This window comes from Lactuca sativa, chromosome 8 (genome assembly GCF_002870075.4).
Source record: "Lactuca sativa cultivar Salinas chromosome 8, Lsat_Salinas_v11, whole genome shotgun sequence".
Taxonomy (NCBI): Eukaryota; Viridiplantae; Streptophyta; class Magnoliopsida; order Asterales; family Asteraceae; genus Lactuca; species Lactuca sativa.
In genome coordinates, this window is record NC_056630.2 from 17,595,561 (window position 1) to 17,667,649 (window position 72,089).

At 37.7% G+C, this 72,089-nt stretch overlaps 4 protein-coding genes and 1 non-coding gene across 5 annotated transcripts; 2 read left to right on the forward strand and 3 right to left on the reverse strand.

The window, feature by feature from the left end:
* The first annotated feature begins 29,287 nt into the window (after window positions 1-29,287).
* Window positions 29,288-30,364, forward strand: LOC111919779 (uncharacterized). Its single transcript, XM_023915372.1, has one exon. The coding sequence runs from the start codon at window positions 29,288-29,290 to the stop codon at window positions 30,362-30,364; it is 1,077 nt and encodes a 358-aa protein (XP_023771140.1).
* On the reverse strand, window positions 29,477-29,583 carry LOC111919812 (small nucleolar RNA R71). Its single transcript, XR_002859612.1, has one exon. It is a non-coding gene; the product is annotated as a small nucleolar RNA R71 (small nucleolar RNA).
* Window positions 30,365-30,509: 145 nt separating the features above from the next.
* Window positions 30,510-31,268, forward strand: LOC111919781 (uncharacterized). Its single transcript, XM_023915373.1, has one exon. It carries the CDS (start codon window positions 30,510-30,512, stop codon window positions 31,266-31,268), a length of 759 nt encoding a protein of 252 aa, XP_023771141.1.
* Window positions 31,269-65,759: 34,491 nt separating this feature from the next.
* Window positions 65,760-66,596, reverse strand: LOC111919782 (uncharacterized). The gene has a single exon (XM_023915374.2). It carries the CDS (start codon window positions 66,594-66,596, stop codon window positions 65,760-65,762), a length of 837 nt encoding a protein of 278 aa, XP_023771142.2.
* Window positions 66,597-69,060: 2,464 nt separating this feature from the next.
* On the reverse strand, window positions 69,061-69,696 carry LOC111919783 (uncharacterized). The gene has a single exon (XM_023915375.2). It carries the CDS (start codon window positions 69,694-69,696, stop codon window positions 69,061-69,063), a length of 636 nt encoding a protein of 211 aa, XP_023771143.1.
* Window positions 69,697-72,089: the final 2,393 nt, after the last annotated feature.

Consider the following 72,089-nt stretch of genomic DNA (forward strand, 5'->3'; position numbering starts at 1 on the left):
GAAGATCTTTGGAGGATCTAAAATGATTCAAGACATCACTGACAAGATACAAATTTTCCGAGAAAGAATGAAAGCGGCCCAGGATCAACAAATGTCCTATGCAGAAAAGAGGAGACGACCCATAGAATTCCGGGTGGATGATATAGTAATACTGAAGGTATTTCATGAAAAGGCGTTATACTACTTTGGAAGAAAGAACAGTTGGTAAGCAAGCATACTACTTGGAATTGCCTGAAGATTTGACAGATATTCATGAAGTGTTTCATGTGAGTTATCTGTGCAAATGCTTAAGCGTATATGATGAAATGATTCCGTTATCCTAAGAGATATTGGATAATAAGTTAAGATATGTAGAAAACCCTGAAAAGACCGTAAACGAATGAACGACTAATCTACATAATAAAGAAGTAGAGTTGGTGATTTTCAAGTAGAAACACCAACGAGGCCCAAATTATACTTGGGGAAAATAAGAATGAGATAAGAGTGAAGTATCCTCATTTATTTTAATCGTTATGATTTCGGGGACGAAATCCTCAAAAGGAGGAGGTATTTGTAACATACACGTTTTGAAATCATGTATTGTAAATTATAAAAGAGAATAATATTATGTGAAATTGAGTGTTGAGTTCTAACGGATAGTTTTTACTAGAAATGAAGTAAAACTATGTTTAGAATCACTCATAAAATATTGGAAGTCTTATGAGATTCTAATTAATAGCCAAATAATGAAAATTTAGTGAAAATATAAAATTTGAAATAAGTAAAATTTTATTATTGAAAGTTTTAGATAATCTCGTTAGAAACATTTAGGCGAAAACCTCGTCGAAATCCGAGTTATAACGAAGAAGTTATGACCAAACGAAGATCCGTGATAAATCCGGAAAATACTTTGTCGCGTAAAAATTTAGTTTACGATAAACTAATTTTTAGCCTTAGTGATGTAAATGAAAGTTGTAGAATTCGTGAAAATAATCAACTTTCATATAAAGAACGCCAAAATCTGACTTCGTATGAGGAAGTTATGATTTTTCGAAGTTTCAGCTTAGCAGTAGACAGCTAAAAACTTGAATTTTAAATCGAGTGATTTTTAGCCGACACAACCTAAACGAGAATTGAAGGTCTCGTCATTTGTAGTACAACGGTAAAAAGTCTGACGAAAACGGATGTCGGATGAAAAAGTTATGAATTTTTAACGGATTATCCTGTCCCGATCTGTTAAAAATAATAATATAAAAATTAAAATCAAAATTAGCTGACAAAGTCTAAATGAAAGTTGTAGAGCATAATTTTAGCTACGCGTGCATATAAAGAACGTCAAAAACGGAGTTTGTATGCGAAAGTTATGAATTTCGGAAGATTTTGGCTCAAAAACCGAGAAATTATGGTTAAGACCCGGGGAATCTCACATGAACAGTAGCCGCTCTACCCGGGTCCGACATGTGCAGCCTTCTGATTGAACCGAACCGCGGACCAGTGTGCGTCCGACGCGCCTCGCACAGGTGTTCGATCTCGCTGAGTCATCCGAATCGTGGCAGGTCCGAAGTCCGACGCGTGTTTGGTCCGGAGTCCGAAGCGCCAGCTGCCCCCTTCGCGTGTCCGAGCTTCGCCTGAGTCGCGTGTCTTCCTCCCTCGCTGCCACCTGCCCTCGCTGACTCACCCCTTCTCGGCCGAACCCTCGCATCTCCTCCCTATAAATACAAGGCCTGCGAGCCTTGCCGAGGAATTTTAGAAAATTGCCATTTTTGGCCCCTTTTTCCATATTTTGACTATTTTGACATCCCCCGAAGCCCCGGTGTCAATTTTAACACCCGAAACACGTCCTGAAGTGCCGTAAAGCCCGAAAAATTTATCTTTTCGGTTTTGAAGCTCTACCTTTTTAGAGTCCGGTTTTTAGCTAATTCTCCCGGTTTTCAACAAATAAAGCCATATTAATTTGGAGCCGATATGCTGCTCAAATTACTATTTTAACCCCCGATTATTTTAAGGTGAGTTTAATATATAGGAACAATTGTATGTTATGTGTTATATGTACTACGTGTTTTTCAGCGTTATTATTTCGGGTTATTTTCCCGGGTTATTTTTAATTGCTATTTTTAATAGCAAAGATATACCTTTGACCTTGTGATTAGTGAAAGAACTTAGATTTACGGTGGTACTGGTATGTAGCCTCTGGCCATGTAGAACATGTCTCGTAAGAGAATGACTTCTATTATATGGCATTGGCAGAAGGTTAGATAGGACTGGTATGTAGCATCTGACCATGTAGAGCATGACTCCGTAAGAGAATGAACTCTATTCTATGGTATTGGCAAATGGTTAGACAGGGCTTTAAGCCTGAAATCTACCAAAATGTTAATCCGAAGTTGTATATCTTCTGTGCCGTTTGGGCCAAAAGCTTTATTGATGCAAATCAAATATTGAAACTGTTATGTCTCATTGATCGTAAATCTTTGAATCAAATCTTGAGTTGATATTGAAAGTGTGACATATGATATGCATATGTTATTGTTGTTCTTGTTCCCTTTTGCTTCTGTCATATTGGTATATATAAGGCATAAGATTATATTGTATCTATTTATTGAATTCACTAAGCGTTATCGCTTATCCCTCTCAATGTTTAACAATTGCAAGTGATGAGTATCCAACTTAGTTTTATACTGCTGAAAGATTTAGAATAGTTAATACTATTTTCTCTGTATTCTAATGTTCAAGTATGTATATGAATAATAGATTCCTGGGTAGATATGAAATGTAACAAAATTTAGTCGGTTTGTATCCAATCTTTTGTAATCACTTTATCAATATAAAATATTGTTTTATAAATATGCATGTAGCATGTTTCGAGGAAGTAACTTAAGAATAATGTTGGAATAATATGAAAGTTTGGGTCTTTCATAAATACGAAAGTTGGGGTCTTTTAGTTGGGTGTTGAATAGATTTTTTATACAAGTTTTAAACTGTATATGTATTTTTATCTACAAAAATGTTGGGTAAAACATGGGTAGATGAAATAGTTGATGTGTGTTGAAACGATGAGAGGCCTCGATGTTGTTGGATCTTTTGTTGTTTTTGTACTCATCTAGTGGAGTATAGATGACAACCACGGACCTTTCTAGACAGTCCAGTAGAACGCTAGCAGGTTCGCAACCTGTAGGTGCTGGTGAACTTTATGTTCGCTGGTGTACTCCATCCCCCTCACGGTTGCCTTAAGGACATGTATGGCTGAGGAATCCCCTTAGCAGTAGTGTCCACCCCGATGATGATCCTTAGGCTAGGTCCCTTGTGATAGGTGTTTAAGGACTTAAAGTGAGGATAACGAGAACGGGTAATCAGGGTTGTTGTTGGTTGATGAAATTAATAAATTTATTGTTGGTTAATCGAATTAATAAATTTATTATTTGTGGGTTGAAAACCCTATATGCTCACCAGTCACTCAAGCCTGACCCACTCAGCTTTTTATATTACAGGTAGTGGACCCCGAGAATAGTCGGATGATGATGAGAGATTTTTGACTTATAGGCCAGTAGTTATGAATAATTGTTATAAGGCTTATAATATACTGTTTATGCTTTTGGTCTGTATCGAAACATGACTTCTCGAGGTTTTGATATATAATGAAAATATATATTTCTTTAAGAAATGTTTTGATAAATTTTTATCATGTTTTGTTTTGTGGACAAATTCCGCAACATCTTTTAAAAAGATTACTCTAATTTTATTTTAAAAGCATAAACTAAATCGGTCTTTTCTAGCCGAGAAATTTGGGGATGTCACAAAAACCCAGACCGTAAGCTTCAAAGAGTGATGACTTAATCATTAAGCAGTTAATCATCAACGGCATAGCCTTAAATTACAGATCTGACCCCCTAAAATCTAGAAGGCTACGTAAAGTTTCCAACTTTACGCTCAAGCATGACTAAGAGAAGCTCAAATGCTCAAAAAGGGCTAGATGAAGGACTTAATGAATGCATGAGGACCTTAAATCCATAAAGTTGGCACCTTTATGCCAAAAGAGTCCATGAAAACCCTAGATCTGAAACAATAGGGCTTTGGGACATCCTAATCCCAACATCCATCTAAACCATGGTTAAAACATAACAATTTAACCCAAAAGAGAGATCTAAGCATCTAGCAATCAAGATAAGAACTTGATACCTCAAACTCCTTGCAAAATGGGTAGTGGTTCTAGATCCAAGATTTCCTTCCCTAAGCTTAGAAACTTCAATATCTTCTAACTCCTTCACAATGCACAAAATGAACACCAAACTTTCTTCCAAGGCGCAAATGCTTGACAATGGAGGCTACAACTTGTTTTAGGGTTTTGATAATAATGGAGGCTGATAAGGAGGCCAACCAAAAATGGACTTAAGGACTTTAAATAGGGCACAACACCCTAAAAATTAGGGTTTCCTTCCCAGCTGCCAGCACGTCGTGTTGGTTCATTTAATCTTCGCGTTTCTTCAATTTAGACACGTTGTGTTGGCTCCTCCAACACGCCGTGTCTAACCCAAGAAAAGGGATTTATTTCCACAATTATTCCTCAAGATTCTGGGTGTTACAAAGACCCCTTTCCCATTCCTTTTTTCTTTGTCCCTACCTATTGGTCGGACAATTTTTTTCAAGCTCGAGCTTGTATTTATTATTTAAATCTAGCTTGACACAAACATCAGAAGAAGTGTATCCACTGGAGCCTGTTTTTGTTCTTTTTTTTTTATTGTGATCCTCCTAGTAGGAAGTCTACTTCATATTTTTTCCATCTTGGACTACAACTTAACAATTTCCAAGGCTTATTAAACTTGAATATCTTTCTTGTTTCCTCGCGAAAAATATATAAAGCCTCTTGAAAAATTCTCTGGGTTTTAAGATTGCTGTACAACCCGTTCATCTTCGAAACATTTTTCTCTATTATCCAAAACTTTGAATTAAGTTGGTGTTTGGTACGGTAGTAATCACCTTCACCCAACTCCTTGCGAAATCTTTCAAGAATACGGAGCCAAAAATGTTCATATGCTTATGCATTTCTATGAGCGAAATCCTATGAAATGTCAACCCAAGATTATGTCAACACTAGCTCTTGTGGAGTCCATGCTTGAGGCTTGCACTTTTTCTTGTCTTCCACCGATTGTTTTCCTTTACTGCGTGGTAGGGGGAAGAGATTGAGTTTCCAGTATAATTTTGTCGTTTGATTCATCGAGGCTTTGGTTTTGTGATTGAGAGTGATAGGGTGGGGTTTGGTTTAATGATTGATATTGATAGAGTGGGGTTTCGCTTTGGGGTTGATTTGGTGAAATTTAATCTGGCAAAACTAAAAAGTTGTTGAACATGTTGGGACTAACATTTGGGACGTGCATGTGGTAGTATTGTCTAACATTTCAGTATTAAAATTGTGGAGGAGATTGAATGAGGAAATCAAGTTGGGGAAGGTAAACCGGTAGGGATGGATCGAAAGCGAAAATGTTTCGAGATAAGGTGGTTGAACTCGAAGCATTGTTTTTTCTTCTATCAAATTGTGTGGTTTGATTGTTAGGATTCATTTTTTTTTTGTTAAGAAATAGAAAGGAAATGTTAGAAAAATGCGTGATTTCAAAGTGGAAAGAAATAAGGTGTTAGAAATTTGGGGTAAGAAATAGCACTTAGAATTTTGAGAATCGTGATTATCACTTTCAAATTAAAATATTTGGGTGGTACTTCCTAATTTTCAATTAGATAAGACTTAGAAGTTTAAGGAACAAGAACACAGAATGTAAGACTACGATTTTCACTAGTACCAAAATTTTGGCCAAAAAATGTTCAAGTATCATATATGTCAAAAAAAACTGCCACCAAGCAGTTTTTTATATCTAAAAGCTACCAAAAATTGTCCTAAAACAATTTTAGCAACCAACAAAGCTATCATAAATTCGGATTCGGCAAGGAGGGTCAAAATCAGGTTAGTGTTCAGAAAGCAAATTTCTAATGCATTTTTAATAGAGCAATATAACCTAGTCAGGGGCTCTACTCCTTCGACCCCGCTCCTAGGGGCCCTACTCCCGAAACCCCATTCATTTAGGGACGAAGCCCCTAAATTACAGTTTACTTTGAATCTTGAATAAACTTAAACAAGTTTGCATTCAATACATTCCTTATTTGTTTAATAATCATCAATACTGATTTTGGTCAACAAGTCGGATCATTACACTTAGGGTGTGTTCGGCAAAATTAGCTGGTAGCGGGTAGTTTGTAGCTTGTAGAGTTTTGTTAAACGCTACATGAAGTAGCATTTGAATTTGGAGCATTTTCTTTAAATTAAACACTAGAAGCTTGTAGTGCCGAACGAAACTTTCTGTTCAAAACGGAGTTTTTTGTCAAACGCTAGAAGTAGAAGCTCCCTAACGCTCCATGCCGAACACGCCCTTAAAATACAACTAGTAAAACAATTCACCAATATGTGCTTTTACTAATATTTACTAATATTGTTTTTAATAGTCCTCACTCCTCGACTGATTATTGTATTGCTCAAAAAGGAAAAAAGTTCTTTTTTGGATAATGATATTTTTTCGTAAAAATGTTGGTATTCTATGTTGTTATTTTCACAAAATAAAAATAAAAGTTCATGCATTTTTTTTTCTACTAGTCACCAGAGATAAGTAAAACAGCCCATTTCAGTTTGTGACCCTATCGTTTCCTGTAATCTCTAGTCACTGGACACTGAATATACTTAAAACATTAAATCAAAATATAAAATAAAGAAATAGATGTCGTGATTGTATTTAGTCAACTTTGTCCCCATTTGGGAATTAGGATAGGATGAGAGACTAAAGCCAAAAGTTTTGATTTCTAACGACAACACAATTTTGACTGTTGACTACTTCAATAAGCGTATTTTGGTCAAATTCGGGGTCTTCAATCACTCTTTAACTCCTTTAAGTTCAAAGTTTAAACTTTTATGATATAATTTAATAAAGTCTAATTATTATCAAAATCTTCATATATTTTTATGTAACATAAAACAATCTTACAATATTTTAGACGTTTTATGAAATGGGAAAATCACTATGCAAGGTAATGAATTGTTATATTTGTACATTTGGAAAATTAAATAATCTAACCCTAATAAACAATTTTATTGGCAAAAACGATCAATTTTTTTTGGTAAAATAACCATATTTATGATTCCGGAGTATGATTCCGGAATACATTTGATTTTTTTTGGCATGTAAGTTTTGTTTTCATAAAATATAATACATCATTCTGGAATACATTTGTAATACATGGTTCTGGAGTATAATGTATAAGTTTTGCTTTCATAAAACGTATAACTTTTTATTTTATAAAATATAAAATACAATTAAAATGAACAAACAACTAATAAATACATAAACTAAATAAATGATGTGTGTAGGTCATAATACAAACACGATGTTCAAATTATCTTTTTCTTTGTACCCCAAAATATATCTGCTAGTCGTTTTCTATAACCCATAGCCCATGGTACCTCTGGTTTTACCCTGTATAGAAATCAATTTTCTGGTGATCAACGCCTCCAGGAACCAACATAAAAATACCCCACAATCTCTTCTGTTGCCAATCTGTTGTGGTACGTCTGAGTCATTTTCGAGGGTTATCTTAAAGCTCTCGAGTGAGATTGAATCAGTTGGTTCGGTACCTCAGTAGTTGACTCCCACTAGCAGTTTGTGGATGTGGGTTCTCATACATGTAAACCAATCCTCATTTTCCGAATAGTAGCCACCCTTCCAATGACTATCATATATAGTCATTTGGAATGTCTTCAAATCCTAAACACCCAAAAACCAATGAGCATGTGGTTATTGATTGGAACGTAAAGCTACAAAAAAAATTGTTAGAAATAATTAATTAGTATATAAATACTCAGGTAATGTAATCTAAACAAAATTATACCGTATCACACTCTGCCCAAGCTAGGTAAACGGATCCGCCAACCATGTCAATCCAGCAAATGTATCAATGTTGAAACTTGACGACACAACCGTCCACCAAGCATCATCCGCTCTACCCTCTACCAACAATGAGACCCACATCATGATGTGCTGCCAATTATTTTTTTTACAGTAAAATAAGTATTGTTATTATAAGTGTATTATGTAATAAGCAAAAAATTATATTACTTACATCACATGACAACCATCCTCCATGACTATTCGCATATAACCGTGTCCAAAACTCAAGCGTAGCAAAATCGGTCAAATAATTGTGACCAAACAACAGCGAGCCATCCCGTTCTTTATAAACAGTGTGTACGGTAGGATCTAAAAAAATGTCCAACGATGCTGGTTGTTGCCATGTAAAACATTTCCTCTTCATTTGTATATATGGTGACTTATACCATATAAACATAACGTTTTTGGAGCTTAGAACACCTAAGAGGTGCTAGTGACGGTGTTTTGTATTCATGTCACGAAATCTCTTTTACATATGTCAAGTGAATAACCGGAGACGGCTGCTCAGGGCTGACATTCACCGGTTGTTCAAGGTCGTAATTTCGGCAGGTTTTTGGGGGTTCTTAAAACATAATCAAGCTTTCCATAACTCATTGTCATTATAATATCCTTGTACGGGTCAATAATGTATACTTGTAAACGATGCAAAAACATAACGACCATAAACGATGAAATAATAAAAAATGTACATTCAGCTCCTTCGAGGTACCAACAACTTCTCAAGGAGTCCTGTTGAAAGGTTTTAGAACCATGGCTAAAGTAGCCTCAAGCTTTGCTAAACGCTCCTCCTGAGACCACAACTGCTCGCGACATTCATTTTGGATCAGTTGTCTAAGCCAATAATTAAACTAGTATAATCTTGAATTATTAGCAAAGTCTTTTTGGGTTGCCCTCAAACCTTGTAATTGAATATGATGATTTTTAGAGAGAGAGAGAGAGAGAGAGAGACTGATTTATTAACTTATTATGTGATTAGTAAATTAATTAGAAATCAAAATGAATTTATTAATATGTTATGAAAATAAAATATTAATTAGAAATAATATTATTTAATTAATAATTAATCAGAAATTAATTATAATTAATTTTGGAATTAATTAGATTAATTAAAAGTGCAGAGTCTGTTTGGTTATTTACTAAAAATTGAAGCAGGAATGCTCTAGAACCTCATGGAATGAGGAAGACGAAAATTGGCTAGGAAGAGCCTAAAATTTCCGTCCATGGGATAAGGCATCTTGATTATTAAATTAATTAATCTAGGCCTTATCCCATAAACCCTAGCTTTGACCCCAAGTTTCCTTCAGCTATATAAAGACCCCTTGGACTCATAATTTCGGCTATCACTTGATTCCAAGAGCCAAGGCCAAAAATCATATCCCCTCTCCTCTCTCAAAAGCTTATTTTGCTAGTGTTGGGTGTGAACCATTAGAGGCACGACATTTATGGTGCTAGCTTCCAAATTATTGAAGAAAGGATTCTTGATTGTTTACTACAACAATCAACAAGGTATGTAAACCCTAAACTTAATCCGATATTCGAAATATCTAGGGTTTTCTAGGGTTTGTATTGTTCAATAGAATGTTACATCAATATTGTTATGACTTAGATCTTTAGGTTGCACTTACCATTAAGTGTTCAGGATTATCCGCGTGAATACATGTAAAACTCATCAATGCTATCTGAGCGTATGATTGTATAACAATTGAATGTAAATTGCTTGAACTTGAACAAAGCCTGAAGGAGATAAACAAAATCGGCATTCAGTTGCAGCGCCACGCCATGGCCTTCTTCTGTCGCGACGTGGTGAATTTAGAATCCATGTCTTTGCCCATTCGTCCACGACGTGGTGATTGTCCGCCACGCCGTGGTGAACCCTCTCATCAGCGAAAAAATGATTTTTTTGCTTAATTCCAAATTGATTAGGTAATTACTTTAGATAATGTTTTAATTGTATAAAACCTGAATAATTAACTTTGTAATCAGATATCCTTATCTTGAATTTTGGAATTATCCTTATGTTTTAATTATATTTAATAATTTGATTAATTAAAAGATAAAGATTAAAAACATAACTTGTTTATTTTAAATTAAATTAATTTCTTAATTTTGAAAATTAAGTTTACACCTAGTATTTGAAAATGTTTTAAAATACACCTTATATATAATATAATAAAAGTTACTTGCTATATGTATAATAATAAGTCAGTCTGTTCGCTAGTATGCCTTATTCACGAAGCTGAACTATAAGAGGGGTATAAGGAAACTGCCTATAAAATGGTGTACTTGAATGTGTGTCCACTCTCACCCACCACTTCCTTGTTTGGTGGAGGGTCGTTAGCAGAACGGATCTGATAGGACATTAACTTCATCAAAAGTATAATGTTATATAATTGAACCATGTTTTATAAAAATCTCACTCTTAGTTACTTTAGGAAAAAAGCGAAAAGTATATTAATCCATAAAATAGAACATTATACTTTATAGTAGTTAGTGGAGCGCATGTGGTTAACCGACACACTAATAGTGACATTAAAAAGTAATAATGGACGTCTCGAAAACTATCATTGATTAATGGAGCGCATGTGGTTAATCGGCACATTAATATGAGATGATAAATGACATCGAGAGTGTCGACTATCGAGCATATTTTTATGGTTATTCATATCTTGTTTGTGATCCTCGGTGTTCCGGTCACAAATAGTAGAGCATAATCTGAGATTAAACATGCCATTGATTGATTTAATGAATCTCAAAATATCTAGGAATTTCATAGTTTGAAATTGGTAAATTGCTTTTACCTACCTTCATAAATTTGCAATAAGATTATAACATCCCTATTCTTAGTTGTAAATTATTATCTTGGATCCTAGCCTTAATTGTTTTATTATGGGTTAAATATTAAAAATTATTGTCATCTAATTAAAACTTATTTCTTTTTCTTTATAGATGTCTACTCCTATTGATGCTTCTGCTCCATCATCCTCTACCCGCAACTCGGGTTTCTCCCTACTCTCCATCGTCTCCAAAGTGACATTTGATGGCTCCAATTATAATGATTGGATGTGCAACATCATAATGGCTCTTCACTTCGAGGGCAAAGAATATATCCTTGAGGAAAAGCTCGTTAAGTCGATGAAGCCACTGCTACTCCAGAACGACTAGCCTCCTATAGAAAACACTACGATGATGCAACAAAAGTTGCTTGCATCATGGTTGCCACAATGATTCCTTAGTTGTATAGATTCTATGAGGACTACTGGGCATTTGAGATAAATAATGACCTTGTGGAAAAGTATCATAAGAGAGCTCGTCAAGAAAAGTTTGAAGTGCTCAAGTTCCTCATAGATTGCAAGATGAGAGAGGGAGAGTATGTCTGCAACCACGTGCAGAGAATGCAAAGGTACGTGGTGCGCCTCGTTAAGTTGAATGTTTTTTGTTGACTTGGAGTTGACCATTGACACGGTCATAAACCTTTGCCAAGTTTTTATGATCAGTTTATATTAGCTTATCAATTGAAAAACACATAAACCATGTTGGCTCAACTCTACAACTTGCTACAGACTGCTGAGTCGGGAATAAAGGGCAAGAGTCAAGCCCCTACCACTACTGTTAGTTCTGTTGGATTAGGTGTCTAAGCCCATAACTATTATTGGTATGTACTTGATCATAACAGTTTGGATAGACTTCTGTGAGAAGAGGCTATTTATGATGAATTAATATATTATAAGTTCTAATATATTAATATGAAATCATATTATTTAATTAGTATTGATCAAGAATTAGTTTGTAATTAATTTGGTGATCAAAAGAGATTAATAAAATAAATGGGGATTGATTTGGTAAATCATTCATTCTTATAAAGTAGGCTTATGATCCATAGTTCTTCATGTTGGGCTAAACCCATGTGGTGACCCATGGATACTCCATGGAGGTTAAAACCCATGGATCATGAGGAATGTGGAAAGTCATGTGTTACATGGTGTAACCCTAATGTGCACACTATATAAGAATCCTCATAGTTCATGAAATTGGCACTAGTGGATACACAAGTGAGGGCTAGCCAATTTTGCTATAATATAATCTTCTCTCAAGTTATTCCAAGTTGTTGGTGGTGTTGTGTGATTCCATTCGAGGTGCTACACTTGCGGCACTAAGCTCTTAAAGCTCCAAGGCTTCAAACTACAAGAAAAGTTATGTTATCTAACTTGTTTTATTACCCATGTATAAACTTTTGTATGCCAGTTTAGGGTAATACATTGGAAAGTTCAAGATTGCATGTATAATAGAGAAATCATAGATCCAAGGTATTTAGGGTTGCATGCACACCTTAGGAGTGTTAGAATGCTTACAACCCATCAAGTTCTCCCATTCTTGTCATTGGTAAAGGAAAAAGAGAAAAGTTGCTCCTAAAGCTAACTTGAAGAACAAGGCCCAAGCTGGGTATTCAAGAAATAGGCCAAAGGCAAAACCCAATTCAGACATTCCAGCTGTTAGTGACCCTAAAGAGGCCACTTGTTACTATTGCAATTACAAAGGCCATTGGAAGAGGAGCTGCCCTAAATACTTGAAGGACATCAAGGATGGGAAGGCGAAGCCATCGTCAGCAGGTATATACATTATTCAAACTAATAACTCACCATCTATTCATTCTTGGGTCATTGATACAGGATGTGGTTTTCATATTTGTTCTGATTTGCAGGGGCTGAGAGAAAGTAAAGAAGTGGAACATGGGACGATGAATCTGATCATGGGCAATAAGAGATCTTCTTCTGTTACCAAGATTGGGACTTATTAGCTCGTGGTTAGTAGTGATGTTAGTATTAGTTTAATTGATTGTTGATATTCGTCAAAAATGACACACAACATTATTTCATTTCATGCATTGTTTAGACAAGGTTTTCGCTACGCTTTTAATGATTTGAATGGTTAAATTTTAGTTTATAAAAAATGGTGTTTTATATTTGAAACTTTACCTTGTAATGGTGTGTACGGAATTGTGACTTGTGTTGATAACTTGGGCAATAGTGTATTTCACATTGATTTGTCTAATGGTTTGGACAATGCATGCTTGTGGCATTGTCATATTGGGCACATTAATAGGAAACACATTGGCCGACTCCAAAAGGATGGAGTCTTGGAATCATTTAACTTAAGGGCAAATGATGAATGAGAATCTTGTCATTTGGGTAAGATAACAAGACCACCTTTCATTGGATCTTGTAAAAGAGGTGAAGGTTTGTCAGATCTCATACACATACATGTGCGTGGACCCTTCAAATCTAGCAGAAGAGATGTTAATCCATTTTATGTAACATTTACAGATGATTATAGTAGATATGGCTATATTTACTTAATCAAACATAAATCAGAAACCTTTGAAAAGTTCAAAGAGTTTAAACATGAAGTTGAGAATCAATTAGACAGGAAGATAAAGATGCTCCGATCTGATAGAGGAGGAGAGTATCTTAGAATCGAGTTCCACGACTACCTCAAGGAATGTGGAATTGTTTCACAATTGACTCCTCCTAGGTCACCACAACTTAATTGTGTGGTTGAGAGGTGCAATCAAACCTTGTTGGACATGGTTCGTTCCATGCTGAGTCGAGCCACTCTTCCCATTTCCTTATAGGGGTATGCCTTAGAGTCAGCCGCCCATATCCTTAATCTTGTCCCTGCTAAAAAGGTTGCCAAAACACCTCACAAGATGCGGATAGGGAAAGTTCCCTCGTTAGCACATATCAAATTCTAGGGTTGTAAAGCTTTTGTTAGATAAGAGACTTATGAGAAGCTAGAAGCCAGAAGTGAGAGATGTATTTTCATTGGCTACACACAAAATTCATTTGGGTATTTGTTCTACGGGCCTAGTGAAAACGTGGTCTTCATATCACGAAGAGGAGTCTTGATATATATATATATATATATATAGAGAGAGAGAGAGAATGAGAGAGAACTCATATGAAAAGAGGATAGTGGGAACACAATTAACCTTGAAGAGATTCAAGAGTCAACCAACGAAATAACCTTAGAAGACACTAGCACTTAACCAGAGGATGAAATTCTAGTTGAGCCAGTTGACACTTCATTACCTCTTTGTCATTCCAATAGAGTTAGAGTGCCACCTCATGGTTTCCATATAACTACAAAAGGTGATACGTTTATCAGTGATCAAACACCGATAAATTTGGATGGCCAACTAACTACAAGGAAGCAACAAAAGGCCCTAAGGCAGGCAAGTGGAAAGAGGCAATGGACAGGGAGATCAAGTCCATGTATGATAAACAAGTTTGGAATTTGGTTGATAAACAACTTGGTCCAAAGACAGTTCGTTGCAAATGGATATTCAAGAAGAAGAAAAATATGGATGGAAATGTGCACACATTCAAGGCACGACTGGTTGCGAAGGGCTTTACTCAAACCCCAAAGATTGACTATGATGAGACCTTCTCACCAGTGGCTAAGATAAAATCTATTAGGATAATGCTTGCCATAGTTGCCTTTCATGATTATGAAATTTGGTAGATGGATGTCAAAAATTATTTCCTTAATTGAAAGTTGGGTGAAGATGTTTACATGAGTCAGCCAGAGGGTTTTGTTGATGCAAACTTTCCCAATTGGGTGTGCAAGCTTGAGAAATCCATCTATGGATTGAAACAAGCATCTCGCAGCTGGAATCTTTGTTTTCATGAAAGAGTCAAAGAGTTTGGTTTCTCTAGAAGTAAGGATGAGTCCTATGTGTATGTCAACACTAGTGGGAGTATAGTAATTTTTTGGTGTTGTATGTTGATGACATACTACTTATAGGAAACAACGTTCCATCCTTGCAAGAAGTAAAATCTTGGCTTGGAAGGTGTTTCGCTATGAAGGATATAGGAGAGGTTGTCAATATTCTCAAGATAAGAATCTCGAGAGATATAAAAAGAAGAGTAATTGGATTTAGTCAAGGTACATACTTGGACAAGGTACTAAAACGGTTTAGTATGGAAAATCCCAAGAAAGGAGAGCTACCTATTCAGAGTAATGCAAAATTGAGTAATACTCAAAGCCCAAGTACAAATGAAGAGATAGCTAATATGAGTCGAGTCCCTTATACTTTAGTTGTATGATCGATCATGTACACTATGACATGTACTCACCCTGATGTGTCCTTTGCTCTAAGCATGGTCAGTTGCTATCAGGGAAATCCTGGCAGAGCTCCTTGGACAGTGGTGAAGAACATTCTTAAGTATCTAAAAAGTACAAAGGATATGATTCTAGTATTTTGAGGTAGTGATACGTTGAGAGTGACGTGGTGCAGTGACACCAACTTTCAAACAGATCAATACAACTTTCATTCTAAATATGGATGGGTATTTACATTAAATGGAGGAGCAGTTACTTGGAAAAGTTCCAAGTATGACACAATGATTGATTCTACCTGTGAATCATAGTACATAGCAGCAAGTGAAGCATCAAATGAAGCAACATGGTTGAAACCAACTCATTTCATGACTCAATTCATGAGTTTGTTTACACCTGAACTAAACTCAATTCATGACTGGAACCCTAAACTGATTCCCTAAATTCTGCTATCAAGCACTAAGAAGAGGCAATACACATGGTGGGGAGTTTTACCAAGCTCCCAACTCACATAACCCTCAAACCAAATAGCCAATTGGGCAACCTTTCTTCCTATCAAGGATGCGAAACTTATCCCAGTTTCAAAACCACTAGCGCTTCCGAATCCATGGATAATTCTCCCCCACTTAAATTCGACTAAGTCTTCACAATACATGAAAGTTGGAGAATTCCTAATCGTTGTCTTTCCAAAGATCGATCCGATGATAACCAACTCTTTCCAACTAGTGCCCCATTACCATCCAAATCCAAATGATCACACACTTCTAAGAACTAGCTGAACACTTCCTGAATCCCAGTGAAACCAACAGTCTTTATTACTTGAATGATCATACACTCAAATCTTGAAGACCTAAAGATAGGTGCTCTAACTAATATCCCAGCAACGAGCTACTTCCCTTGGTGCTCTCATCCCCCAATCAATAACGGTTACTAAAACCACAAAATCCCGACAATGTTGGATAACCATCCTGGGGGACCCTGTCCGCGGACCTCCCACATAATACCCTTCTTCCCAACATGCTTCAAACAAGTGTCCCACTCTCAGGCTCTAGAAATCGTTTCATTCAGGGGTGTGACCCTGACTCACTCACCAGCTCAATCGTCCACAACTGAACTGTAGTAGCTGAAGCAACCTATGCCCTAAACCGGGCTACAACTACTCCCAAGACATAGTCTACAATCCCAAAAGTGCAATAGATCGCACAATCAATCGTTACTACCTGATACAAGAGATCCAAGGAGAATCAGATCTTTGCTCCTAGGGGTCCGGACGGTAATCTTGTACGCCTCACAAGAAATTCATGGCACATCGACCCACCTAAGCTCACCAACACTGAAATAATGTTACCAACCCCGGCAACTAACTGACCCCGAGATGGAATACAACCTAATCATGGGGTCACAAAGTGATATGCGCATATTTAGATATAAAATTCATGCATTATCATAATACTTTATGTCGTTTTTATATCATTTTATGAACAAAAGGTACTTAATTAGTTTAATATTTCAATTTCAACAATAAAAGACATGCTCGGGTGAAAAGGGAAGAGGACTGAGTGATTGGAAGCTTGGAGATTGAAGACTAAAGAAAGAAGGCTGAAATACAAAGAAACTCGACGAGTTGACCCTCAACTTGTCGAGTTTGTCAGAATATTCCCGATTCAAAGATGCCTTTTTGTACATGTTGTATACACGGATTATCGAAAAAACTCGTCGAGTTGGTCTTAAAAACTCGACGAGTTGTGTTGATTTTTGGTAACTATAAATAGAGAACATATATGCCCGAAACCCTAACACTTTCTAGAGGCTAGCTGCGATTAGTGAAGATCAGAAGGGTTCTTGAAGCTTCAGTTTTCGAGATTTCAACCTAAAAGGAAATTTAGAAGAGATCAAAGGCAAATAATTGTTCTTATTTTCTTAATCTTTGTTTTGAACCATGTTTGAATCATTAGATTTTGAGTTTAGGTTATTACTTGCTGTAGATATGAGCTAAAAGCTTTATACTTCTGTTTGGATGGGATAATCTTATGAACATGGTTTGATTGAGTGGTTGGATTAATATTGATCTGGTTATTCATCTTGTTAAGCTTGTTAAATATCCTTATGTATTGATGATAAATATTTTCTGCTAATAAGTAGGTTATTGAGTTGCATGAACATCTTCTTGATTACTTGAATCATATAGTTTTGTGAACACAAGATTGTATGCCTAGGAATAGTGAACATGAAACTAGGGTTAACTAGAAAATATGTAAATCAATGTGTGAGAATGTGTGATGAACAACCACATATGAGTTGATTGAATTGAACAAATTTGATTAGCTATTATTACAAGTCTTACTTGATACGAACTGAACACCAGGAAACTTGTTAGTTTAATCACTTGATCACTGTTTGAATTAATATGTCTACTAAAGGATTGGTAATAGTGAACATGAACCCAATCACATTACAAATCGATAACCATTGACATATTTATCCATTGCACTTGCCATGAAATCAACCATAGGAATAAGTGAATCAAATCTAAATAGAAGTCTCTTTTATCATTGAATCTAGTTGTCCTTTCTTTTTTTTCTTAGTTGTTGATTGTCTTTGTTTGAGTGTTAAATTGATTGTTTAAGTTTCTAGTCTTGCAAAACTAGAGAAACCCCCCCTTCTTTTATTAATTGTTCTAATTAGATAATATTAGTATTTAGTTTAATTATTACCATTCCCTATGTTCAATACCTTACTTACCTGAACTAAACTGCTAATCGATAGGTACACTGCCTTTCGTGTGTTTGTCTTTGTGTTTAAATTAGTATGATTAAAACTAGTGCATTTCACACACATCAACAAGCCTGCTCACTCCTTCGAGCTCGAAAAAAACTGAAAGGGTACAATCCTTGCCCTAGAAAACGACATTCCAATCCGTCAATTGACCATTCTAGTTCCAGCTGCAAAACCCCAGCTTAACGTAATCATCACCCCCTTCCAAAGTCCCCGCGAATCACATTACAGCCTCGAGCAAAACCCTTGAAGCCTTAAATCCAGAAACTTCTGTGCTAGCCTTAAATCCAAAGTCCCCTCCCATTCAACCCTTGAAGCCTTAAATCCAGAAACTCCCTGATCCTAAGTAACTGCAACCCTCTGCTCATCAGAATATGTCCCAGTAACAAGTCTCGGTACTGGAAAGCTCGACCAGCTCCTCCCCCTTGTCGTCGTTATAGCTGTTGCAGCTGCTACGACAGCCGTCTCAACAAGGGCTGCATAGCGCTCTTCGAAATACTTAACCATGGCAGTCTTGTTAGACCTAAACATCTTCAAAACCTGACCCCGGACAATCCCAGTCACCTCCTCCTGGATGATCTCCTTGACACGATCCTTTGTCAATGTTGGCCTATCTTGGCTGCCAGCTCCTGATCTTGACCCGGATCCGGTCTCAAGACATCTTGTAACCACCATTCGGATAATACACCAGAGAGATCTCGGATAATCCTTATAATAACAGGGAACCAACTCCCAACTAAACACCAGGGGTTATGACTTCCTTGCTAGGCGTACTGGTCTTGTGCTTTCAATAGTATAGGCCCATACTACCTTCCACACCTACCCATATTTGTCTCAAGTATCACCATAACACCCTAACAATATACATAAGCATAGCAAGCGCTCAATCCTCACTCCTAGAGGAATGCTAAATATCTCATTACTGGCTTCACGACCTCTCACAACCCACCCATGAAACTTCCACCAACCCAGCAGCACTCATGTATGCTAACCATACATAACGTTGGACCCTATAGACTTTCGAATACCTGATCCTACCCTAAGCCCTTCATCAAACAAGAACAGGAAATAAGGCCAAACCAAACATTCTCAGGCTATAAGATCTTAATTATGTACAACCGTGATGCATACACTAAGCAACTACAGTAATGATGTCAATTTCATATAATGAAAACCCTAGGCTATCAGGCATCATATAATCTGACAATTCTATCATGCAATTCCTGAAGATCCCTAGCCTAGTACTAGCATGTTGTTCTAACATATCACAAAATCAAATAATCCGTAAGGTATTTTGGGGTCAATTAGGGATTTATTGGGCCCATTAGGGTTTCATTAGTTGGGCACCACCCACTACCACCTCGGGTAGTGGTGGTCAATGGCGGCTCACGGCGGCGGCCACCATCTCGTGGAGGTGGTTATGATTGTAGTCCATTTTTGTCCAGGAAACCAAACACAAGCAACAACACACAGCCACCCAACACGGCGGCTGGTGGCGGCAGGAGGCGGCAGCCACCACCTTATGGTGGTGGTTATGAGTTTTCTTTTTATTATTCCAATACCGATTACAATTTATAACACACAATCCCGAATAAACACACACACACACACACACACTAAGATAAGCACACACACAACCACCCTTGTGGTGGCCGGCGGTGGCACATGGTGGTAGCCACCACCTCATGGTGGTAGTGGTAACTTTTCTTGCGGAATCCGACCAAACAATACATGAAACATAATACATCAACACACTTAAACACATGGAAAAGCATGCATAGAGCCACCTTCCACGGTGGCTGGTGGCGATGGTAAGTGGCAGCAGATGGCGGCCACCATGGCTGGCAGCCATGGTGGTTCCTTTCCTCGATCTCCGGCCAGCGGCACACACACAACACGACTGAGAGCACACCCATCTCAGCCACTTTGGGAGACACGGGAAAGGAAAATGGACAGCAGCAGCGGGCTAGCGGCTATCGGCGGCAAATGGCATTGGCAGTAACTTCACGGCTGAACAGTTGCATGACGACGACAAAGACGAAACCCATCAACAGCAACTCGATCGGTCATCCCACGACCACTGAAGGGTTTTGAGCATTCTAACACTCATATGGTGTACATGCAACCCAAGATGCTTTGGATCTATGTTTTCTCTTTTATACATGCATACATTCAATATTCCAAAGCATCGTCCTAACTAGCACTGAAGCATAAACAACATGAAATACAAGTTAGATGACATACCTTTTAGTGTACTTGGAAGCCTTGAACCTTTAAGAGCTTAGCACCAATAGTATGAATGCCTCAAATGGAATCACAAGACATCTAGGACAAAGGATAACTTGAGAGAGGAAGTCTTATACTCAAAATCGGCAATGGCTCTCCAAGAACACATGCATGGGGCGATTTCATGAGATAGGGTTTTCTTATATGGTGTAGCAACATTAGGGTTATACCATGTAAACCCTAATGAGCATGACTTTCCATATATCTTCATGCTCCATGGTTTTAAACCTCCATGGATCATCCATGGGTTACCACATGGGTTTAGCCCAACATAAAGAACTATGGATCATAAGCCCACATAACAAGAATGGATGATTTACATAATCAATCCCCATATATTTAATTAGTCTCTTTTGATCACAAAATTAATTCCAAATTAATTCTTGATCAATACTAATTAAATAATATGATTTCATATTAATATATTAGAACTTATAATATATTAATAAATCATAAATAACTTCTTATCAAAAGTCCATCCTATCAAATTGTCCTGATGATTTGCAACCCAAATGGACCATGCTACTCTCGGGTCAAGTACATACCAATTATAGTTATGGACTTAGACACTAATCCAACAGTCTCCCACTTGGATAAGTCTAATAACTATTATTGCAAGTATGACTCCACAACCCGACTAACAATCGTAGCTCTTAAAATCCGTTGTCGAACTCTGACCTAGTCAATGACGCGTCCATTAGATAAGGGATCGTATATTCCTCCATTCTAGATATCGTATGGACTGAAACATGGATTATAATCATTTTCTCTGTCCATCTATTGTTTCCCGATTTCTGATTTATGACGACTGACTAATTGAACAAATCAAATCAGTCCAGGCTTGGCCAAACACTTAAGGGTGTCATCACTAAATCATCGAGGGGCCCACATATATCGCTTTTATCCACATGGGGTAAAAGGAATGGATAAGCTTTGATCCAAATGCTTGCTTGTACTTACTCACCAAATTACACACAACAATGTGTTTTATAACACCAAGTTACTGGTGCGTTTACATACGTCAATGTGCAACTGAAACGCAACTACAACTCACATGTCTCCGTTTCAAGAATAAAAGATATTATCGTCTCACAATCACTTGTGATAGAATCCACGAAGTGATTCAGATGAGCGTGGGTTGAATCCAATACTCGAATCTTATTCCAGGAGCACTCATGAACACTGGAGCTATGTCCTAGATAAACTATAGACCTATTCATGATAGTCTTGCCTCAATACCTACTTCCAAAGTATGATCGACTGTGGATATTTTGAATAACCTAATTATTCGGGAAGTCAAAACATGCAATGTGAAACACAAGAATAATACTAATCCTATATAGCCCCAAAACTTTTGAGTCATATTGATTACTCATTATTCATTGTATAATGTTTCAAATGATCAACTTAATACTTGAATTAAAACAATAGTTATGCCATGCTCCAAGCATGCACACAATGTTTGTCTAAACAATAGTTATGCCATGCTCCAAGCATGCTCACTATGTTTGTCTATGTTCCTTACTTTGTGAAATAAATCAATTGAAAAACATTTCAATGATGCTCATTTCACAATTCCACATCCTTATTGCAAGTGTAAGAATTCTAAATTCTTGTCATTGCTAGAAAGTGTTAGATTCTAAACTATCATGCAGTGATTCTTTTGTAATGTCTAAGTACTAAAAGTCATAGAGACTTGACCAATGATATTACAAAATGTTCCTTTGGAGATTGTTACACGTCAATTCCATGGAAATGAAGTCTTATATTCAAAGTACATTCCTTTGAACATCTTTCTTGCATAAAAGTTTCTAACTTTCTCATTTTTTCTTCAACTCTCAATATGGAAACATTCCATATTTGCCATGCAACAATTCATTATTAATAGACTCCTATGTATTCATATTAATGTCAATATGGTCCATCCATTACTATACTTCCAACTGTACTTAAGCAACCAACCCTTGGCAAACCTTAGATTGTCATTAACAGTTGTTTAACCATTTTAGTCATATCCGGTTCTAGTCCTTTTTCCCTCTTACCCTAGGCATTTGGAAAATTTTAGAACGGATAAATATTATAGCACGTGCAATCGCTCTTACACCCGAAGCATATTGGACACGATTCATAAAGACATGATACCTAACTAGTCTTTTTGCTACAATATTTCTATTTTCCATGTTCTCATAATTCGAATTATGAAAAGGGATGCCGTAATCATAATAAAATTTGAGAATGCAAATATCACAACTGTAATTTCCTTAAAATCTACTTAGTGAAAGCGTTTCCTCACCATCATTTTCATGAATCGGAGAGAAACCTTATTACACTTAGATTTTATGGTGTATGTGTTCTTATCCATGTGAATTTGTCAAAACATAATCAAAAGACAAGACTAGTGACAAATCAAAACTCTTATGGACTGAACAGGTTTTAATCTTAACCTGAAAAGAGACCCATGCTTCGCATGGGTCGGAAGGATTTTTCCATATTTTGCTTATGTAGTACATTATTAATGCTTATATGTGGAATTCATGGTTCTTTGCATAAATATTTACAAAATCTATCAATAACATAAGTGGTAGTTGTATTTCTAGAAACCTTTCAATCCTTGTATAAATCATACAAGTTTGGTTTGCTTCCACAACTACCTAGAAACTTCCATCCAACAATTGATCAACAACCAAACTATAACAATGCACATCCATTTTTATTAGTTAAACTACTTTGTATTTAGATGATATTGCTATAATTCGATATATTTGTCAAGGTAGAGTGTTGTATTATGAAGAAATGAATGTAAGATGTTATATAATAAACAAAATAAAGTACATTGATATTTCCTCGAACAATCCTTACATATTCCTTGACTTTGATTTTAGAATCCTTGTAGTATCCAATCTTGCACTGTTTAAGCATTTGTAGAGATTTGTAGGGAAATCTACATACAAGGATAGAAAACCAGAGTTATAACAACTCAAATTTATATGTTATTCATGCCTATAAGTTAAAACTCTTAGTTTTCTAATATTTTTTGTTTTCTTTGAAGTTAAAAGTCGCTGAATACATTTTTTTTCCAACTGCTAACAAACATTCTGATTTCAGACCATCCACTTTCCTTAGATTTTTAGGAGTTGTGGTTCTAAATCTACACTGTTGCTTCCATTAACATTCTCATAATTACTGGTTGCATCAAATTATAATTTTTTTGGAAATATTAAAGCATTTAGCCAAAGATAGTATATTAAACAGTAAAATGGATTGATAAAGAAATCACACCTATTTATCATTAATGACTTTGCCTATATAATCGCTTCAAGTTAACCAACTGTAACAACCTCTTTGAATATTTAACCAAGATATGTGTGTAGTTCAAATGTTGTAGCATTTTAGAGCCATTTCACAGTTAAAATTGAAGCATGAATAACATAACCAATAAATGAATTTGACATAGCACCACATATCCTGGAGAAAGATTCATGACAGAATAACGTTTAGATACGTACAAGCAAAGTACCCTTATGTCAGCATTTTATACGTTTGTCAATTATATTCCACATTAAGAGGATGCAACCGAATTTTCATTTTTGTAGGATAGTTATTCCATAAAATTTATAGCAACCTGAAGGATGGAAACATTGAATGATACCAAAACTTACCAAAAGAAAAATGAAGTTCATACTAGAGGTGGTTGGGTGGTGGAGAGCAACAATCTAAGGAACTGTAGTAATCTAGGGCACAATAGTATGAACGATTGGATAAACCCTAAACCCAAGAAAAACATGGATGACATTAGATAGAAAATATCACAAACAAAAACAGAAGAAAAGGAAATGAAGCTCAAAGACAATGTTAATTTACTTGAGTTAGAGTTATTTGTATCTAGCTCAAGTGAGTCTGAACCATAGATGTCGTCAGCAGTATGTGTGTGTCCGTTTTACCTGGTTTCTAATACATGGATACTCTGCATCATGTAAAAACACAAATTACATTAGAATAAACTATTGTAAACATGAAAATGTTGAAAATTTGGGCTTAGGCACACAATGATGATTAATTGTTGTCGACACCAAACTTACTTGGAAAATCTTAGAGAGGTTTGCGGAAATTGATACCATTTTACCCCAACATTACCCTTTAAAACAATCAGGACAACAAAAACTATGAACAATAAGGGACTTGAAAACTATAACAGGAAAAGCAACACTAGGAGTTTCAATATCCACATAAATGAACCACAAATACCAATATTACCCTTAAAGAACTTGTAAGTGACATAAGTGTCATCTTATTGTTGTTTTTTGTCTGTTACCTTTTTTTTTTTAAATCATGTAGGCATAACTGATTATAAACAACCACTTCAATTTCAAAATGTAAATGAGGAAAAATAGAACATACACTTGGAGTTGGTTAGAGGTGGGAGAAGGGTTGATATTTCAATATTTGATATTGTTGTGGTTGATATAATCCCTCAAAAATCGGTGATCAGGTCAGAAATTTATAATCTTTTTAAATTTTCTTTATTTCTCCAGCATGTTAAAAAAATAGGTTCATGTTGTTGGAATTTTAGTATCTGGTGACTCTCTAACCATTGATGAATCAAGTATGACTGGAGAGAGTAAAGTTGCAAGTAATTTTTACAAAAATAAAAATATAAAAACAATATTCTATATGATTCTTCTGTAAAGTGACTTTACTATTTTCATTTGTGGTTCCGGTTCATAAGTATCACAAAGCACCATTTTTAATGTATGGTTGCAATATTCCAAACATTACAGGTTAGCTTTATAAAAGTTCAACCTTATTTTTGTTTACAATAACAAAATTATATCAGAAATATGAAATGAAATAATTTAATTCCCGGTATCCAAACAGGTAAATTTCATGACAATTCACGAACCTGGATTGGGAAGAAGGAGACGACCTTCTACACAGGCTCATCTTTCTCCCATCTGTCTGGGTGGAAAAGGATATTTGATCCTCCGACCAAAATAGCAGCCTTATCAGTTTTAGATTTCCTTCCAGGTTCTAGAATTGAAGCCAATTCAACAAACATGTTAACACATGTTATAATGTGAACATATGAGAGATAAAGTAAAAGAGAGAGAGAGAGAGAGAGCATAGAATAAAGGGCATACTTGCCATTTAGCTTATCCCTTCTCAACTTCTCTTGGCAAGCTTCGGAGGTTGTTCCACTTCATTGTTCATTCCTACCACTATTGTACATAATCAAAGATTGTTACACTTTTCTCATCATTTACATAAAATGATAAAAAAAATCCATAAAGGTATCTGTTCATGTAAGTTTAAGACTAAAGAGTGCTAGATAGTAATACCTTTTTTTGAACCAATTTCTTTATTGCCATCTGTATCTGCAGGTAAGCCATCAAGACAAGTCAGTCATGGAAATCTTTAAACTCTTTTATTTTCTATAAAAAGCCAAATAATATTACCAACATTCACAAATGACGTATTAGTGTAATTGATGCCACAAAGAAATTATATCCAAAATTTATCAACCTCACTGAATTTACCTATCAGTTGCATTGTTTTTGGAGGAGAAGTAGAAACTTGAAGCAAGCATTAAATATCAAAGAAAAGGAAATTTCATAATTGGGAATTTGGACTAAAATCCTGAAAAAAAAACTATAACCTATCAAGATTGAGAGAGCTCATATAATTCAATGATTCTATGTTATTGTTGCTCCATAGAAACAAATTAATTGTAGTTAAACATAAACACTATATTATGTTTTTTTGTTCGTTGAATAACACTTCTTGTGTTGCTTTAAGTGATTTTCTTCACAAACCCACAAACATAATCATTGAAAAATTAATAAAAAGGTTGTTTAAAAAGATTGTTCAATTACATAGATACTCAGTAGAAATAATGGGAGAAAAGGTGAATAAAAGAATTGATTATTTATGTCTGGTTTATACCTTACAAAGTCTTCTGAAACTCTAATCAATTGGCATATGCACAACTATCTCGCTTCACAATTTCTCAGTATAATATGAACTTTTTTCTTTATGGTGTGACAATCAGTTACTTCTTCGGTTCATTTGTATATGTGATCTAGAAATTGTAAATATCAGACTTAAATTACAATATAACAATGATATTAGGGCTAAAATTATACCTGACTTGGTGATGATTCGGCGAAGGATGTCCCAAATCGCCTATAGCTTGGGAAAACCCTTAATTGAAGGTGAAGATGATGGTGTTCTGTCAATTGATGTGCAGATAGAGGTGTGCATGTAGTTTCATGAACAGAGGGGAATATTTGGATCACGTAATCACTGATGGGTGGATGGTGTAGAGAAGGTTGACCCATGCTAGATGAAGGAAGTGGTGGTCTGGTGCTAATTTGTTGGTGTTTGGCTTATTCTTGTACCGGTAATGCCATAGGGTTAGATGAGCAAAGAGGAAGACGGTGATGAAGTAGTCTATGGTAATACCTGCTTCCTTCTCCATAGTACTCCATAAAATCTATTAATCAAAAGAAAAACAATAGAATAAAAATCATACACAAATTAAAAGTATCTCTCTTCAAGTCCAAAATTAAACCCTACTTCCATCTCTCTTCTGATATGCATAAGCAAATGAAAAAAATAGAAAGTAAAGGAAGAAACAATGACCAAATTTGGTGGGGGTATGCACCAGAAATCGTTGTGTGTGTGTGAGAGAGAGAGAGAGAGAGAGAGAGAGAGAGAGCCAAAGTTTACTTATATTTTCGATTGGGTGTGATACCACTGCTTGACTGGCCTCTTCTACCATTAGCATCAGTGGGCGGATTTATGGCATCTCTGATCCGAAAATCGAACGACACCACCACCTTATGCTTAGAGAGTCGACACAACCAACGGCTGAGAAGGTCAACGTTACCGGACTTAGCAACGTCGTGGACGAAGTTTGTCGGTAGCGGTGCGCCTTGTAGAAAGTCGTCGACGGTGGGGTACGATATGGGTAAGCAGGTGTGAAGTTGATCACATGGTGGTAGCCGAGACGACCGTCTTCTTCTCTGAGGTGGACGGAACTCCTGAACCGGTGAGAGGTAATGTTCTAGGGTTGGAGAAGTCGATGAAATCAATGATGATATTTGAGGAAGAAGAGACGGGGGTCGATTGTTAAACATTCTGATATGGGCTTATTTAGTCATAGAAATCATTCATTATCTTATTAATTATAATTATTCTTGATTTTATATCATTTTATGAACAAAAGAAACTTAATTAGCTTCATATTTCAATTTCAGCAATAAAAGACATGCTTGGATGAAAAAGGAAGAGGATTGAGTGATTGGAAGCTTAGAGATCAAGGATTAAAGAAAGAAGCTAAATAAAAGAAGAAAATCGACGAGTTTTTCGCACAAACTCGACGAGTTTATTAGAATATTCTAGATTTAAGGATGCCTTGCCGTACACGCTGGACACGCGAATTACTAAAGAAACTCGTCGAGTTATTCTAAAAAACTCGACGAGTTGGGCCGATTTTTGGAAACTATAAATAGATAACTTATAGGCCCGAAAACCTAACTTTTGCTGGAGGCTAGCTGAGACTTTTGAAGATCAGAAGGGTTCTTGGAGCTGCTATTTTCGAGATTTCAACATAAGAGACAATTTCAAAGAGAATCAAAGGCAAATAATCATTCTTCTTTTCTTAATCTTTGTTTTGAACCATGTTTGAATCATTAGATTTTGATTTTAGGTTATTACGTGCTTTAGATATGAGCTAAAAGCTTTTTACTTCTGTTTGGATGAGATAATCTTATGAACATGGTTTGATTGAGTGATTGAATTGATATTAATTTGGTTATTCATCTTGTTAGGCTTATTAAAGATCTTTATGTATTGATGATAAATATTTTTAGTTAACAAATAAGTGATTGAGTTGCATGAATATCTTCTTGATTACTTGATTCATATAGTTTTATGAATATAAGATTGTATGCCTAGAAATAGTGAATATGAAACTAGGGTTAACTATAAAATGTGTAAATCAATGTGTGAGCATGTGTGATGAACAACCATACATGAGCTGATTGAATCGAAAAAATTTAATTAACTATTGTTATAAGTCTTGCTTGATATGAACTGAACACTGGGAAACTTGTTAATTTAATCACTGTTTGAATTAACTTGTCTACTAAAGGATTGGTAATAATGAACATGAACCCAATCACATTAGGAATCGGTAACCATTGACATATTAATTCATTGCACTTGCCACGAAATCAACCATAGGAATAAGTGAATCGAATATAAACAGAAGTCTCTTTTATCATTGAATCTAGTTATCCTTTCTTATTCTTCTTAGTTGTTAATTGTCTTTGTTTGAGTTTTAAAGTGCTTGATTAAGTTTGTAGTCTTGAAAAACTAGAGAAAACCCCCCTTTTATTTAATTGTTTTTAATTAGATAATACTAGTACTTAATTTGATTGTTACCGTTCCCTGTGTTCGATACCCTACCTGCTTAAACTAAACTACTATCGATAGGTACACTGCCTGCGTGTGTTTGTTTTCATTTGAGTTTGTTAGGATTAAAACTAGTTTGTTTTTAAACACATCAAGTTTTTGGCGTCGTTGCAGGGGAACGGTTCTAATAATTATATTGTTCGCTGGTATTATCGATCCTTTTTGTTAGATCTTTCTTGCATAAAGTTACCTGTTTTCAGTTCTTATTGATTTTCTATAGTTTTGCATTAAACTCGTCGAGTTTATTCTTAAAACTCGTCGAGTTTTTTCTTCTGTTGACAGTTTTGTAAATTCTTCGTTTTTGTTCGTTTTACGCTTGTTTTTCTGTTTTATTTCAGGTTTTAATGACCCGAAGCTCCGGTTCTACACTAGTGCCACCCGTAGACGATCCGGAGTTGATTATTCGCAAACAAAGAGGAAAAGAGATCGAGTCCGACACATCCACGTTTGGTGAAGAAAGCAATTCCGATCAAGGAGATAATATGGCCGACATCGCCAACATACCGATGGGAGATTACAAGAAGCGCATAAGAGATGGTACCGGGCCGGGACTCGTGCAACCTGCAATCCCAGCTACCGCCAATTTTGAGTTGAAGGGTCACATCCTCGCACAACTAAAAGACATTCCATTCCATGGAAAGTAGCACGAAGATGCTTACAAGCATATTGAAGAAGTTATGGACATTGCTGACTATTTCCACATGCCAAATGTGCCTCGCGATACTGTCTTACTACGGATGTTACCAGTTACATTCAAAAGATCCACGAAGGAATGGTTGAAATCTTTACCCCCCGGATCCATTATAACATGGCAAAAGATGCGCGAGGAGTTCATTGACCAGTTTTGTCCACATTCTAAGATTGCAAAATTGAAGAAAGCAATTGCTAACTTTGAGCACTTGCTGGGAGAATCACTCTATGAGGCGTGGGAGAGATATAAGGGGTTAATAAGAAATTGCCCTCAAAACGACCTAAACGTGCAACAAGAGGTTTCCATCTTTTATGATGGCGTGAACGTCACAACTAGGCAATTACTAGACTCCCAAGGACCCCTCACGAAGAAAGCACCAGCTGTCATTAAAACATTAGTAGAAGAATTCTCCAAACATTCAAGAGAATACCATAATCCAAGGAACAATACAGCTAGAGGCGTGGTTAAGTCAGTTTCCGATGACGTGGCAGCAATGATGGCCAAACTAGAAAGTATGGATCGTAGGATGACAAAGATGGATCAATCCATCCATGCCATAAGGGTGGGTTGTGACAATTGTGGCGTTCCCCATCTTACTAAGGATTGCGATCTTGATGAGAACGGCAACCGGAAGGCACAAGTTTGTTATTCGAGTGGCGATAGGTTTGATCATGATTGGCGAAAGCCCAAGAAGGAATGGCTCCCCTACGACGAGTACAAGAAGGCAAAGGAGGAGAAGTATAGGCAAAAAGCACGCGGGTTTTATCAAAAAGAAGAACCAGCGCAAGAGAAGAAGACGGATCTTGAAGCTATGTTAACTCGATTTGTTAGTGCTTCCGAAAAAAGGCATGACGAATCCGATGCAGCCATTAGAGATCAAAAAAAGATGATGAAGGAGCACCAAACAATGATGATGGATCAACAATCTCTGCTCCGGAATCAGCAAGCTTCAATTTTGAATATTGAAAAACAACTTGGGCAACTTGCCAAGCAATTCAACGAAAGAACACCGTGCGGGCTTCCTAGTGACACGGAAAAAAAATCCAAAAGGCACACACATTAACATAGTGACAACAAGGAGTGGGAAGATAGTCACACCCCTCACTCCAATCCCAAGTACAAATCAAAAAGAGGCACAAGAAAAAAATCAAGAAAATCTGAATTCGCCAACAATAGACAAAACTCGTCGAGTTCCTGATAGAAACTCGATGAGTTCCACACCTGATGAGCAAAATAATTCAAAAGATGAGCCATTTAAGCCACCATTACCATTACCGAGCCAAGCTCGACAAGAGAAGCAGAATAAAGAATACCAGAAGTTCCTGGAGCACATAAAGGCGTTGCAAATCAACATTCCGTTCATCGAAGCAGTCGCGCAAATGCCAAAGTATGCAAAGTTCCTAAAAGAACTTCTCACAAATAGAAAGAAGATGGAGGAAGCATCCAAGGTAGTCTTAAATGATAACTTTTCAGCCACAACGTTAAACAAACTGCCAAAGAAAAAAGGTGATCCAGGTAGCCTAACCATTCCTTGCCAATTCGGGAATTTAGCCACTAGCTATGCATTGGCCGATTCGGGGGCAAGTGAGAACCTCATGCCATACTCTTTCTTTAAAAAGCTAAAACTTCCAGAACCGAGACCAATCCGAATGGTGATCCACTTAGCAAACAAGACGGTGACATTCTTGAGAGGTATATGTGAAGATTTATTGGTAAAAGTCGATAAGTTTGTCTTTCCGGCAGATTTCATTGTGCTAGATATGGAGGAGGACCATCAAGTGCCAATAATCCTTGGAAGACCATTTTTGAATACCGCGGGTGCCATAGTAGACATACGAGACTCAAGGCTTACCCTTCGAGTGGGAGAGGACTCAGTTATTTTTGGAATGGATCAAGCCATGAAACATTCGAAGTGTAGTGATGATACTGCCTTTTCAGTAGATATCTTGGAAGAATTATTAGAATAATGGAAAGAAGACGAAACAAGCGAACACATTTCGACTCCAGAAGATGATTTTGATGCTGAGAGAGATTTGAAAGAGTTAGAAAGACTTCTTGAAGAATCAGAATACGAAGAACTGATAAAGTCTACAGAACAAGAAACTCGACGAGTCAATTCCAATAACTCGACGAGTTGCTATGAAAAATCAAGATTTGAGGAAACTTTTGTTCTAAACTCGTCGAGTTTACTTCCAGAACTCGACGTGTTTAGTGTTCAGAGCACGCAATTGGAGCTGAAAACGTTACCAGAACACTTAGAATATGCATTTCTCGAAGAAGGTGAGCAGAAGCTTGTGATCATTGTATCGGACCTCACCCCAATTGAGAAAGATCAATTAGTTAAGGTTTTAAAGAAAAGAAAGAACGCCATTGCATGGAAAATCACAGACATAAATGGGATAAGCCCTTCTTATTGTTCTCATAAAATAAATCTTGAAGAAGGAGCAACGCCAGTGGTGCAACATTAAAGGCGTTTGAACCCAAATATGCAAGAGGTGGTTAAGAAGGAGGTGGTAAAGCTATTGGATGCGGGGATCATTTATTCAATTTACGATAGTCCGTGGGTAAGTCCCGTTCAAGTAGTGCCGAAGAAAGGAGGGATGACAGTCATGGCGAACGAAGAGAACGAGCTTATTCCTACACGAACAGTAACCGGTTGGCGAGTATGCATCGATTATCGAAAGCTAAACGATGCTACTTACAAAGACCATTTCCCTTTACCATTTATTGATCAAATGCTTGAAAGATTATACGGTCATTGCTATTATTGTTTTTTAGATGGGTTTTCATGTTATTTCCAAATACCAATTGATCCGAATGATCAAGAGAAAACCACCTTCACCTGCCCTAGTGGAACCTTTGCAAACCGACGAATGCCTTTTGGGTTGTGCAATGCGCCTGCCACTTTTCAATGATGCATGACGGCAATATTTCACGATATGGTGGAGAAGTATATGGAAGTATTCATGGATGATTTTTCCGTGTTTGGTTCTTCTTTTGATAATTGTCTTACTAATCTTGACTTAATGCTTGCTAGGTGTGAAAAGACCAATTTAGTTTTGAATTGGGAAAAATGCCATTTCATGGTTAAAGAAGGCATTGTGTTAGGTCATAAAGTGTCCAAGGCGGGGATTGAGGTGGATCGAGCGAAAATTGAGTGCTAAACTACCACCACCAACCAATGTGAAGGGCGTTAGGAGTTTTTTGGGTCATGCCGTCATTTTATAAAAGACTTTTCTAAAATAACTCGACCTTTAACTCAATTACTTTTAAAAGATGCACCTTTTAATTTCTCAACAGAATGTTTAAATGCTTTTGAAATATTGAAGACAAAATTAACTAACACCCCGATCATTATCGCCCCGAATTGGAATTTACCATTTGAAATTATGTGTGATGCAAGTGATTTTGCCTTAGGTGCTGTGCTTGGTCAAAGAGTTGATAAACATTTTCAACCAATTTATTATGCTAGCAAGACCTTGAATCCGGCTTAAGAAAATTACACCACAACTGAAAAGGAATTATTGGCAGTGGTCTATGCATTTGATAAATTCCGTCCATATCTTATATTGTCCAAAACCACTGTTTTTACTGACCATTCTGCAATTAAATCTTTATTTGCTAATAAGGACGCAAAACCAAGGTTGATCCGATGGGTGTTATTGCTTCAAGAATTTGACATCGAGATCAAGGACAAGAAAGGAATGGAAAATGTAGCAGCTGACCATCTCTCAAAATTAGAGAATCGAGAAAGGGATGCATCTGACCACAAGGGTATCGGGGATAGTTTTCCAGAAGAGTATTTGATGGTGATAATGGGAGAAAAACCATGGTATGCAAATATTGCAAACTTTTTAGCTAGGGACTTTCTTCCAAAAGGGCTAACTCATCAGCAAAAAAAGAAACTCATGTCAGAAATTAAATATTATTTCTGGGATGAGCCATATCTTTTTAGAAGTTGTGCAGATGGAATCATTAGAAGATGTGTGTTTGGAAAGGAGATCCGCGACATTCTAGAGCATTGCCACAATGGGCCTGTAGGAGGACATCATGGAGTTCAATACACTGCTAAAAAGGTGTTTGATGCAGGATTCTATTGGCCCACAATCTTCAAGGATGCTGCTACCTATGTGAGAGAGTGTGATGCATGCCAGCGATCAGGAAATATTTTTACAAAGAATGAAATGCCTCAAAGAAGCATCCAAGTGTGTGAAGTTTTCGATGTGTGGGGTATAGATTTTATGGGGGAATTTCCATCATCCAAAGGGCACAAATACATACTTGTGGTGGTGGACTATGTATCAAAGTGGGCTGAAGCACAAGCATTGCCAACAAATGACGCAAGGGTGGTGGTGAAATTTTTGAAGAAATTATTCTCTAGGTTTGGAGTACCACAGGTGTTGATAAGTGATAGAGGGACCCATTTTGCCAATGAACAACTAGCAAAGGTTTTGCAAAAATATGGTGTACGCCATAGATTTGCAACACCTTATCATCCGCAAACGAATGGCCAAACTGAAATAACGAATAGAGCCCTCAAAAGAATTTTGGAAAGGTCGGTAGGCAACCATAGGAAAGATTGGGCAGATAAGTTAGATGATGCATTGTGGGCATTTAGGACCGCATTCAAGGCACCTATTGGAACAACACCTTATAGATTAGTTTATGGAAAAAATTGTCATCTACCAGTGGAATTGGAGCACAAAGCCTATTGGGCTTTGAAAACGTGCAATTTTGTCCCCAATGAGTTGCGTACCAATCGACTCTTGCAATTGAATGCCTTGGAGGAATTAAGGAACGAGTCTTACACTAACTCGTTGATTTATAAGGATAAGACAAAGAAATGGCATGATGCGATATTGAAGGGAAATAAGGAGTTTAAAGAAGGGCAAAAAGTACTTTTATATAACTCAAGACTCAAACTTTTTCCAGGAAAATTACGCACTCGTTGGACCGGACCCTTCACAATTAAACATGTTTTTCCATATGGGGTAGTTGAATTGTGGAATAAAGATGGAATAAGTTTTAAGGTAAATGGGCATAGGATCTAAAGATATGAGGAGGGCAGGCCAAAGGAAGCGGAAATTGAAGAAGGGCTCGATTTGGAGGCAACCGCTACAACGTAGGGCGGAAAGGAGTCTAGCTAAAGACTCCTCAAAAAAAGAAGCGCTTGCGGGAGGCAACCCGACAATTGAGTTTGTTTTCTTTTTCTTGTAGTACTTTATTTTTCCTTTATTTTTTTTTTATGTTGTGTTATTAGTCTTCATCTTCAGATTTTGCTTAAATGATTGCTGGGAGGGTTATCAAAGCTGAGTGTGGGGTGTTTTGTGGTTTTTATTAGAAATAATTTTTTTCATTTTAAAAAATCGCGATTTTCATTCTTTCCGGAAAAAAAAAATAATTTATTGCTGGATATAAGTTTTAACCCTAAAGTTAAAACCATTCTCTTTCTCTCATCCCCCTCCCCACGTCGACAGCAAGAAGAGAAACCTCCCAAGCAAGTTCTTCGTTTTTTTTGTCTTCTAAATCTCTTCTAAAGGTAAGATTTCTTCTCTTTTTCTTATTAAAGCTTTGATTTTTAGTATATGTATGCCCAAGTTAGTTTAAAGTTCTTCAATTTTTGAGTTTTCATACAAACATTAGGGTTTTAAATTAGACTAAATTAGGATGGTTTTGCTAGTTCTTTCCATGGATTAATGCTTAAATATCTACCCCAAACAAACCCCTAAAGTTATCTTTGAGTTTAAGAGAGTTGGAGACCGAAATTTTTTCGGATCTTCTGCGGAACTCGACGAGTTCATGACGCTGGGATGCCAATTTATTTTGTTTTTAACATTTTTTTTATGTTTGTTTGCTTTTCTGTGATTTATGGTTTTGCAGAATCATGTCCAGAAATATGGGCCAAAGTTCTAAAGGAAGTCAAAGGGGTTGTCCATGGCTTGATTTTCCACAAATTGGTTCAAAATCCACAGTGTTAGCATGGAAAAGGAAACTGGAGAAACTGAAAAAGAAGGAGTTCTACTTGCCAAATGAATTAGATTGGTCTTGTCTAGAGCAATGGGGGTTGGTTGAACGAATGAATCCTCATCTAACCAAGGTATTCATGCAAGATGGAGTAAGGATTACATGTGATGCTTGTAGGAGAATTTTCCGATTGCAAGATCCGGTATACCAGGAATTATGTTGGGAGTTTTATTCTACTATCAAGTTCAGTGGGAGTGAAGACTATTTTGATACAAATGCTCTTACTTTCATGCTTGGGGGTGAGTTCCGGGAATGTAGTGTGGTAGAACTAGCATGGCGAATGGATTTGTATGAACGAGATGTGGCAATGACGGAAGCCTTTGGGATTTTTCTAAAAACATGTCACAAGGATTTTCCAAATAGTGAGGATGCAGCAAGGTGGTGGAGTACGATTCCCAATGGATTTTATATTCCATCCGCGGCCCAAGAAGCAAGCATCCGATCACCTGTCCATCGTCTTCTTCATCGCCTCATCGCAAGGTCCATCAATATGAGAAGGGGTGATGATAAAGTGCCAAGCCGAGATGTTTTCTTTCTATGGTGTATTCTTACACCTAACCAGTTTTGTAACATTCTGTATTGTTTAGCAAAGTATTTAGCGGAAAGTGGGGGGAAGGAAAGATCAACTTCAAGGATATGTGGTGGGATGTTCATAACCGAATTGGCAAGATCTTATGGAATTCTTGAAAGGAGGGTTGGAAATCAATTTACAATGGTGCCACAACCCGCATTTAGTCCTCTTCTTTATAGAAGGGCTAAAATTATTGTAGATTATGGCGGGGGGCATGTTAATATTCCATCAGTGGATGATGCGGAACTACCGGAACAACCGGGGAGGCGGGTTCGTCCATGACCAACACATATGCAAGAAGATCCTCCCGTTATTCCAATAAATGATGAGCTTCCCATGGATCCTTATAATGTTGAGCAATATGCGTTTCAAGATGACTTAGCAAGCAGCTTGAATTATGGACATAGGAATTTAGCTCATTTGATGTCTCATTTGAACATTCCAAGGATGGAAAATGAACCGGAATATCCATATGTGAGTGGAGTGAAAGATGGAGTATGCGTCAAAGTGGAGCCGGAGGAAGCGGGTTAGGAGAAGAAGAAAGTGAAGATGAAGATTAATTATCCTTTCCTTATCTTTTATTTTGTTGGCTTGTTTAAACTATTTTTCTTTGTTTATTTTTGTTTGTTTGGTGTGTTTATTTTGTTTGATGTTTAAACTTCTAGTAATTTAGGATTTTATTGGTGTGTTTTCCTTTTATTACTTTTTGTTTGTTTCTTTTGTTGTTCTCAGAATATATGTTGAGGGAGAGAATGAAAGAATATAGCATGAGGGGTATGAAGTGAAATCGAGTCTAAAACGAGAAGAGTGAGAGGATTACGTCTATTCGCAAGAGTGGTGAACAAAAGAACTAAAAATATATGTTTTTTTGTAGAAGAATGAAGAGAAATATTGCCATAATCATTCCCTTCAAAGTCATAATCGAAAAATGAAGTTGGGGAATATGTTGTTTCACAGAGAGCAAAACTCGTCGAGTTCTTTAAATAAACTCGACGATTTCCTTCGAAGAATCCCGAATCTGAAGTTTTCGCAACTAAACTTAATAAGTTCACTTTATTCTCGGCGAGTGGCTCTTTTTCTTACCTTTGAGTTGGTGATTTGACTACAGTTTAAGGAGGCAATTGGCTGTGCTATCAATGGTTATTTTCCAAGCAATTTCCAACATTTTTTTCCTCTATATTTTGGAGCATAACCACACGAGATTTGACACCCAAGGCGTGGATGAGCTGTTCCCATGTCTAAAGTCAGTTGAAGATGGAACTTAACAAGAAGAATATTACCTCGCAACTACTATCCCAGGGGAGTTTGTTCTAATTCTTTCTACTTTTATGTTCTTTTTCATGCATAACATGCAATGGGGATATTGCATAAATGAAGTGTGGGGTAGGGGGTTGATTACACTAGTTATATTAGAATCCTAGGTTTAATTTTTGAAAATTTGCATAAAAATTGCTAGGGCCTAATTTAGAAAATTTTGGTAAAGCAATTAGGATTCCATGTTAATATTATGTTTGATGATTGCAAGAGGACCCAAATGTTTAGTTGCGCCTATATACATTATAGTGCATTTGTGGCTCCCTTTATTCTAGTGAAATCATGGGACAAAAATACAACCTCGCTTAGTTTGAAGATCGCAACATGTTTAGCATCATGTACTTGAAATGTATCTAGGAAAACTTAAGTAGTCATTGCACACTAGACTAATTCCTTTAACCAATAAAGGATGAAGTTAAATTCCCTTGCTTAAGCATATGTTTTTCTAGGTTTTTAGTTTTGAGTGAGAAAAGTGCGTAAAAGAAAAAAAGAAAAAGAAAAAAAAAGGAAAAAAAGGGAGTGATGGAATGTTTGAATAAAGCATCTACAAAGTTATGAAGACAAAGAAGAATATCATGAAGAAAAGCTACAAAGTATAGAAGATTCAATCAAAAGTTGTATTTGTTTTATTTATTGTAATTTTCTTTTCTAGGTTATTTTTTCGTATGTATGCTTGGGGATTTAACCAAAAATGACTTGATGTTAAGAGAGTTTTCTGGGGATGGATTCGGAGGGATGCATAAAATGAGCATTGTTCAAAAAAAGTGGGCGAGTGTTTATGAGGATTGTGAGTATTTAGAATTGAGGGGGGGTTCTTAAGAAAATTTTAGACACAAATGCATGCGTTGCGGTCTTGGCATAATGGCTGGGTTCAATTGGGATTGTCTTATGTGGTATTAGTTTGCTAAAAATCGGTTTTGCTTGAGGGCAACCAAAAGTCAAGTGTGGGGTATTTTGATATGGGCTTATTTAGTCATAGAAATCATTCATTATCTTATTAATTATTATTGATTTTATATCATTTTATGAACAAAAGATACTTAATTAGCTTAATATTTCAATTTCAGCAATAAAAGACATGCTTGGATGAAAAAGGAAGAGGATTGAGTGATTGGAAGCTTAGAGATCAAGGATTAAAGAAAGAAGCTAAATAAAAGAAGAAAATCGACGAGTTTTTCGCACAAACTCGACGAGTTTATTAGAATATTCTAGATTTAAGGATGCCTTGCCGTACACGCTGGACACGCGAATTACTAAAGAAACTCGTCGAGTTATTCTAAAAAACTCGACGAGTTGGGCCGATTTTTGGAAACTATAAATAGATAACTTATAGGCCCGAAAACCTAACTTTTGCTGGAGGCTAGCTGAGACTTTTGAAGATCAGAAGGATTCTTGGAGCTGCTATTTTCGAGATTTCAACATAAGAGACAATTTCAAAGAGAATCAAAGGCAAATAATCATTCTTCTTTTCTTAATCTTTGTTTTGAACCATGTTTGAATCATTAGATTTTGATTTTAGGTTATTACGTGCTTTAGATATGAGCTAAAAGCTTTTTACTTCTGTTTGGATGAGATAATCTTATGAACATGGTTTGATGGAGTGGTTGAATTGATATTAATTTGGTTATTCATCTTGTTAAGCTTATTAAAGATCCTTATGTATTGATGATAAATATTTTTAGTTAACAAATAAGTGATTGAGTTGCATGAATATCTTCTTGATTACTTGATTCATATAGTTTTATGAATATAAGATTGTATGCCTAGAAATAGTGAATATTAAACTAGGGTTAACTATAAAATGTGTAAATCAATGTGTGGGCGTGTGTGATGAACAACCATACATGAGCTGATTGAATTGAACAATTTAATTAACTATTGTTATAAGTCTTGCTTGATACGAACTGAACACTAGGAAACTTGTTAATTTAATCACTTGATCACCGTTTGAATTAACTTGTCTACTAAAGGATTGGTAATAATGAACATGAACCCAATCACATTAGGAATCGGTAACCATTGACATATTAATTCATTGCACTTTCCATGAAATCAACCATAGGAATAAGTGAATCGAATATAAACAGAAGTCTCTTTTATCATTGAATCTATTTATCCTTTCTTATTTTTCTTAGTTGTTAATTGTCTTTGTTTGAGTTTTAAGGTGCTTGATTAAGTTTCTAGTCTTGAAAAACTAGAGAAACCCCCACTTTTTATTTAATTAGATAATAATAGTACTTAATTTGATTGTTACCGTTCCCTATGTTCGATACCGTACTTGCTTAAACTAAATTACTATCGATAGGTACACTGCCTGCGTGTGTTTGTTTTCATTTGAGTTTGTTAGGATTAAAACTAGTTTGTTTTAAACACATCACATCCTAGAGTATAAGTTGGTAGAGAAGTGGTCGATGGTACGGTTAAAAAGAAGGCCACAGAGGTTAGAGGTACGGTCGAAGACGTATGTGTAGGCGGTGGAGAAGATATCTGATAAGAGAGGCAGTGGGAGGAAGCATGAGGAAATAAAAGCGGTGGAAGGAACTGGTGGTGTAATAAAGAACGAAGCAAGCCATTTGATCAAATGATATAAACTGCCCAAAAAACAAAGACGGAAAAAGAAAGCCAAAAGTAGACATGTATATATAAAGGAAGGACATTTTTGCCAAATCCTTAGCAAAGTTATTGTAGCTAAGGATGGAGAAATTTAATATATATATATATATATATATATATATATATATATATATATATATATATATATATATATATATATATAATTTCTTGCCACTTGGTAGCACAAGGGCCTACCATGTATTCCAAGTTGTTAAGCAGTTTACCCTGACTGATCAATGAAACTTTCATTGATCCAGGTGCTTTGCCTTATGCAAACAAATGAGAACTCATAGAACTCACATGCATAGTCAACTTTGACTAGAATGAGCACAAAAATAAGAATATATCAACACGATAGGTTACAAACCTCAAGTCATGTGCTAGTGATAAACAATAGGTTTTTATTCTTGATTAGTTCTTGAAAATTGTCAAGATTTTTAAGACTCCCGCTGTCCTCTTGACATATAAGACTCTCTTGTCAAGAACCATTCCTTGACAAACAAATATTCAAGAGTTAATGTGGATTCTTATCAAGACAAACACTTCACACAATTGGTCATATTTGGATCACAACTTACCAATTTCAAATGTACAAGGGTAAGAAAACATTTTACTCTACATTTGATAAGTGTTATAAACCTTTCTTATAACTATGTCACTCAAGGCTCAATCTTGGAGTATGACTCTAAGACTTGTTTTGGAATGAAGTATGATTCACCTTTTTGATTTAACCATTCCAGCAATTCACGGTTCCTCTTCTTAGCCATAGAAATGCAACAAGATGACCTTAGAGGATCAATTGTGATATGGTTTTTCATAACCATTAAGATGATCATAAAACACGATACTAAAGTACTCTCCCATCTTTTCAGATTGGAGAAACTTTTATCCTTCTGCCTAAGTTGATTCTACTCATTCGTTCTGCTATACATTGAATCTTTTTCCAATGTTTCAGAATTATGCTTAAACTTGTAAGCAAAACCATATTTACTGAACTTTAGTAACTCGTGACGAATAGTATTTTCATTCCTTGTGGTGGACCTGACCAGTGTACAAGAATGTGTATTCGATCCTTTAGTCCTTCACTTGACTCACATATACATGTGATCAAGGAATTAGTCTTAATTTGCCAAAGATGAAAATTCTCATTCATCATACAATATAACTTGCATGATTCCAAGTTTCTGTCCAATTGAAACTTGGGTGATGAGAGTCTTTCCTTATTTGGTAAATTTTGACACTACCACAATTGAAAGATTCAAATCCATATTGCTAAAATTAGAAACATACAAACACCAATTTTCACAAATGTCATTGCAAGGAGATATAATAAAGTAAAACAAAAAAATTATTTCTTTATAAAGTGAGGAAAAAACTTTTCCTTACTATGCAATTTCAAATGAAAACTATGTTGTTACAAGTTTCTAAGCAATCTATCATAACTCCTAAGCAGTAGCTCAAAAATCTGATCTTCGAACCATGCGATTGAAATCCACCTTCGTGGTTAGATTCAACATACTCTTACTTTTAAGCCTCCTTCCCTTTCTTTGATCCTACAAAACAACAAATGCAACCTTGTCACATTATGTATTAAGAATCAACAATTAGGAACTTAATAGAGTTAGACAGTAGACTTACCTGAAGCAGAACCATAAAATCTGATTAAACTACTTAGGTAGTTAGGACAGCTTCGCTTCCAATGTCCCTTTCCTTGGTAGTAGAAACACACAAGCTCACATGGAACAGTCTCAAAATTGGCCTTTCTTTTATGATCAAAACTTTTGACCATGGCCAATTCCTTTCCTTTAGGAGATGGAATCTTTTCTGGGATTTCCATTTCAGCTTGGGATGTTGATCTTCCAGTCATATTTGCTTGACCATTGCGCCAAATCATTGCTGATTCAGCATCAATTAGAAAATAGGTGAGATCAATTAGTGTCATGTCGTGATCTATCATATAGTAGTCTTTAACGAACTCACTATATGAATCAGGAAGTGATTGAAGAACCCAGTCAATAGCCAACTTCCTTGGGAAAACGACACCCAACATCCTTAACCTATCAATATGCAGCTTCATGTCCAAGACATGAGTACATACATGCCTTCCATCTTTGTGTTTACTATTCAATAGGGATTGATTGATCCTGAACTTTTCAAGTCTTTGAGCTTGTGGTTCATGAAGAATGATTAGAGGAGGTGGAGGAAGTGAAGTATGATTTTCACTTCCACGATCCAATCGTGGAACATCATCTTCGGAATGAAGCTTGTTCTAGAAGATTTGGGAAGACCATAGTTATCTGAGGCATACATCTACAAGGGACAAATTCAAGTTAGTTGATTTAGTCCTTAATATAACACGCAAATGAAATATTAAGGCTAGGACCCAACACAATATTTTACAATTTGGAAGAAGGATGTCGTAATCCAAACTGTAAAATACTTGAAGGTAGGTAAATAACGATTTACCAATTTCCACCATGAAAAACGAAAAAGAATTTTAGGTTTTAAGTGAACTGAAACTCCTAGATCCTTTAAGATTCATTGAATAATTCAATGGCATGTTTAAATCTCGATTGTACCCTTCAAGTTTGTGACTGGGATGACAAGGATCACAAACAAGGTGTGAATAACCATGCAAATTAGCTTGGTACACTCAATGTTACAATCACCTAATCAATGTGTTGGTTAACCACACACTGTCAGTCCCAGATTACTGTGCCGGTTAACCACACACGCTCCACTAACGACTTAACAAGGTGCAAAGTGCAATTTCATGGGTTAGCACCATATTCACATTTTCCTAAGTAACTAAGATTTGAGAATATATAAGTGTTTAGTTACTTTATATTTATCATTATACTTTTAGTGAGTGGAGAATTACAGTCCTATCATACCCGTTCGGTTAACGACCATCCACCAGTCAACGAAGCGGTGGATGAGAATGCACACCCATTAAACTGCCATTATATAGGCAGTAACCTTATACACCCCTTATAGACCGGCTTTGTGAATGAGACCTACTAACAGTAAGACCGTCTTTACTTTTATACATATATATAAATATTAAGCCTATAATATTATAATAGTATAAGGATTGAATTTTAAACTTTTAAAATTCTAGGGTTTGGAACTAAATGTGTCAAAAGAAGACTCTACATTTACAAATTCCAAAACTTGAGTGCAAGTTTTTAACTATTCAAAAAACCTTTGGAATCCACAACATATGAGTTTAATATAGGCTTTAATGAAAAAACTATTGGAAATCCATAACTTGAGGACAAGTTATGGAGTTCATCAAAACATTTATGGAAAAAACTCTTCGAGACCATAACATATGAGTTTAATGAAGTCTTTTAAAATAAAAACTTTTCATTTTCCAAAACTTGAGGACAAGTTATGGAGTACACTAAAGGACATAAAGATCATCTAATAAACTAACAAGCATGTCAAATATTGTCCGTGATCTGGATTAAACTCATATGAACAAGATAATTCATATCAAACAAATTTCATGTAATTAGCATAATCATATAAACTAATACAAAACATGAAACTTTGACACTTATCTTATAAATTGGATAAGCATGATCATTACCACATCAAAAACAGGTTTTTAAGTTCAAAAATAACCTAGGGTAATGATCCTAGTCTAATTCTAGCCAAAAAAATTGAAAATATGCATTCTGCAGCACCAACTCGTCGAGTGGAAGAACAAACTCGGCGAGTTGGTTAGAATTGTGCTTGGACTCGGCGAGTCCACTGTCCAGAACAGCGGAAAATCAATTTTTCAAGCTTAAACAACAAGTAGCATCAAGTATAATTGAAAACAACCCTAGGCTCTGATACCACTTGTTGGGCTGAAGATTATTTTGAAGATTGCGTCTTTTGGGCTCGATAGTATAAGTTATTTTGTATTCCGGTTTGGGCCTGTCCAACCGAGAGCCTTTTATGTTTTGTATATAAGTTAATGCTTGCATGTATATTAGAAAAACGATTTAGAGATTAACGAAATAGCGATTCATCTAGAGCGTAACAGGTTTCTTTAATCGTTCTTGTAACCTATCAATCCTCTACAGTTGATGTTCTTAATCGAGCTCTTCTGAGGATTTTGTTTAATCATTCGACTCGTTTGATTCAATCTTGTCTTGTTCTTATTATTGCGTTCTTACTGTTTTATATTCATATACTTGTTCAAGATCTAATTGATCTTCATAGATTAAAGGTTATTTTTTAATCCCATCAATTGGTATCAGAGCAGGAGGCTGTGTAATCGATACACATCTTTTCTGTGAAAAAGATTTCCATTAGGGTTTTTCCGCAACTATCGATATTTATTGAGTCGTCATCTCATTATTGACGTATCTTGATATTTATTGTTTTGCCCTAATCTGCTTTATTACAAGTCTGATCTTTGAACAGGTTTTTACGATCATAATGGATGCGACGCAATCAAACCCTATTAATATTTCCAACAGCATCGGTTCGACGACAAAGATTCCAATCTTATACACCCATGACTATGAAGTATGGTCGCATCACTTTGAAGACTACGTGATTGGATCGGAGGATAATGGGTACCTCATATGGGAAGCCATCATCAATGGACCGTTTTCTCATTCTGCAACGTCCAGAATCATTAAGACACAAAAGGAGTACAATGATCTGCTAAAGGATGTGAAGGATATTGCACAAGATGAAAAGGACAAATTCCAGTGCAATATTAAGGCGTTAAGGTTGATCAGATTCGCCCTTCAGTCTGACACATTCAGATTAGTCAGCTCATGCACGACAGCAAAGGAAGTTTGGGATAGACTTCGTGAACTGTATTCTACAGACGAGGATCTTGAACATTCTATCCAAACTTTGCTTTTATCTGAGTTTGGAGAATTCAGGCAAGGGGCCGAAGAAACGGTGACCCAGACGTTTAATCGCTTCAATCATCTTCTCAGCAAGATGATCAAACACGATATTGAAAGGAAGCTTATCGAACAGAAGGTTACTTTCTTGAATGGACTGAGGTCAGAATGGAGAGCAGTGGTTTCCACAGTCAAAGCCCATGAGCAGTTTAAATCATATTCTTTGGCGAAACTGGTGGGTATTCTCAAGTCCCAAGAAAAGATTGTGCTGCAAGAGAAGAACGTCGTTTCGAGTCTTGGTTCGTTGGCCCTTCTATCTAAAAGTAAAGCTGTGATGGAGGATGAAGACCTCAACTTGGAGGAATATGACCTCACGTCTGAGGATTATGCCATGATGGTGTCCAATCCTAAGAGGTTCATAAAGAAGAGATTCCCCAGCAACAAAAATCGAAACTGGCAGGGGAGTTACAGCTCTGAAAAGGTGAACAATGAACCGAAGGCTGAGGAGCCCAAGAAGGAACCGAAGGTGGATGGCGATTCTGGAGTAAGCTGTTTCTACTGTGGTGGGAAAAACCACTATGCTAAGGACTGTGTTCTTAAGAAGATGGCTGAAAAGGATGATGGAAATGATGAGGAAGCTGTATTGCAGAAGAGACTGGATGAGTTGAGAAAGAAGTCTACCGCTAACCCTTCTGTTAATGCTCTTATTGTGCAGGGTTCGGTTGATGATGACGAGTTCGGTAGCACAGAAGTTTGGTCTACCGACTCAGAAGACGATGAAGTGAGGAAGCCTACCCATGGAAAGGCTTATGTGGCTAAGGAGGAAAGCAGTGGAGGTAGATGCTTCATGGTGACTGACATATCTCAAATGAGGGGATACAACACCGATGGTGGAAGCGATGGACCGAAGGTGCAGGAGGACATGTGCTTTACGGCCAAACCACTCAGCCAGCAGTTCAATGAGCTCGATGAACTGATAAAGAAGGTACAATCTGTTTTTATTTCATCTAAAGTACCACCATCCTCATGTGAGAAAGAACTAAAAAACGTTAATACAAGAATTTCTCATCTAGATAGTAGCTTAACTCAAACTCGAGTCACCAATTCTAACCTAACTGATCAATTAAGCAGGGTGGCGTCGAAGAGTGAGGAGCGGAGAATGTGGATCGAGTTGAAGGAGTCTGAATTAGTTAAAGTTAAAGAAGAAAACATTTACTTGCAAAGAGATAATTTAAAATTGTTAAAACAGCGGAATGTTTTTTGTTTAATTGCAAAACGTCTATATTCTAATATTACTCAGCTTCACCTAGACTGTGAAATAGGCCAAAAGATCCATCGCATGATTTTGCCCTTCCTAGAGTTTAAGGAGGATGAAATCGATGCCGAAGCCTACAATTGTGAGAGTGTGATATCGTCTGATGATATCAATTCGACCTACATGTATGGACTGGACAAAATTGAGTCCTTCATTAAATCCAAGGACCACAAGGACATGCTCAAAAATCTTTTGGATGAAAATGATAGACTTAAACTGAGAACCGAAACCATACAAAAACTTGACTCTTTAAACGCCAACGTAAGCTCAGAAAACAAAATTGATGTTGAAAATGCATCTGAGCTTAACGAGGACGACAACATGAGTGAAATTTCTGTAGAGGACATGGTTGACTGCTCAGAATTTGTTAAAAGCGAACCTGAAAACCACAAAAATCTTATTTCTGAAAAGTCTGTGGAGTTCGCTCGATTGTCCCAACAAAAGTCCCCGAAATTAGCAGAGAAAGCAGTTGTGTATCAAAAGGTCGGGACCACTCCGAATCAAGTATACAAGGTAACTGGAGTAACCGAACATCAAACAGCTGAACTCACAGCTATTGTGAACGAAGACAATGCTGATGGCTGTGATGAGTACTTCTGGGAAGCTCCAATAGATAATGCAAACGAAAGTGTTGGCTTATCTGAAAGAACCTCCTGGATGAGTAAAGGAAGATACATACCTGAACCCTTGAATAAGCCGGATAATTTCAATGAGCCTAGCACCAGTGGTACGAAAGACATTCCTCAGGAAGATGAAAGTTCGACAAAAGAAGACGCTCCCTCTACTTCCTCAACTCAAAGTGAAACTCCTTCAGACACTCCCTCTGCTCCCTCGGCTCAAAGTAAAATTCCTTCAGTTCAAAAGGAACCAGCCAAGGAGAAACCGAAAACGAAAGCTAATGTTCATCATCAACCAAAGCAGATGAGGAATAAGAAGAGAGAAAGGAACCAAAGATACAGGAAGAATCTCTCTGAAAGGAGACAATTCTGGCAATCCCAGAATGCATACTTCTCACATCAAGATAAGAATCTGAAGTATGAAAACAATCCTGTTGGAAAGCCTGAGAGTCACAATAACCGAAAGCCAAGGTTCGGTTCACAAGATAACACCAACCGAAAGCAAACGTTCGGTTCTGAGAAAGACTTCAACCGAAAGCCAAGGTTCGGTTCACAAGACGATTTCAACTGAAAGCAAAGGTTCGGTCCTGAAGTTAAAAGAGATCAAAACTCTAAGGTCTGTCCTTCAAATGATCAAAAGCAAAAGGATCACCTAGAGTCTGCAGCTAAGAACTTCTCTCCATCTAAACCCATTTCTTCCACTACTCCCAATTCTTCTACTGAACCAACTTCTTCTACTTCTTCTAATTCTTCTACTTCCACCAATTCATCTCCATCTTGCTCTAAAGCTAATTCTGTTCGTTCTCAAAAATCTCATCCATCCGCTGAACAAAAGGACAAACAGAAGGTCAATGAATCTAAACCAGGGTCCAAACCGAACACATCCAATCCTAATAAGATAAAAGTGTTCACCATTAAAAAGAAAGATGAAACAACTCTCATAAAACGAACATATCTAGTTGACATCTCTATTACTGTTCCTGTTCCCATGAAAAGCTCACGAGGACCCAAGAAACTTTGGGTTCCTAAATCTGCTTAATTTTTGCAGGTTATAAGTGACGAGCAGTTCGACGAAGAATGGTACATCGATAGTGGCTGCTCACGTCACATGACAGGGATGAAAGAGGAGCTCAGGGAATATAGATCTCTTGCAAATGGTGGCAACGTCAAGTTTGGAAATAATTCTTTCGGCACCATAAAGGGATACGGGATGATAACAAATGGTGATTTTACTATAAGGAAGGTTGCCTATGTGGAAGGACTACAACACAACCTCATCAGTGTATCTCAGTTTGTTGGAGGTATAGGTCTCAAAGTCTCATTCGATGATGAAGGTTCTAAAATCATAGAGAAAAAGACAAAGAAAGTGATTCTCAAGTCAGAGCGAAAGGGTGAAATGTTTCCTCTAAACATGAAACCCATCAAAGGAAACCCAGCCATATGCCTGTTATCAAAAGCTCAATCCGACGAAAGCTGGTTGTGGCACCGAAGACTCTCTCATCTCAACTTTAAAGATATCAACCGACTTGTCACTGGAGGTCATGTTAGGGGTCTTCCATTGCTCAAGTTCGACAGAGAGCATTTGTGTGCTGCATGCGAAATGGGGAAGCAGAGTCGTCAAAGTCACCCATCTGTAATCAACACAAAAGTTGTTGAACCCCTCGAATTACTTCATATCGATTTGTGTGGTCCTTCATCTATCGAAAGCATCGGTGGTAGCAAGTATATTCTTGTTATTGTTGATGACTTTTCACGATTTACATGGGTGTTCTTTCTAAAGCTCAAATCTGAAGCGACTCAAAAGCTGAAAGTGTTTATCAAGCAAATTGAAGTACAGCTCAAGAAGGTTGTTCGCAACATCAGGAGCGACAATGGTCTTGAATTCAAGAACAGGGAGTTTGAAGAGTTTCTTGCAGAAAAGGGAATTAGTCACAATTTCTCAGCTCCTTACACACCACAGCAGAACAGAATTGTCGAAAGACGAAACCGATCTCTGTGTGAAGCTGCCCGAACTATGCTAAGTTTCGCTTCCTTACCTCTTTATTTTTGGGCTGATGCTATTTCTACTGCTTGTTTTACACAGAACAGGTCTTACCTCAACAAACGATTCACGCTCACACCATACGAGATTCTCAATAACAGAAAGCCTAATGTGAAATTTTTCCACGTGTTCGGCTCAAGGTGTTTCATCTTTAATTCTAAAGAACACCGCAACAAGTTCGACGTCAAAGCCGACGAGGGAATTTTTCTGGGATACTTGCTCACATCCAAGGCATACAGGGTCCTAAACAAGCGTTCGAGAAGGATTGAAGAGACATACTACGTGACCTTTGACGATAGCTATGTCAAAAAGCTACATGCCAAAGAAGACACCGCTGGGGAAATCTTTCCTCAAACTGGCCAAGTCACAGTCTCGATCGCTAACTTATATGATAAATTTCTGGAACTCTTTGACGAACCAGAGAAAGCTTCTCTCTCAGAAGCAGGTGCAGCTGACAACAAAGTTGATCATATGAAGCGGATTGTCGAAGATGCTGCAAGAAGAATGCATGAAGGAGAATCGCCCACTGATGACTCTCCATCCAACAATGCTTTAGTCGAGGGGGAGCCAAGCTCTCATGACGATGGGGAATCAAGCTCACAAGTCCAGGGGGAGCCAAGTTCTACAACTTCAACCGAAGGTCCTTCACCAACCGAAGGTGCTTCTCCAACCGAAGGCCCTTCACTAACCGAAGGTGTCTCTCCAACCGAAGGTGCTTCAAAGTCTGAAAGTCCAGCACCACAAGAAACCCCTGAACCTCAAGTTACTCAAAGCTCATCAATTGAGGGGGAGCATGCTGATATGACGCTTGATTACGATAGCCAATCTGAACCAGAAGAAATGATCAATGCTGAACTAGATCCAACCTTTGATCCGAATTACCCTCCTCTTACAAAATGGACGAGAGATCATCCTATCTCTCAAGTAGTTGGTGATGTATCTGAAAAGGTTCTGACCCGATCACAACTGAAGGCCAAACAGACATCTGAAGGCCAAACAGACATCCTTATTTTCAAAGGTCGAGTTTTGTATGTTTAACTCATTCGTATCAAAAGTTGAACCGAAGACAGTTAACACTGCCCTCGATCACTCTGATTGGGTTCAAGCAATGCAAGACGAACTGAACGAATTTGAAAGGAACAAAGTCTGGCGCCTCATTCCAACTCCTCCAGATGCTTCGGTTGTTGGTCTCAAATGGGTTTTCAGGAACAAAATGGACAAGGAAGGTAATGTAATAAGGAACAAGGCTCGTCTGGTTGTAAAGGGATACTGTCAGGAGGAAGGGATAGATTATGAAGAGACGTTCGCTCCAGTAGCTAGGCTAGAATCTGTTAGAATATTTCTGGCTTATGCTGCTCACAAAAACTTTGAAGTTTTCCAAATGGACGTCAAGTGTGCATTTCTCAATGGAGAACTCGAAGAAACTGTGTATGTGGAGCAACCTCCTGGGTTCGTAAACGAAAAGTATCCAAATCATTGCTATATTCTAGATAAAGCTGTGTACGGCCTCAAACAAGCTCCGAGAGCCTGGTATGAAACGCTTACAAAATTTTTAAAGATGTCTAAATTTAAACAAGGTTCAGTTGACCCAACCTTCTTTCGAAAAAAGGAAGGTAACCACCTTATGATAGTTCAAATTTATGTCGATGACATCATCTTTGGCTCCACGAATCCCAGCTTAACAGCTGAATTCAGAAAGCTGATGGAGACTAAGTTTGAAATGAGCTCAATGGGTCCTATTAACTTTTTCCTTGGTTTAAACATAAGACAGGGACCCGAAGGCATCTTTATTAATCAGGAAGCTTACACAAAGACTCTCCTAGCAAAGTTTGGCATGATGGGAGACTCCAAAGTCAAAGTCCCAATGGCATTCGGCACCAAGCTTACCCCATCTCTAGACAAACCGGTTGTCGATATCACGCTCTATCGTCAAATGATAGGCTCACTGATGTATCTAACTGCTAGCAGGCCTGATATCATGTTTTCTGTGTGTTATTGTGCTCGATTTCAGGCAAACCCACACGAACCTCACATGCTTGCAGTGAAGAACATCTTACGCTATCTCAAGCGTACCACCTCCTTAGGTCTATGGTATCCATCCAACTCAGGCTTCTTCGTTCAAGTCTATTCTGATGCTGACCTTGGAGGATGTGGACTCGACAGAAAAAGCACAACTGGTGGCTGTCAATTCCTTGACTGGAAGTTGGTCAGCTGGCAATCCAAGAAACAAACGTGTGTGTCGTTATCTACTGCCGAAGCGGAATACATTGCCGCTGCATCCTGCACATCACAAGTGATTTGGATCCAGAGTCAACTTCGCGACTATGGACTCAATATGAAGAAGATCCCACTATATTGTGACTCTGAAAGTGCAATTAGGATCTGTCATAACCCAGTGCAACACTCTAAAACCAAACACATAGCACTGAGGTATCACTTCATCAAAGATCACGTGGAAGATGGAAATGTCGAAGTTCACTTCGTAAGAACCACTGATCAACTGGCTGACGTCTTTACCAAAGCTCTTCCTGAAGCATCATTCAATAAAATATTGCAAGGGCTAGGTATGATGGAATCAGAGTCAGTACCTCACACTACCTCTCCACCTCAAACGTAAGAAGCGAAACCAACCGAACATTCGGGTTCGGTCCAACCATCTGACTCGCTCATTACTTCAAAGGTAGTTTTTTTCTGTTGTATACTTCTTGTACAAAGTTGTTTTTCTTTGTGTAAATTTTTTTTCCAAATTGCATCTCTAAACTCCTTGGTTTCTTAAAATTTTCCAAAACCGAAACCTACCAAAGGTTCGGGTTCGGTTTTTCAAAATTTTCCTGAACCGAAACCAACCGAAGGTTCGGGTTCGGTTTTTCAAAATTTTCCTGAACCGAAACCAACCGAACGCTCGGGTTCGGTTTTTCAAAATTTTCTGGAACCAAGACCAACCGAACGCTCGGGTTCGGTTTTTCAACTTTTTTCCAACCGAAACTAGCCGAACGTTCGGGTTCGGTTTTTCATTTTTTTTCCAAAGTTTTTTTTTTAAGTCTTATTTTTTTTTCTACTTATTTTTTTTAACTTCTTTTATTTTTTTATTTTATTTCTTTTATAAATCTCAAAAACCCCAAAAATATTTTTCTCTTTTACTTTTTCTTGTGTGTTTGTTTGTTTATGGGGATATAATTGATGAATTACTTAAGTGTCCCTAGAAGCATGCTGCTGTATGCGTCCCAAGACTCATAAGATTTTGAATAATAGCCTTCATGACCTGGTATACACAAACCTTGTCTTCCCAATAAGGCTAACACATTTATTCTAATCGTGAGCTACCTCACTCTCTTCTCACATGAGTTAAGAGTTTCCTGCTTGGTCCTTATTTTCGCAGCAGAGGTACTATGTTTTCTTACACCATCCTCATTGCACTTCTCCATTACATTCGGTTCATCATTGTAACCCTTGAGACTCTCAGAAATTACCACTGAGGTTTATGGTTACAAAACATCTGTGTTTATGATCTTAGTTTCGTGTCACTACGAGCTAAGTGAAACCCAAAATTCAACACCAAAGAATTGACGGTGAACAATTAATTTGCTCAAGCTTTCACCAAAGAATTAACGAATGTACCCTCATGAAATCTCAATTCTCTTTTGCGTGATTCCTATGAAATTGTTAAACCCCATAACATTTCTTCCCTTGGGATCCAATTTTTAATTTTTTTTTTTTGAGATTTTATATTTATCCAAGCCACTTTAAAATAAAAAAATTCCTACCTACTTGTTCAACAGACTACACTGGTCTCACAAGTACTTTGTTCACTTTCTTTCTTATTTCAAGATTAGCATAGCTGAATCAAAGCGAAAGCCACCCTTATTTAGCCTAATTAAAAGAAGCCTTTCAACATTTATTAATAAATGTTTGATCGTAATTCAACAGGAATCCACATTAACACTTTAAGGTCTCTCTTGACCTTGAAGGAAGAGATTTGTGCCCGGGATCATCAGTTTCGTGTCATTACTGACATCACAGAAAATCCCTAAAAGAGTTGCTTTATTTCTTTTTCTTTTACACTCTTAGCACGAAAATCCTTGATTTTCCAAGATTCCGTTACTAATTATTTACAGGCTGTATTATTACTTGGTGGTTCATTATGGAGTTGTGGTCAAAATCAATCCACGTGGGCATTTACTTCAAAACATGCCGTTTAAAAGGATAAGAAGAAAGGATGCTGACTCGGCGGAAGTTAAAGGGATTAAAATTCAAACGACGGTAAAAAGGGGCGCGTGTGAATTTGAAACGGCCCTGCTTTTACTGACATTGTGGACGCGTGTGCGACATCCAAGCGTCATCATTCTGGCATTAAAGGCGCGTGAGGAATTGGAACGGTTTTCTCTCTGAAACGGCGCTTGTTGGGCGGCGTGATCCTAGGAATCTGACACTCTCTCTCCTACGTGATCATCGCACACCTCAACTGTCATCCATCTGTCATTAAGGAAACCTTTTCGTATTTCCATAGAAGATTTGAAATGATTTTCCTCTCTCCTATCACCCACTATAAAAGGCCGTCTACCATACATTTTACCTCTTTACTGCCTCCGAAATTTCCAAAGAACAAATGCTCCCAAACAGCTCTCCTGTTCATCATCTTCTCCAAACCTTCAACAATGGCTGAATCTTCTTCTGTCCATGCTACTTCACAAATCCTCCCCATCTGCCCACAACAATGTCTGGTGATTGACCTTAACCCACTGGCGTACGACTCCTACATGTCGCCGGTCATAGAATGTTTGAAGTACTCCCAACTTGCTCCAGCACTCTCAAGAATTGAATCTGTGCCAATGGTGGCCCTATCGCAGGTTTATGCGACTGCTTACTACGACAAGGCAGTCGACCGGGTCTTCTTCGAAATTGCAGAACACAAGACTTCCGTTTCTCGCTCACGATTATGCACCATGCTTGGGTTTGCTGTTGACCCATCGAGAATAAACCCGGAGACGATTCCGGTTGGCTTTCTGTATAACATGTTTTGCAACATGGGATACACAGAGGTTCTCACCTCTGTCGCTAAGTTTAAAAAGTCTTGCCTGCCACCACAGTGGAATGGCCTATTTACAGTCCTTTTCAAGGGCTTGTCGGAAAGGAGCTCAGGATCCGACGGTGCAAGTCGTCTCTTCCTGTCAATAATGTACGGGGTCTACAACGGGATTAACCTGGACTATGGGTTGGTCCTATGGCAACAGCTCATCCAGATCCTTTCTTCATCATCCCGACACTCTGAGGTGTCGTTGGCACGGTTCTGGATTCTGATTACACGATGGGCCATGGATAAGTTTAACGTTCCCACTGCTGACGGTGCATCGATGTCTTCTGTTGGTACGTTCCATACCAAGAAGATCATCTTCTCAGATGCATCGAAATTTTCCTTCATTGGCTCCATCCAGGAGACAATGTATGCAGACGTGCCCTCTGACAGCAAATTGATTCGGACGATCAAGGAGTTTAGGCCAACTGGTCCTAGGGAACTGACACCGGATATGCTCAGGTCTATCCATGATGCTGATAAACCGACGAACAGGGGCAAAAAGGCTGAAAAAGGGAAGCAAGCGTCCAAAGCTCCAAAGGGACCTTCTCCCAAAAAGAGGAAACAAACGAAGGCTGCACAGTCCCCACAGCCGAAGAGGAGGAAGACACAACCGAAGCGCAAGCTTGTTATTCCCTCTTCTTCAAGCGATTCTGAGGGAGGGAGTTCAGATTCTGAAGGTTCTCAAGGAGACGAATCTCTTCAACGAGGCAACACACCACCTCGGTCCCCTACCCCAGACATGGAACTTCATAATTCCCCAGTTCCTTCCCCTCCTCCAACCATTCCTACTTCCATTCCGACCATAATCCCCAACACCACTGTTCCCCCAACATCTTTCCCTATACCACCACCCATTTTCACAACCGCAACCGAAACACCACCGGTTACCGAAACCCCTCGAGTAACCGAACCACCACAAACTGAAACCCATACAACCGAACCTACCCATACTCAACCACCACCCGAAACTAATCCCACACCCACTCAACCTGAACCTACAAAACCCACAACACCCCCAGCTTCACCACCCCCTCCATCTCCAGAAGATGCCTCTGATGGCGAAAACCAATACCTTGGTGGTGAACACATGAACTTCGATTCGGTCTACTATAGTCTGTTTCAAGTTCAGAGTGATAAGGAGGATGATGCGCCAGTAACGAAGAAGCATCTCAAAGAGCTTAACGAGAAGGTTGACCTACTTCTCGCCTCCTCTTCCAACCAGCAGTCCTCTCTTTCTGAAGCTGCCCTTCAGAAAATTGTTGACGCCTTCTCCAGGGCTCAACATGATTCGGTGGCCTCAGCAACTGCTGCGATTGATGCCTCCACCAGAGCCTATGAGGATGCGACCGAAAAAGTCGATAAACTATTCCCCGACGCTTCTGTCCTGCTGAAGTCCTTGCAGGAAAGCGCCGACGCCACCAAGACAACTTTGGAACCGATTGTTCAGCAATTGGCCAAGTTCGTCTCAACGGAGTTGACTTCGTTCGCTACCCTACGCCAAAATATAAGCGACGACAACTCGGCACTTCGTGCCTCCATCGATGCCCGCCTAGCTAAGCTACAAGAGGATCTTGCAGCTGAGAATTCTTTGATGGACATTCTGGCGAGTAAAACAACCGCCCTAAAGGTCAAGAGCACGCAACTATCCAACTCCCAAGAACAACTGGAAGCTCTTCGATCCGAACGGGAGGTGATCAAAACGTGTGTTTCGGATGTCCACGCAGCATTATCCAACATCCTCGAAGCACGCGATCCCATTCTTAACCATTCGGTGAGGCGTACCCTCGCTGAAAAACTCTCTCCGGCCATGGACCTTCTCAGCAAAATCGAAGGCCTACCGAGTTTCGTGTCCATTCCGAAACAAGGGGGAGATGAGAAGACTGGATTGAAACCACCTCCTTCCTCCAAAGCTACTCACACAACCAAACCACCTCCAACTGGTCATGCTTCGGGTTCGGGTGTGAAGAACAAAGGCAAAAACTTAGCTGAGGAAGAAGATGAAGATGAAGACAAGGAGACCATTGCTGACATGTTAAAACAGAAGAACAGTCGCAATGCTGACGATGATGCCAGTCGTGTGGCGCGAGAGGCTGAAGAAGCCGAACGCAAGCAAAAGGAAGCCCACGATCTCCTTGAGAGCCGAAAGACTCTCTTCCCTGCCTGGACCAGGGAGCGTATGATTAAAGAGGCCATAGAAACTCCTAGCATACTATGGCTCGAGCCGGTTATATCATTCGACTGCAACAATACTGTCGACTCGCAGTTTGACATGCCGCTGACTCGAAAGGCGTTCATCTTCCACGCCTTCTCTAACATATTTGAAGTCCCTCACCCAAACGCTGAGCTTGACAGGGAGCTCATTGACTTCTATCTGGAGGCTGCTCGTCCTCAATACCTTACTTGGAGTGCCCAGAAGATTGTAAACGTTCGGGTGCTGAAGCCTTATGCCGTAGGGAGGTTCACAAACGTTAAGTTCAAGCTCATTCGAGGATCTGCAAGAACTGCTCATCTTATCTCCCTGGCGGATCTACCGAATCTAAATCCTCATGATTGGATTGTCCTGTACAATATCCTTTTGACTGATGAAGCCGAATATGGTCCCATCATAGACCATGTCAAAAGGATGTTAGCCTGCTACATCATGGAGGTTGCCCTAAAGGATCAGGAGGTCGCCACAGTTTTCAAGAAGAAACCGAAGATAGCACCTGTGGGATCGGCCAGTGATCTAAACCAAATGCAAATGGGCAAGATTGATCCGAGGCGCAACTCGGTTATGTTCACTAGAGTGGAAGGACAGAAATGTCTCTTCGCTTTAGCTGACAAACACCTTTACACCACAGCTTGTTTGGAGCATGTGTTATCAATTATCAAACGGTGTAAAGAGAACTCGGCTGATGACATCAAGTACTTCAACGACATGATCAATTGGTACATCCGGTTTAGACAGACCATTCTTTCCATCACCAAATGTCTGTTTAGCACCGTGAAGAAAAAGGTACCTGCTTCAACTGCTGGCCCAAGTAACAAGTGAAGGTCTCGCTCCAAATTGACGCAAAGGGGGAGATTGTTGGGCTGAAGATTATTTTGAAGATTGCGTCTTTTGGGCTCGATAGTATAAGTTATTTTGTATTCCGGTTTGGGCCTGTCCAACCGAGAGCCTTTTATGTTTTGTATATAAGTTAATGCTTGCATGCATATTAGAAAAACGATTTAGAGATTAACGAAATAGCGATTCATCTAGAGCGTAACAGGTTTCTTTAATCGTTCTTGTAACCTATCAATCCTCTACAGTTGATGTTCTTAATCGAGCTCTTCTGAGGATTTTGTTTAATCATTCGACTCGTTTGATTCAATCTTGTCTTGTTCTTATTATTGCGTTCTTACTGTTTTATATTCATATACTTGTTCAAGATCTAATCGATCTTCATAGATTAAAGGTTATTTTTTAATCCCATCACCACTGAATGGTTTTGAGCATTCTAACACTCCTATGGTGTACATGCAACCCTAGATGCTTTGGATCTATGTTTTCTCTATTATACATGCATACATTCAATATTCCAAAGCATCATCCTAACTAGCATACAATGAAGCATAAACAACATGAAATACAAGTTATATGACATACCTTTTAGTGTAGTTGGAAGCCTTGAACCTTTAACAACTTAGCACCAATAGTATGAATGCCTCAAATGGAATCACAACACATCTAGGACAAAGGATAACTTGAGAGAGGAAGTCTTATACTCAAAATCGACTATGGCTCTCCAAGAAGACATGCATGGGGCGATTTCATGAGATACGGGTTTCTTATATAGTGTGGCAACATTAGGGTTACACCATGTAAACCCTAATGTGCATGACTTTCCATATTCTTCATGCTCCATGGTTTAAACCTCCATGGATCATCCATGGGTCACCATATGGGTTTAGCCCAACATAAAGAACTATGGATCATAAGCCCACATTACAAGAATGAATGATTTACATAATCAATCCCCATATGTTTAATTAGTCTCTTTTAATCACAAAATTAATTCCAAATTAATTCTTGATCAATACTAATTAAATAATATGATTTCATATTAATATATTAGAACTTATAATATATTAATAAATCATAAATAACCTCTTATCAAAAGTCCATCCTATCAAATTGTCCTGATGATATGCAACCCAAATGGACCATGCTACTCTCGGGTCAAGTACATACCAATTATAGTTATGGACTTAGACACTAATCCAACAACCACAACGTCAGTCTCTGTGGTTTTCCCCAGTTACAAACGACGTCCAGCGGAAGGAACTAGAAGTAGAAGAAGATAAGGCGGCAGAGAAAAAGGAGAAGGAGAAGAGCGACGACTTCTGGTGGTCGCCGACGTCGGCTATTGACGATGAGCGTTCCAGCTTTAGCATCGTGGCAATGCCAGTAGTGAAAGGTGGCATAAGGTTGGTATGACACCAGAGTTGAAGTAGGAGGGTGAAGGAGGTGACGGCTGGAGAATGGACGAGGGAGGGTGGTAGCTGGTGTGAAGGGATTAGGTTTATGGTTTGCATGTGGGTTATGATGAATATATATGAGGCTAACGGGGGTGACGGGTTCACCCGTGTCCATCCTCAAACATTTGTATATTTTACACATTTAGTCTCTCTCCATAAGAAATCTTTTCAACATAAGTTCATAATTTACCCTTTTTTCCCCACCCATCCAAAATCCTTTCATATTAAGACCAAATGATACCAAACACACCCTGACTTCCGAAATACTTTTCAAAATAATTCCTGAAATTACACTTTAACCCCCGGAGATTCAAATCTTATCATTTGGCTTCCCGAAACCAACACCCCACTAATTATTATTTGGTTTTGGATTATAATAATAAAAAATATTAATAAAATTACATCTCGGGGTTCCAGAATTATTATTTAATTATTCTATTTTAAAAGGGATGTTATACCACACTTGCTGCAACGGCCTCGACCCTGTCGGCCCTTCCCTCGAGAATCTACCTTGGGCTTCTTGCCCGAACCCTCCACACCAGATGTCGCATTTGGTTTCCTCTTTCTCTCCATCTTTAAATCAATCTCTCTCCCTAGCACTGGCAATCATATCCTCCAACTTCTTGCAGGTGGATCGACTCACAAATTACCTGATATCGCTCTTCAACATTTCATGATACTGAGCCTTTTCATTTCCTCATCCGCCACATACTATAGAACAAGAAGGGCCCTCTCCCTGAACATATCAGTGATCTACGTAACCGTCTTAGTCGTCTGTCGGAAGTCCTGGAACTCCCTAGCAAGCTGTTACACCTCAATCACAGGTGCAAACTCGACCCTGAACCTGGCCGAAAAGTCACTCCAAGTCAACACATCTAAAGCTGCATCATCTCCAATGGCATGTCCGACCTCCTCCCACCAGTCACGTGCCCTGTCCTTCAGAAGACAGGAAGCAAGTCGGACCTTGTCCTCCTCTGGACATCAGCTCGTATGGAATGTGTTGTGGCAACATCAGCCAACTACCTGCTGTTAGCATTGGCGTCCCGAGCCCCGTGATAGTCTGGAGCTCCACATGCTCAGAACTCCCAGAAAGTCATCGTGCGCACCCCTAGCATGGCCGCCATCTCTGTGCAGAATGCACCCAACCTCTCATCAAGTATCTCCAAGATTCCCTTTCGTGACCATCCAAAAGATCACATGAGTCTGGTCTAAAATATTGTGCGTGACCTTAGATGAAATGAACTCTCTCATCTGCTCGTCAAGCTACCCAACTCCAGATCTCGAGCATGATCCCTCAGCGACACCTGAACTACCGACTGACCTAGTGTGTAGCGTAACCATACTGAAAATACACCATAACAAACGTCAGTATACTCATCATAACTCGAGGGATCTCACATACTACAAGTTTATTAGGTTCATCTCAGTCTTCCTTGATTCATGTACGGATCCTCTGCTTTCTGTAGTACGGGCTCATACTACCTTTCATGTTTATCCGTACTTTCCTCAAGAACTGTCTTGACTCCACCAAGTCCTTTCTACTGCTACTGTTGTTCTCACGCTAATCTCATCCTAGGCTTGCCCTATGGTAATCACCAACCCACTCTCCGCCATTAGCTGCAAAAGAAGTCCTTGTTATCTCCTCCTAACTAGCCCGTGAATACCATTACATATCATAAGACTAGATAATTCTTCGAACGAAAGGTTCTACCCTACAACGGTTAGACTCAAACAAGAACTGCGAAATAGAGCTAAACCTAACCTTTTGAAATTATTTTGTCCTCACAATATGTAATTTAACGTATTCGTTTACTAGTTAGTTAGAGATAACTAGAACTCCTAAAAGCACAAAGTAAGCAGCATTCGAGCACCGAGTAAACATAATCAAGCATATCCTAATCAGGCCATCATATCATTGACTAATTAGTACTAGCATGCAGTTTATAAAGCTCATACACATATAAAAGGCATATAAGGCATCCTTTTTAGATCCTTAGCCCTAATCTAGCGACTAGCATGCAGTTCTCATAAGCATATCATAACATCAACTTGTATGGGTAATTTGGGAGTACGTACTTGAGCTCGGCTGATTGCATGCACCACACCCCTTTTTCTCTTTTCGAATCCTTTTTGTAATAATGATTTTTCTTTTAACAATTTTATACCAAGTACTCAGATTTAGTTCAGACACACCCGAGAGTGTGCCCAAATCCCTCAAACCAAGGCTCTGATACCAACTTGAAACATCCTAAAAAACCAGTCCAAATTTTCATTGTTAGATCATTAAGAAAACCATAGTTATCAAACATCATATAGAAATCATAAATTGTGTATCTCAAAAATATCATAAACATTTGTCAGCTATATCAAAGTACCTGAAACCAAAACTAAAAACTGTAAGCACGAAGCTTAGTGAGTCCCCCCAAACTACCACATACCATACACATAATCATGCTACTAAGAGATACGGGACCCCACCCACACTCAAGGACATACGGGCCCCGTGCACACTTCACTACTAGGAGATACGGGCCCCTCCCACACTCCGTTGAATACGATATACAGGTCCCGCCCACACTCGGCGAACTACGAGATACGGGCCCCGCCTACACTCAGCTAACTATGAGATACAATCCCCACCCACATTCAGCTACTAAGCATACATACAAGTATCACACAGACAGCAAGTATAATCAAATCTATGAATCAATCTATATCCATACTCAAATACCACTAGGAGATACGGGCATCGCCCACACTCGGCTATCTATGAGATACGGGCCCCACCCACACTCAGCTACTAAGTAAAACATATACGGGCCGGCCTTGGTGCGTTCGACACGTTCAAACCAGGACGAAACTCACCTCAAATGTCGGGTGAAATAGCTGAAACGTCTCTGCTCCAGCAACCGACTCTACTCACGCCATATACAGAAACAACCCCTTAGATACCATCCTATACTCAAGACCCCTTCACGGGTCAACCTTGGTAAAAATCAAGGTCAAGGTAAAAGTCAACGTCCAGTCAAAGTCAAAGTCAACACCCTGAGTTGACTCAACTGGTCGAATCATCCCTCTGACTCGTCGAGTTTCCATGCTCATCAGAAACGTGATAAAACGAGTTAACTCGTCGAGTCCCTCCACAGAATCGTCGAGTTTTGCCCTTTACATAATCACCCTTTACAGAATCAGGACAAATCATTCTACCTCGTCGAGTCCCCCTATGGACTCGCTGAGTTCTTTAGTTTGTTGCTTCATCTTAACGGATTAATCCCCTAATCTTCAGATCTGAGCCTCATACTTCACATATACACTGAAAATGTCCTTATAAGGGTAATGTTTCCAACTTTACCCGTTAATAGCCTTACATAATGAGTTTATCTCAAACCCTAATTCTTTAAGACCTAGATCTTGATCCAAACGCCATCAATACTCTAAACCAAGTCATATAAACTGAGATCTGGACTCTAGACACTACTAGAACATGTAACGCTTCCATATTCTTCTCCATGCATGGCCTTTTAGAGCTTAAAAGGCCAAAATGACATCCTAAAGCTTGCATGGGGATTCAATGGCCATAAAATTTGCACCTTTATGCCATGAGAGCCCTTCAAGGTTCTAGATCTGAAGGTATACTCACTTGGGACATCCATTTCCCAAATATCACGTTTCTTGGACCAAAAACCCAATAAAATGATAATAAGGAGATCTAAGTAGTTACTAAGCAAGTTTGAGACTTGCTTGCCAGGAAATGATGAGAATGAAATGGAGTCTTTGGATCTACTAACTTCTTCTTGAATCCCCAAGCTTCTCCTTCCTTCACAAGCTTCAACACACACAAAACTTCAATAAAAAATGGCTCACAAGCTCACAAATGCATTAGGGTTTCTAGGTTTAGGGTTTGGGACTTGGAGGCTGGAAATGAGGCTAGCATGAGGGGATTAAGATGCTTAAATAGGGTGCAAAACCCTAGAATTAGGGTTACACCCCTATTAGCCTACTCGTCGAGTTGAGGCTCTCAACTCGTCGAGTAGACTTTACAACCCGTGACCAAATTCCATTCCTATTTGACGAGTTTGGGGCCTCCAACTCGTCAAGTTTCTATAAAAAAAAATGAATAAATCTTTAATTAAATACATACCATGAACTAGGTGTTACACATCTCTTTGGTTTACATGATAAAATTCTATACTTGGTCGTTCAAAGGGATCAACGGGTAGTGAATTTAAATCCACCTTCGTATACTTATGTTGTTGTTCGCTATCTTCTTTCTTTTTTATAAAACTTATGCAAAGACATTCTTGATTCTTGATTCTGAAATTGAATTATGAAACTAAATGTTACAAAAGTATCAAACTAATAACCATTTACCATCATCAGTAATTGTTATCAAATACACAAATCATAAAATCAAGAATGTTACAAGATTCAAGTCTAAATTGAATTGATATTAAGCAAATGTTAATCAACTAATCAAGAGCTCAAGACAATAAGTCAATAAATCTGATTGCTTTCACAATTCATAGATATGTGGGTCATCTAATTACACCTTAATCAAATTAAAGTATACAAATCAATGAATAATACAATCATAATTCATACAAATTACATGGTTACAATTTACAATTACAAACCTTTTGAGTTTTGATCACTTAGCTGTTGTCGCCTTTGATGTTGTCGCTGGAGGCCTGAAGTTTGGACGGCTGGAGGGGGGGGGGAGTGGGAGACGGCGGCGGGCAGCCGACGGTGGGCGACCGGGCCGAACGGCGAATGGAGCAGGAGAAGTTTGCGATGATCAATTTCGATTTTGGAACCGGAATTTAGGAAACGATCAACGAGGGACAACACCACGAGGTTACGTTTGATTTTGAAATTGGAATTTAGAAATCCGACGTTACGTTTCTATTTTGTTTTGTTTTTTTTTTCAAAAATAATTGGATTGGGTTACTGGTTATTGAAAAGGGAAAAATACAGAAAAGCCCAACCAATTATACTTGTATATACAGAAAAACCCTTATATTATTTTTATGTTCAGAAAAACCCTTATATTATTATTTACATTTCAAATAAAACCAAATTGTAGATTTTTAAGAGAAACGATAAGCTAAAAATATGATATGATATACATATCCCTTATACTTCTTCGATTATATGCGAAAACATATCAAACCGAAATATATTTCGACTACTTTCATTCAATTGTATTCTCTACATTGTTGATTTTTTCCTTCTTAACAAATTGTTTTTATCCAAATTAAAATGAATGTCGTATCGAGAAACAAAAATATAAGCAATATTAAATTTTTAGTTGTCAATTTCTCTTAAAACCCCGTATTTTGGTCTTTTTCGAATGGTAACTATTAATGCAAGAGTTTTTTTGAATATAAAAATAATATAAGGGTTTTTCTGCATATACATGTATAATTGGTTGGACTTTTCTGCATTTTTCCCTATTGAAAATGGATTAAGATATTGGACTGTTAATTGTAAAATATATGGGCCGATGATAATTTTTCTTTTACCAAAATAATTATATAGGTCTTTTAACAAAAATTAAATGTTTTTTTTAATATATCAATGTTCTATTAAAAAAAGAGTCCTAGGACCTACTGCTCACACGGTGAATACGTCCTTGGACCCGGTACGTCCTATTACGAACTCTACAAACTATTTAAACAGTATTTATTATTTAATAAGTTTAAATAGTCAACCGTCGATGAAACATGAAAAAAGATGAAAGGTTTGATAAATTCTTACATTGAATCATGTCAGCATTTGAGAGTTATGATTGTGGATGTTTTTATATCAAACACCCCTTGAGTGAAACTTCTAATGATAAAAAAATCTAAATAAATAACCCCTCTCATTTAGAAAAAAAAACCATATTTTAAATATTTTACTCGGTTTTTGTTTTTTTGTTTGAAAACAATCATGGGTTTTCGAAAAACTTGTATGAAGATTTTTCTTAACAATTCATATTCTCGTTATGTCATGCAACTTCAATATATTTTTCATATTTGACCATAATTATAGTTTTGTTTCTTTTTTTTTTTTTTTTTTTTGTTTTTTTTTTCAATGCAATGTTTTTCCGTAAGAAAAGGTTGTTGGAACTATAAAACGTTATTAAACTCGTATTTTGTTGGATTTTTTTTTCTAATATTGTGTATTATTTTCATTTCTTTATGAATGATTAATTTGTTTCCATAATATGATTTTCTTTGTTGTAATTTATCTATTTTGATTTGTAATAATATGTTCTTAGGTATTTGCAGCTTATATGATATTTTTCAGAATTTAAGAATTGAGCATAATTTTTGTATAATTTAACATTTTTTTATGGTAATTTGAATGAGATTTTTGATCAAACAATCAGAAGTCTTACACACGCCAGATGGAAAAGCTGGTCAAATAAAATTTCAATACATATCGATTGAAGGCAAATGAGCAACAAGCTGTGCCGCTAGCCCTTTCTGGATGGCAAAACCAATTCTTTTGAAAACAACATTTGTGGATCTAGGAGATATGACATTAGAATGCATGACCCGTTGGACTCTATTAAGGAGCTCCATCGCCTCTGGTGCGAGAAAACCAAATGTATCGAATGCAAAAGGAACAAACACATGGTGATTTTCTCTACATGCATTCTCGTGCTTTACCACTTTGCACGCAGCGGCTTTCAAAGCGGTATGCTCAGCTGTGAAACCCCCGCTCCCTAAACCAACGAGAGGAGAGAGCCCAGTAAGATCCACGCACGCATGCTTCCCTCCTATCCATCCAAAGACCAAAATGTCAGTCGGTCTAAGTGTGGACCTGCCATCCTGCGGGTCCGTCAAAAAGTTCACTGACGCTTCTTTCTTCACAGAAATACCAGCACGCCGACAAACATCAAAGAGAACATCCTGAACCACATCATGTCTATACTTGAAACCATGGAGCTCTCTACAATGAACCGCATGTTCCCCAAAGGTATCTAAACATGCCTTGCGACAAACTAGGCATATATCGTTAATTGAGAATATGGGAATCATGAGGCGGTAACGAAGGATAGTTCGGTACTCCACAAGAGACATATGCTGGCCAAGACCATCAATAGGGATAGTTAGTAGAAAATCCTGAGCATGAGGCACCCGCAGACACTCAAAGAATGTTTTCTGTCTGACAGTCATGTCGAAGTCAACTTCCATATCTTGGACGATTTTGCTAAAAAGGGCACACGCCAAAGCTTTTTGGGATTTAGGGGGGGCGGTGTCCTTATTAGTGAAACCGCTACAGTCAAATCCCGAAATCGTATCGCGAAGACAAGTCATAGCATATAGGTAATCCGAGTCCATACCACATGTCACCGTCACGTAAGATGTGGTCCTGTAATGCCCAAGATTGGGCCCTCGAGGCTACAAATACATAGGAGGAAACCTCGTAGGCCGATTACAAACCCAAACCACCGAAACGGATAGGTAAGGAAGCCAAGCGCCACTGAATGTCTCCAAAGAAGGGGCCTCCACATACCACAATATCCTCGATAGACCTGTGCAATCATTTGTCAAAGAATAACGTTGCCTCTTCTATGTGTACCTGCTGGCATGTCCTTAAACCAAAGAAAAGTTTTGCAATGCCCATACATGATCGAAGCAAGAGGAGCTCACTTTGCGGATCACATAGTTGTGGAAGAAGGCCCATCAAATCAACATCATTGACCGCTCTCTTCATGGCCAACCCGCTAATAAACCCCGTGTCTCTGTTAACAGCCCCCCCCCCCCCCCCAAGGAGCTTCACCCCCAAAGAAGGTCTCCTTATATCCGTTGGGAATAAATCGGCATGAAGCTTCTTACCATCACATGAGGGCCAAAAAATCTCCATTTTCTTGATGTTCAACCCAAGACCCAAACCTGGACCATGCAACAGAATTATGTTCAACACTCTAGCCACCTCCTCTAAATCCCCAATGACAGTCCCATCATCTAGATACCAAGCATGGAGAAGGAGTTTACAATTGTCTCTAATCTTGTGCACAAGCGGGTGCAAAACGAGGGCAAAAAGAAGAGGGCCCAAGGGGTCACCTTGCTGCACCCCAGTGACAGACCATATATGTTGGTCTCCGATATAAAGTCTCGCTGCTTGCCCGTACAAGAATTTCACCCACAAAGAAATGGAAGGGCACATCTTCTTAACCTCGTGGAGCAATGCTGATCGATCTACCAGGTTAAAGGCATTCAAAAAATCCACAGTCAGCATTACAAGAGACCCATCAGCATGGTGTTCACTCAACACCCTATTGGCACTGTGTAACACAGCCTCAACACCGCCAGATACACCAACCCCGAACTGAAAATCATTAAGGTACTTGACAATTTCTTTACCCACACCTTTCATGGCAACCTTGGAAACCAGATGTCTCCATATAGTGCCTACTACAATCGGACGGATCCCGTTGTCAGGTTTAAGTAGAGGCGTGAGAGGAGCGGATGCAACAAACTCTGCCAAAATGGTTGGACATCTTCCCGCTAACCATAAACTAACAACTGAAGTGATAGCATGTATGAGATCCGTGGCAATAGTAGACCCTTCTCCACAAAGGGCGTCTAGTAAGTGTTGAACCCTTAGTGGCGGACGCAGACTATTTTAGTAGGGGTGTCCCTCATACTTCAAGCGGGCGCACCTAATAGAAAAAATTTTTAAAAAAATTACACTACGAGCCAGAAATTGAGCAGTGCCCCGGGACCCCCAATTCTCCACATAGGTCCGCCACTGTGAGCCCTTAAGCCACCTCTCCCGCAAGAAGTTCCTTTAGGGAAGGATTTGATGCAACCAAATACACAGTCAAAGTCTGCTACAAGAGGAGGTTCAGAAATTATAGGGCTCGACATGGATGAGGGTGGTCTGAAAGGGTGTTTGTCCTCCAAAGCTTTAATAGTATCACCATTATATGGTGCAACACCCGATGAGTATATTTTAATTTTTTAGCATTAGACCCAACACAAGACAAGAAAAAAATACAGAAAGTATAAAAAAATGTAGTATATTTTATTTTTTCTAAGTTAATAAAAAAAAAGACAACAAAAAAAAAATACATTGTGACTTTCTTTATTTTAATAGATATCATGATGTATTTTTTTTAAAGTAAGATAATTTTAATATAAAAAATAATTTACAAATAGTTAAATAAAAAAATGACCGTAATAGCATTTTTTCTAAAGTATTTCTATAAACAGCCAAGAATATGAAAAATAATCGTGATATATACATTGTTTGCAAATCGCATTTTCCAAAAATCTAAGTGGACTATGGACGTGTTTGGCAAAAGTAGTTGTTAGCTGGAAGCGGGTAGCGGTTAGCTGGTAGCGAGTAGCTGGTAGCTGGTAGCTGGTAGCGGGAAGCTGTAGCGTTTATTTGTTATATGAATGTTTGGCAAAATGAGCTGGAAGCTTTGAAATATATAAAATTACATAAAAGGACAATTGTTTAAAAATAAAAAAGTATATAAATATATTTTTAAGGGTAATTATGGAACTTGATTTCAACAGCTCCGGAGCGTTTTGTTAAAGCTACATGGAGTAGCTTTTAGAATCGGAGCGTTTTGATAAAACTAAAAGCTAAACGCTCGTACTGCCAAACGAAGCTTTTTGTTTAAACTAGAGCGTTTTGTCAAAAGCTAAAAGCTAGAAGCTCCCAAACGCTTCCAAAAGCTCCGTGCCAAACACGCCCTATGATTGTTTTTTTAGAGTTTCGTAAGTCCCCACTGGAGATTTATTTTATTACTTCATTCGTCTTAGAATTATAGTCCATCTTTCATTTTTGTTTTATCTCAAAATAAAATTCACTTCTAAAAATAAATAACATTTTTACCAAAATAGTCTTCATTATTACTTAACCAACTAAGCATTTAATGAAACATTAAATATAAAATAAGGACCAAACTGTCATTTTATTAAATAAAGTTAATGATAATTAATGTTTTTCTTAATCTGTGTGTTTTTTGTTTGTGGACAATAATATTGGGACGGAGTGAGTATTATTGTTTTCTAAATTTTAGTAGGTCTAACATCTCCAAAATTTTAGGTAACCTGCAATTTTTTTATTTTATTTTTATAGATTTTTTGTGGTTTATCTCTATGATCGTGAGAACCCAGATGGTCTAATAATTGTTATGAAGTTTTATATGTGAAAGTTATAAAGTTTTTTATATATATTTTTCACTAAATAGCTTATTTTTGAGCTAAAAATGTAGATTTTTTTTACATCGAAATTAGAAATGTAATATGTCCATAGATAGACATTGTTACAAACACATAAAAAAATCAACTAAAAAAGAATTCATATGCAAAAGTTAAAAATGATCAAAGTTGAGTATTTTTTTTATATTTGTCACCGAATAACATATTTTGGAGCTAAAAAAACTAATTTTCAGAATTCCAAATTTGAAGTGTAGTGCGACCATAGAAATCTCTTGTTACAAAGAATACAATAAGACCATAAGGTGTGAGCAACTAGATATAACACCATTTTGGTGCCACATCACATGACACATCATCAATGGTGTTATAACACCAAGTGAGGAAATGAACAACATGTTGTATCTTGTTATGACACCAACTTTTTTTCCATTTTATAATTTCTTTTTTATTTATTTCGATTTTTTTTTTTTAAATTGAGACAAATATTTTTTAAATATAAAAAATAAATAAAACATAATGTTTAAAAATTATAAAAAACAATTAAATTTTTTTAAGATTAAAATTAACATAAAGACTAAATTATACATAATATCCAAAAACAAAAAAAGAAATAACATCCAAATTCAAAAAAAAAAATACAACGCTATTCATTATCGTTATTGTTACCATAGAAGATAAAATCCGTCAACAACGCGATGCAAATAATCTGCTGTTCCTGGTTGAAACTGAATGTGTCTGGGCTCCGTTGGGATATAGTGTGCAATATTTCGCCCCTTATCTTCTACTACCATGTTATGCATTATGATACATGCATACATGATATATCTTAAAGTTTCTAAATCCAATGGTCGTGCTGCATGTTCGACTATATGCCACTTCACCTTCAGCACTCCAAAAGCACGTTCCACATCCTTACGTGCTCCTTCTTGTCTTCTCTTAAAAAATTTGTCTCGTTCTTCAACTAGGTGGCGGAATGCCTTCACGAATGTGGAATACTGAGGATATATTCCATCTGTAAGGTAATACCCATATTTGTATTTGTTTCCATTCACTGTGAAAGGAGCATCCGGGGCTTTTCCATTCAAAAGATCGTCGAATATTGGCGACTGATCAAAAACGTTGACATCGTTGTTGGAACCCGCAACCCCAAAAAATGCATGCCAAATCCATAAATCTTGAGAAACGACAACCTCTAACACCAATGAAGGTGATCCGTGATAACCACTTGCGTATTGCCCTTTCCATGCTACCGGACAATTTTTCCATTTCCAGTGTGTGCAATCAATGCTTCCGATCATTCCGGGAAACCCATGGCGTTCTTCATGCGCCGCATACAATTCTTGCAAATCATGCAATGAAGGTTTCCGCAAATACACGTCTCTAAAAGTTTCAACAACACTGGTGGTTGTTGAGGCCAACACAAATAATAACCCTAAATATTACACACTAAAATAGTATATAGTGGTAAAGGGATCGAATCCACGGAGATTGGTTCAATTTATAACTCTATGAAAAATCTCTTTGTAAAAATACTTGTAAAATGACAATAAAAATAAAATGGGGGGGGGGGGGGTTTGGTGTTTTGAAATACTTGAAACAAACTAGAATTAACTATGATTTAAATAGACAAATGCAACAAAAATAAGAGTTTGATGTAAAATCAATAAGGGAGAGAAGGTTGACTTAAAGTTTCCTCACTTTGACTTTTGATGAACATATCATTAGAATCCAATGGTGCAATACTTTGATTTAAATCCTTAATTTGGCTATAGTAATCCAAGGAGCTTGAGATTACCTAGACTTTTCTTAATTGTTGAAATGGCTAGAGAAGCTCATAACAATTTCCTTAGTCAAAGTCACTAATTCCAAATAGCATGTAATTAGTGAAAGTCAACTAGCATTAAGAACCAAAAAGTCACCAAATCCAAGAGGGGTCAAATGCTTTCACCACCATGTTGGAGGAAATGTTTTTATGATTGTGTGAAGCAAAAACAACACAAAAATCATTTGTTGCTTGCTAATTTGAGGATCCTTTACTTAATCAAGAAATTAGCCAACTAATCACCACAAACACATTTAAACTCATGAACTAAAACATACAAGTAATGATAAGATGTTAAAACACAAAACATTCCCATAAAGATTCAAGAACATATTCATGGATTCTTCAACATTCAACAAAAGTTCAAAGGATTAACCAAAAGTCAACCAAGATTAGTTTAGCCAAGCATGACTAAACTCAAAGAAACAAAGTTAGAGAAGATTGTACCAAACATTAAGCAAGAATCAAGAGGTAAAAAGATGATGTTCTTCAAGTGTTCTTGGCCTTCCAAAGTCTTCAAAACTCCAGAGAGAATCTCCAAAAACCGGATGTCTAAGAGTCTCCAAAAGATGGGCACCAACCTTCCTCAAATAGCCTTCCAAATGGATTTCCGAAATTACCCCTGCAGAGCCTTGCGCGACCCGCGTGCTGCTGCGCGGGTGGTGCCTGACATGGGCTTCTTTGAGATTTTGGGCCTCCAAAGCATATCCCACTAGCCCAGATCGAATCCAATCACCTTCTAGCCCATTTTCTTCAAGTTTTTCTTCATTTTAAGCCCAATTTGACCTCTCCAAATCCTCCAAAGCTCGTGCATTCACCCAATTAACAATCTACGCACGCTTGAATAAACTCCCGCATCTTGCAAATTCAAAGTTTATTTCTCTCCAAGCCTTCAAATAATCATCAAGCTCGCTCCATGCATCATCTCCACAATCACCAAGCCTAACATCCTTTTTGTCTACCAAATCTCATCGCTTCCCATACGTCACGAACACTCCCGCTCCGCTAGACCCGAAAACCTGCAATCATGCTCACAAGGTTCGAAAGTACCCGAAATAGTCATAAAACAACAAAAAGGAAAATATGCATGGAAATTATCTAAATTATGAATGAAATATGCTAAAATAAACTATGAAAATAAGTAAACAAAACAAACTATCAAATCACCCCAAGCTTAAACCTTACTTGTCCTCAAGTAAGACGAGTAAAATGAACTCGGGATGAACTATCCTAAGAAAAATAAAAAGAATGAATAGAACCGCGGAACCTGATCACCGTTAGTCAACATGGTCAGAATTAATCTTGCTATTATCTCACAACTTTCTCATCCGATGACAATGAGACCATAAACCACAGCCAGGACAACTCCTTTAGGTGAGTAAGGAGGGATGAGCAGTCGCAGCCTCAATGGAACATGCATACAATAAAGAACATTTGTAGTAGGGAGAAAGCAGTTGGATGGACTCGGGTGGAGCTCTTCTTTAAATGTACACTATGATCTCATGTCTGTTGATTTCTCTCATGTGTAATTGGGTTTAATCGCTCGGGCACCGTTGTAGGAATCGGTTCACTTAGTGTTGGCCCAAACCTCCCATAGTATCTGACTCGACAATCTTCCTAACATCACCAATTTGCAAAAAACAACTCGATCTATATACAATAAAACAAACCTATATAAATGAATATCAAACGTCGGGTGACCAAAATATTGGAAAATTTGTTCAATAATTGAACCGGTCGCCCATCAAAGATAATCGCCGCTTGGATTTTTTTTTTTGTATTTTTTCCTATTTTTTTGGAGGTATCAATATGATAACACATACTTGAAGGTAATATACTAACAATCGGAATTTTTAACAAGAAAACCCT

Excerpts from the sequence above, each read along its gene's own strand:
- LOC111919781 (XM_023915373.1), top strand. The coding sequence starts at position 30,510 with ATGAGTTCCACACCTGATGAGCAAAATAATTCAAAAGATGAGCCATTT.
- LOC111919782 (XM_023915374.2), bottom strand. The coding sequence starts at position 66,596 with ATGAAAGGTGTGGGTAAAGAAATTGTCAAGTACCTTAATGATTTTCAG.
- LOC111919779 (XM_023915372.1), top strand. The coding sequence starts at position 29,288 with ATGGACATTGCTGACTATTTCCACATGCCAAATGTGCCTCGCGATACT.
- LOC111919783 (XM_023915375.2), bottom strand. The coding sequence starts at position 69,696 with ATGATCGGAAGCATTGATTGCACACACTGGAAATGGAAAAATTGTCCG.